This window comes from Nicotiana tomentosiformis, chromosome 2 (genome assembly GCF_000390325.3).
Source record: "Nicotiana tomentosiformis chromosome 2, ASM39032v3, whole genome shotgun sequence".
Classification (NCBI taxonomy): Eukaryota; Viridiplantae; Streptophyta; class Magnoliopsida; order Solanales; family Solanaceae; genus Nicotiana; species Nicotiana tomentosiformis.
In genome coordinates, this window is record NC_090813.1 from 193,796,111 (window position 1) to 193,858,154 (window position 62,044).

Sequence of the window (62,044 nt, forward strand, 5' to 3'; positions counted from 1 at the left end):
ACTGACTTGACTTAAATTGCTGGAATTGAAACATGTCTACTTTCATTGGTGAAATTACTGAATTGAATTGTATTTGTATAGCTCGTCCCTACCTTTCAGTTCCTTAATTATTATTGTTACTTATTGAGTTGGTTGTACTCACGCTACACCCTGTACTTCATGTGCAGATCCAGGTGTTTCTGGTCACGGAGGACATTGATCTCATGCGTGGTTGAGTATCGGAGATTCACGAGGTAGTTGTCGTCGTTCGCAGTCCTTGTCTCTCCTTCCTTGTTATCTTTTCTTTTCTGTATTGGTATTTTGACACAGACTCTTGTAGACACTGTTTCTTAGACTGGTTGTTTAGATGCTCATGACTTGGTGACACCCGATGTTTGGGGCTATTTTTTCGCACTGTATTTTGAGTTTAACTCCTGGTTTTATGAAAACTATGTCATGTAAAAGCTTTTGACTTATCTTTTATGAAATATTGGAAGTATTTTTGAGAATCGGCTTGCCTAGTACCATCGATAGGTGCCATCACGACATGTTAGGATTTTGGGTCGTGACAAGTTGGTATCAGAGCCTAGTTTACATAGGTCTCACGAGTCATGAGCAGGTTAAGTAGAGTCTTGCGGATCGGTACAGAGACGTTTGTACTTATCTTCGAGAGGCTGCCGAACCCTTAGGAAATTCCACATTCTTGAATTCTTGTCGTGCGAATCTTTTGACTCTGGTAACTAAACTTCTATTGTCTATTCTCTCACAAATGGTGAGAACACGTGCTACGGGGCAGGATGGACAGCCACCAGTCAGGGCCACGAGAGGCCGAGGTCGCGGTAGGGGCAGAGGTGCAGCTCGCACAGTAGCTAGGGTAGCACCTGCAGATCCACCAGTTGCCCCGGTTCAGGAGCAGGCTCCAGTTGTGGATGAGCCTGTGGGACCAGCCCAGGCACCACCCATACCTATTGTGATTTCAGGCCTTCAGGAGGCCTTAGCTCAGATTCTAACCACGTGTACCAGTCTTGCTCAGGATGTCTCTGTTCCGGCCGTAGCAGCCACTTCTCAAGCTAGGGTAGGTGCTCAGACTTCTGCCGCCCGCACACCAGAGCAGGTGGTACAGAGAATCCAGACACCGGGGGTACCACCAACCCATCATGTTGCAGCCGCTCAGGACTATGTGGTTCCTGTCATGCCTGATGATGAGCAACGTAGATTGGAAAGGTTTGGGAGACTCCAACCTCCATCTTTTAGTGCTACAGAGCGAGAGGATGTACAGGGCTTATTGGATAAGTTCCAGAGGATACTCCGTACAACAGGTATTCTAGAGACCAGTGGGATCTCGTTCACTACTTTTCAGTTCTTTAGGGCTGCCTTCAGTTGGTGGGAGGCTTATGAGAGGCGGTCGGAGCAGCACCCCTTACATGGAAGCAGTTCTCCATTCTTTTCCTAGAGAAGTTCATGCCTCAGTCCCGCAGAGAGGAGATGCACAGGCAGTTCGAGCAGCTTCGTCATGGTGATATATCTGTGATGCAGTATGAGATGAGATTTTCAGAATTGGCTCGTCATGCTATCTGGTTGATTCCTACAAACAGAGAAAGGAGCAGGAGGTTCATAGATGGCCTCACTTTTTAGCTGCGATTGCTTATGACTAGAGAGAGAGTGTTTGGTGCTACTTTTGATAAGGTTGTCGACATTTCTCGTCAGATTGAGATGGGTCGCAGCCAGGAGCGGGTCAATAGGGAGGCCAAGAGGCATCATGGACAAGGTGGATTCAGCGGTGTTCCTTCTGGGGGTCAGTTCCACCATGGTAGGGGTCGTCCTTTAAGCTTAGGTGTCTACAGGTAGTTCCTCAGGGTATCAGGAGCAGCAGTTCTGTCAGAGGAGGGGTTGTTTTGAGTGTGGAGATTTTGGTCATATTAAGAGAGATTGCCCTAGGTTGTTGAGTGGGACTCCACAACAGAGTTCTCGGCCGATGGCACCAGCACCAGCAGCTTCACCACCCGCCCAGCCAGCTCGGGGTGGGGCTCAGTCAGCTAGGGGTCGCCGTATAGGGAGAGGCTGATCAAGGGTGGCCAAGACCGTTTCTATGCTCTCCCTGCCAGACCAGATGCCATTGCTTTGGATGTTGTGATCACAGGTATTATCTTAGTTTTCCACAGAGATGCCTCTGTATTATTTGACCCTGGTTCCACTTATTCATATGTGTCCTCATATTTTGCTCATTATCTGGATATGCCCTGTGAGTCTCTAGTTTCACTTGTTCATGTGTCTATGCCTATGGGCGATACTGTTATTATGGACCGTGTATATCGGTCATGTGTGGTGACTATTGGGAGTCTGGAGACTAGAGTTGATCTCTTGTTGCTTAGTATGGTCGACTTTGACATGATTTTGGGTATGAATTGGTTGTCTCCATGTCATGCATTTCTAGATTGTCATGCGAAGACCGTGACATTGGAGATGTCGGGGTTGCCGAGGGTTGAGTGGAGCGGCTCTATAGACTATGTTCCCAGTAGAGTGATTTCATACTTGAAGCCTCATCGGATGGTTGAGAAGGGTTGTTTATCTTATCTGACCTTTGTGAGGGATGTTAGTGCACAGACCCCTGCTATTGATTCTGTTCTGGTGGTGTGAGATTTTCCGGATGTGTTTCTTGCAGACCTATCGCGGATGCCGCCTGACAGGGATGTTGACTTCGGTATTGATTTTATGCCGGGCACTTAGCCTATTTCTATTCCACCGTATCGTATGGCACCGGCGGAATTGAAGGAATTGAAGGAGCAACTTCAGGAACTCCTTGATAAGGGATTTATTCGGCCTAGCGTGTCACCTTGGGGTGCACCAATTTTATTTGTGAAGAAGAAGGATGGTACTATGAGAATGTACATTGATTACAGACAGTTGAAAAAGGTCACAATCAAGAACAAGTATACTTTGCCACATATTAATGATCTATTTGACAAGCTTCAGGGAGCAAGGGTTTTCTCCAAGATTGATTTGAGGTCAGGGTATCACCAGTTGAAGATTCGGGACTCGGATATTCTTAAGACAACTTTCAGGACCCGTTATGGTCATTATGAGTTCCTTGTGATATCTTTTGAGCTGACCAATACCCCAGCAACGTTCATGCATCTGATAAACAATGTGTTTCAGCCTTATTTTGACTCGTTCGTTATTGTATTCATTGATGATATCCTGGTGTACTCTCGTAGCCAGGAGGAGCATGCCCAACATTTGAGGATCGTGTTGCAGTGGTTGAGGGAGGAGAAGCTTTATGCAAAGTTCTCCAAGTGTGAGTTTTGGCTCAGTTCAGTGGCATTTTTGGGGTACGTGGTGTCCAGCGAGGGTATATAGGTGGATCCAAAGAAGATAGAGGCGGTTCGGAGTTGGCCCAGACCATCCTCAACCATGAAGATTCGGAGTTTTCTTGGTTTTGCTGGCTATTACCGTCGTTTTGTAGAGGGTTTCTAATCTATCGCATCGCCCTTGACCAAATTAACCCAAAAGGGTGCTCCTTTCAGGTGATCGGATGAGTGCGAGGAGAGCTTTCAAAAGCTCAATACTGCTTTGACCACGGCTCCAGTTCTAGTTCTACCATCATCTTCTGGTTCTTACACAGTGTATTGTGATGCTTCTCGAATCGATATTAGGTGTGTTCTGATGCAGGAGGGCAGAGTGATTGCTTATGCTTCGCGCCAGTTGAATCCCCATTAAAAGAACTATCCTGTCTACGACCTTGAGTTCGCAGTTATTGTTTATGTCTTGAAGATCTAGCGGCACTATTTGTACAGTGTCCATTGTGAGATTTACACTAATCATCGGAGTTTGCAGCATCTGTTCAAACAGAAGGATCTTAACTTGAGTCAGCGGAGGTGGTTGGAGCTTCTTAAGGACTATGATATCACTATTTTGTACCATCCCGAGAAGGCTAATGTGGTGGCCGATGCCTTGAGTCGCCGGGCGGAGAGTTTGGGGAGCTTAGCATATCTTCCAGCAGCAGAGAGGCCATTGGCATTGGATGATCAGGCCTTAGCCAGCCAGTTTGTTAGATTGGATGTTTCTGAGCCGAGTCAAGTATTGGCTTGTGTGGTCTTCTAGTCTTCTCTTTATGATCGTATCAGGGAGAGTCAGTATGATGACCCCCACCTACTTGTCCTTAATGACACGGTCCAGCACGGTGATGCTGAGGAGGTCACTATTGGGGATGGTGGTGCATTGAGGATGCCTGGCAGGCTGTATGTACCCAATGTAGATGGTTTGCGAGAGTTGATTCTTCAGGAGGCTCATAACTCATGGTATTCCATTCATCCGGGTGCCGCGAAGATGTATCAGGACTTGAGACAGCATTACTGGTGGAGGAGAATGAAGAAGGACATAGCAGAGTATGTAGCTTGGTGTCTAAATTGCCAGCAGGTGAAGTATGAGCATCAGCGGCCAGGTAGGTTGCTCCAGAAATTAGATATTCCAGAGTGGGAATGGGAGGGGATCACTATAGATTTTGTTGTTGGGCTTCCACAGACTCAGCGGAAGTTTGATGCAGTTTGGGTGATTGTGGACATACTGACCAAGTCAGCTCATTTCATTCCTGTGATGACTACCTATTCTTCCGAGCAGTTGGCTCGAGTGTATATTCGCGAGATTGTCAGGCTTCATGGCGTACCGGTATCTATCATCTCTGATCGGGGTACGTAGTTTACATCACGGTTCTGGAGGGTCGTACAACATGAGATGGGTACTCGAGTGGAGTTGAGCACGATATTTCACCCTCAGACGGATGGACAGTCCAAGCGCACTATTTAGATATTAGAGGATATGCTCCGTGCATGTGTGATGGAGTGTGGGATCAGTTCTTGCCACTAGCGGAGTTTGCCTACAATAACAGTTATCAGTCGAGCATCCAAATGTCACCGTATGAGGCTCTGTATGGTAGACGGTGTAGGTCTCCAGTAGGTTGGTTCGAGCCGGGAGAGGCTAGACTATTGGGTACAAACTTGGTTCAGGATGCTCTGGAGAAGGTTAAGGTGATTCACGATAGACTGCGCACAGCCCACTCCAGACAAAAGAGTTATGCGGATCAGAAGGTTCGCGATGTTGCATTCATGATTGGAGAGCGGGTCCTACTCCGAGTGTCACCGATGAAGGGTCTTATAAGGTTCGGAAAGAAGGGCAAGCTGAGCCCGAGGTTTATCGGCCCATTTGAGGTGTTGCGACGTATTGGGGAGGTTGCTTATGAGCTTGCCTTGTCTCCCAGTCTAGCAGGAGTTCATCCAGTATTCTATGCTTCTATGCTCCGAAAGTATCGCGGTGATCCATCTCATGTGTTGGATTTCAGCTCAGTCCAGTTGGGCAAGGATTTATCTTATGTTGAGGAGCCGGCGATGATCTTGGATAAGCAGGTTCGAAAGTTGAGGTCGAAGAATATTTCTTCTGTGAAGGTTCAGTGGAGGGGTCAGTCGGTCGAGGAGGCGACTTCGGAGACCGAGCAAGATATGCGTAGCAGTTATACTCATCTTTTCACCACTTCAGGTATGTCTCTATACTCATTCGAGGACGAACGTTTGTTTAAGAGGGGGGAGGATGTAACGACCCGACCGGTCATTTCGAGAGTTGTAGCCTCGTTCCCCCTTTTCTGCTCATTTTTGTGCTTCACTGTTATTTTATGACTTATCGGGTTGGTTGGTTCGGGCCCGGAGAAATTTTAGAGTGAATTGAGACACTTAGTCTCATAATTGAAAGCTTAAGTTGGAAAAGTCGACCGGATATCGACTTATGTGTAAACGACCTCGGATTTGAATTGTGATAGTTCTGTTAGCTTTGTTGGGTGATTCTGGACTTATGAGCGTGTCCGGATTGTGATTTGGAGGTCGGGAGTAGAATTAGGCTTGGAATGGCGAAAGTTGGAATTTTGGAAAGTTTGACCGGTAGTGGACTTTTTGATATCGGGGTCGAATTCTGACTTGTGTGCAAAATTTGAAGCCAATCGGACATGATTTGATAGGTTTCGGTGTCGTTTGTAGAATTTGGAAATTTTGAAGTTCCTTAGGCTTGAATCTGTGTGTAATTCGTGTTTTTGATGTTGTTTGAGGTGGTTTGAGGATTCGACTAAGTTCGTATGATGTTATAAGACTTGTTGGTATGTTTGGTTGAAGTCCTGGGGGCCTCGGGTTGACTTCGAGAGGTTAACGGATCAAGGTTCGAAGTTGAAGAATTGCAACTGCTGATGTAATCGCATCTGTGGATTGGGAACCGCAAATGTGAGCTTGCAGATGCGAGAAAGGGACCTCAGAAACGGCCAAGAAGGCTTTGGGCAAGGGACGCAGATGCGGACTTTTGGGCGCAGGTGCGGGCAGGCGCGCAGGTGCGATGGAATTTTCCGCACCTGCGATTGCGCAGATGCGGTTCAAGGCTCGCAGAAGCGGTGGCAGCTAGGCTAAGTAACTTCCGCAGATGTGGAGTCTTCACGACAGAAGCGGGACCGCGGATGCAAAAATATGGTTGCAGGTGTGAAAGGCCTGGGCAGAATGTTTAAAAACAATGGTTCGCGATTTTGGCTTCATTTCAACATTTTAAACTCAGACTTAGGCGATTTTGGAGAGGATTTTCGAGGGGATTATTGAGGTAAGCTTCGTGTACTCGTTTTGATCAATAATCTTGTTTCCTCATTGTTTTTTCCACCTAGATTGTATGGTTTTAAGGTGAAATTTGGGGGTTTGAGGCTAGGGATTTAGAGAGTTAATTTTGGGGAATTGAATGGCCATTTGATGTCGGATTTTGATAAATTTGGTATGGTTAGACTCGTGAGTGAATGGGCTTTCGGGTTTTGTGACTTTTGTGGGATTTTGAGACGTAGGCCCAGGGCCGGCTTTTGACCAATTTCAGATTTTGACTTATAATTTCGTATTTTTCTTGTGGAATTGATTCTTTTATTCCATATTGATTGTATGATACTGCTTGTGGCTAGATTCAAGACGTTTGGAGGCCGATTCGCGAGGCAAAGGCACTTTGGAGTAGAGTTTTGCGCGGTTTGAGGTAAGTAACAGTTTTAAATCTGGTCCTGAGGGTATGAAACCCCAGATTATTGTATTATGTGAGTATTTTGGAGGTGACGCACATGCTAGGTTACGGGCGTGTAGGCGTGCACCGTGGGAATTGGGACTTGGTCCATTCCGTGAAACTGGAAAGTTGAATAAGCTTGTTGTTAGCTATGTGCCATTTCTGTACTATAGATATTTGACAGTGAATCATGCTAGAAATCATGCTTAGGCTATGTGTTGGTGCTGTAAAGACCCCAATGGTCGTGATACCTGTTGAACCTTCCTGCTTATTGTTACTTGTACTCAGTCGTAGTATTACTTGCATATTATACCTCAGTCTCTGTTATTCCCCGTTGATACATTATATCATTCTATTTTGGGTTGATTCCCCTTTATTACTGAGGGCCGTGAGACTAAAGAGGTTGATGACTGAGTGAGGCCGAGGGCCTGTTTGTGAGGTATTGATACCATAGCACGTGAGTTCTCCGTGCGGATCATGATATTTATACTATAGCACGTGAGTTGTCCGTGCGGATTCTCATATGATAATGTAGCACGTGAGTTGTCCGTATGGATCTTGATATGATACTGTAGCACGTGAGTTGTACGTGCAGCACGTGAGTTGTCCGTGCGGATTATAGTGCTTGGGCTATAGGAGCCCCTCCGGAGTGTGTACCCCCTAGTGAGTGCATGTACCTATTGAGTGTGAGTATTGAGGGTTGAGAGTCGAGTGTTGAGTTATTGAGAGAGCTTGAGGGACTGTTACCCTGAGGGGTTGCACTTGTTTCATTTGTTGCTGCACTTAGATGATTTATGTCATTGTTCTGAAACTTCTGGAAAATATTGTATCTGATTTTACCTGAACTTGGTAATGTGTAACTGATTTGACTTAAATTGCCGGAATTGAAACATGTCTACTTTCATTGCTGAAATTACTGAAATGAATTGTATTTGTATAGCTCGTCACTACCTTTCAGTTCCTTAATTATTATTGTTACTTACTGAGTTGGTTGTACGCATGCTACACCCTGCACTTCGTGTGCAGTTCCAGGTGTTTTCGGTCATGGAGGACGTTGATCTCGTGTGTGGTTGAGTATCAGAGATTCACGAGGTAGCTGCCGGCGTTCGCAGTCCATGTCTCTCCTTCCTTGTTATCTTTTCTTTTCTGTATTGGTATTTTGACACAGACTCTTGTAGACACTGTTTCTTAGACTGGTTGTTTAGTTGCTCATGACTTGGTGACACCTGATGATTGAGGCTATTTGTCTGCACTGTATTTTGAGTTTAACTCCTATTTTTACGAAAACTATGTCATGTAAAAGCTTTTGACTTATCTTTTGTGAAACCTTGTAAGTATTTTTGAGAATCGGCTTGCGTAGTACCATCGATAGGCGCCATCATGACAGGTTAGGATTTTGGGTCGTGACACGAATACAACGGACATGATGTCATTGTTACAGCAGATAATACAATCCATAATGTGGAGAAGGAAGGCACTGTTGTGATCAACGAGAAGCAAAAAGACACTATCACCCTCAACAGTGTCTTTCATGTTTCAGGTATGAAGAAAAATCTATTTTTAATTGCAAATGTTGTAGATGCTGGAAACTATTTGCTATTTAGCCCATGTGATGTGAAGTTCCTCCGAAATATTAAAGTTCTCAAGGCAGATATCATTCACTCGGGTAAGAGAGTTAATGATTTATATGTCTTATATGCCTCTAATTCATATATTGAGAAGATAAGTAGCAATGATAACACACATATTTGGCATGCTAGACTTGGACATCTTAGCATGGATAAATTAGAAGCCATGGTAAAATTGAATCTAGTAAAAGGATTGCCTAACTTAAGAAATTTTGGTGGAAGAGAGGTTTGTGAAGGATGTCAATATGGAAAGGCACATCGTCTTCCATTTGATAGATCCTTGTCAAGGTGCAATGCTCCACTAGAATTGGTTCACAGTGACTTGATGGGGCTAACAAGAACTTCTTCATTCTCAGGCTATTCTTATATGCTAATTTTTATTGATGATTTTACTAGATTCACTTGGATTTATTTTGTGAAGCACAAGTCAGAAGTTTTCAATAAGTTTGTGGAGTTCAAAGAAACAGTTGAAGGCGAACTCGATTCAAGAATAAGGCAGCTACGGACTGATAATGGTGGTGAGTTCACTTCAGATGAATTTCTTTCCTTTTGTCGTCAGCATGGCATTAAAAGAGAACTCACATGCGCTGATACACCACAACAAAATGGAGTGGTTGAAAGGAAAATCTGACACTTAACTGAGACATGCAAGAGTTGGTTTCATGCCAAGAATTTACCTAGAGCCTTATGGGCTGAAAGTATTAAATGTGCAACATATGTGATAAACAGGATGCCGCTTTCTCCAAATAATATGAAGTCTCCTTATGAATTAATGTTTGTAGAAAAGCCTAGCGTTAAATACCTCAGAGGTTTTGGCTCTATTTGTTATGTTCACATTTCGGATTCTCAACGGAGAAAGTTGGATGCCAAGAAAAGGAAATGCATCTTTGTCGGATATAATGAAAGGAGAAAGGGCTGAAAGTGTATGGATCCTAAAACTCATCTATTCGTTGTCTCAAGGGATGTCATATTCGATGAAGTCTCTTTGTATTTTGGAGTTGCGAAAGAACGGGCGGATTCTAAACCATTGAACCTTGAAGCATCAAATCTGCCCATCACAAGTACTTCTTTAGATAATATAGTTGTCGAGGAGCTAAGAGAAAGGGGGATCCCAACAACTAAATGACATGAAACTCAATAAGGAGATGATTCAAGTGTTTCAGGAAGGCCAAAAAGAACTATTGTCAAGACAGATCATTTAAGAGATGAAAATTTCGTCAACACATACTCATGTTTCTTTGCAGGACCAAAACCTTCAGTCATTGGGATTGGGGAAGCAAGAAGAGCCAGAAAAATAGTGCTGAGATCGTCACCAAGACACGTCTTAAAGCATCGGTTGAGTTCTTCCGCGACAAGCTTGGGATAGCTTCCAAAAAATTACTTTAAGGGGGAGTGTGAAAAAATAAAGTTAATTTTTTGGAAGAGTAAAAATTATATATAGTTAGAAGAAGTTTCTAGAAAGTTATAAAGTACTATCTTTGATATTTGTTGTACCTAAGAAATATCTAGATATTCTAGAGTTTTGAATATTTAAGGCAGATATTAGTAGAAGATGATAGAATTGTCTAGATTATTTTTGTATCTAGAATCATCCCTAGACAAGTATAAATAGGAGTTGTCTTAGGCATTTGTAATGAAGCCAAAATCAAGAAAGCCTTCTTTTAATAACAAAGTTATCTTTTCCAAAACGTTCCTTCTTTTTCAAAGCTTTCTCTTCTTTAATTGAATCGTTCAATCTGAGTTAACGATCTTGGGCTAGCAGAAGATCTCCAAATTATATTTTTCTTCTGTTATTCTTTACAAAATTAATATAAGAGATTCTTATGGGCAGCAATAAGTAATTATAGTGGTATGAACAAGCCATTCTTGAACTAAAAGAAGAAAATCGACTAGACAATAGTTGATACCACCAACTTTGATTTGTAAGGGCAAAGTTGTTCATTTTCAGGATTGCATATAATTAATGTCAATTGTGCAACTAAACTAGTAATAATGTGTGCAATGTGTAAAAGAAAAAGAATCATCTACATATTTCTGTCAAGAAACACCGGCTCAAATAAAAAAAATTACCAATTTAAACAAGTAACTGTAGCCATTGCTAATAATTCCATATACTCAGAGATATTACACTACTTATAATATAGCCTATAGCTTATACGGATAGGCATTTTTCAATTGCGATTTATAAGTTAAATTTATCAATTGCGATTTATAAGTCGCATTTGTCAATTACGATTTACACTACTATAGGCTATAGATGTATAGCTTATACGGATACCACTATAAGTGGCATTTTCCAATTGCGATTTATAAGTCGAATTTATCAGTTGCGATTTACACTACTTATAATATAGGCTATAGTTGTATAGCTTATACGGATATCACTATAAGTGACATTTTTCAATTGCGATTTATAAGTAAAATTTATCAGTTGCGCTTTATAAGTTGCATTTGTTAATTGCGATTTATAGTCGCATTCGTCATTATAAGTTGTAAATGCGATATGTACTTAGCATTGGCCAATTGGGATTTGTAGTCTCATTTGCCAATTGCTATTTATGCAATAGATATTCCTTGGAAATATTTTTGAGTACAGATATTCAGAATCAAGGTGACAAAAAAATATTATTAAAAGAAAGAAATAAAAAATATAATTTGTTAATATCTTTTGCCAACTTCAAAAATCCAAACTTGACAACTAGATAATACTAGCACAAAAAGAAAAAGTAAAAATGACACAGCAAAAATTCCCAATCCCAATTTTAGTACAAGAAAATAAAATTAAGATATTCCACCGCTCTTTGACATACAGGTATATGATATTTGTGCTTGTAAGAAAAGGCAGTAGGTACCATAAAATTAAACTAATCAGAATACTACAGTTTAATCTGGATACTACGGTTATAAATTCTCTTATATAAAACTCATCCAGTTTGCACTGCGGCCTTTCTGTTTGTTTTATTTGATTTTATTTTATTGAGAAAGGTCTAAATTTGTATTCTAAATTGCTGCTACTTGCTTTCTCCGGTAATAGTTTGGTTGACTTTACTTGCTCTGTGATTAAATGTGCCAGCTCCATTGGAACGGTGTTTTCTTCAAATTTCGTCACTTCTGATATGGTGCAATCTATGCGTGTTGTTGCGTATTGCTGTTTTTGTTGATTAGAAGGTTTTGATTCTCCTGGAATTCTTTAGAATAGACACTTTGCATGACGACGAATTAAACCCGGGTTATACTTGATGTAATTACTGGCTCTATTTTGCCAAGGCAATTTTTGTTTTTATATATATATATATATATATATATATATATATATATATATAATGGTAGGGTGTATGTAGCAGAATATATTTGAGAATACAATTTATCTTTTAACAATGGGCAGAATAGCCTAGCAAACCCTTATATTTGTAGCGGTTTGTCATCTCAGTCCATATACATCGTAAAATTTCATCTAGACGTTTACCCTCGTTAAAACACACTATTCTAAACCCCTTTGCCCCTCGTGTTACTCAATCACGCTAATATTAATATCCGCATCATATAGAATATGCCACATCATTTTCTATTTTTTAATTAATAAGAAGGCACCATTTTCACCTTCTTCACTCTCCAATAGCACTATAATAAGTTGGGTCACCTTCCCATTAAAACTTGACTACCGAACAACCACAAAAGAGATACTGGCAGATTTGTGAATATCCACCACAATTTTCGGAGGGACCGAAAGTGGAAGAGAAAATAATTGAAGTTACAGTCATTTCAAAACCCAATAATTTCACAAACCAAAATTGATTTGTGCACCCTACACGCTATTCAGGTTCAGGCACCCCGTGAATTTTTTCGTCGTTTGTGCTCTTCATATCAGCACTCCTTTTGGTGTTCTTGCCCAATTTGACTTGAACTGCTAGGATTTTTTTTTAAATTTTTTTATTACAGCAAGGTGATGCGGAAGAAAATATTGTGGTGGTCATCGGTGGTCTCCATCGTCGGTAATGGTTCAAACTTTTCCATAGTGTTTATTGCAATTGATGGTTCGAAGGTTTTAACGATGAGTTTTCGACAGGTTCCGATGAAATTTCTATCCTTCTCGATGATTGTTTGGACGAAGTTCCTATCCTAACGATTTTGCAGAATGAAATTCTGATGATTTTCTATCTTTAATTATGATTTTGCAACAAAGAACTGGGTTCTTTGCTGGTCTTTTGTTTTTGTGTTTTTCTTTTCTTTTTTTAAATATTTTTTCTCTTATTTTAGTCATTTTCTGTTTAATCCTTGTATTCACGCTTTTTTTTGCACGTCTGTACCAAACACTTTATTCACCTCAACCTTATCTATGCCACATAAGCTAGATCAACCATTAGAAGTGTTTAAAACAATGTATTTTAACAACTATAAGCGTATAGATAAAACTTTACAGAACACCGATGGGGATAACAAACTGAAACAAATACAAAAATCCACTAGCCTATTCTGCCTTTAACAATGTATCTGCTACAACAAAAACACAGCCTAGAAATACAGAGAGAAACATGAATGAACATATGTAAATATTTTCTTCTCTCAACCCTTTTTATCCTTCTCTGATTCTTCCTCCCCTTTTTCCTCATGACTGTTCGATATCTTCTTCTTCCCCTTCTTTTCATAGTTTAATGCACCCTCCATCCTAGCTAGAAAAGAACACCAACAAAAAACAATCAGTGCTAGAGATAAAAATAAAATAAAGATAAATAATTAGATATAGAGAAATACATATGTTAACTTCACAATGTTACCTCAAAATTTCTTCTTCTCCTTTTCATAGTTGCTAGTGACACGATGATATTCTAATGGTAATAACTCGCTTAATACCTTCCCAAGTTCTCTTTCATAACAGTTGACAAGTTGAAACCTAGATACATAGTCAAGATAAATAGAATAAAACAAGTATATTAGAATATCTTTGATTTGCCCTATTATAAAAAATGGGAGAGCAGTATTCATAACATACCAGTAAAAAGACTGAAACGGATCATAACGTTTGTAGATTTGTTGTATTTTGTCCCTTACCTGGAGATTGATGAATCCTCTTTTTCTCTTGTGCACTTTAAGTCCATGAAACTGAAATGAAGCTCATGCATCAGACTCGGAAAATAATGACTAACAAAATAAAAATATGGGCTAATTAATAAGATGAAACTAAATAAATTCCTTTGGCCCAATTAATTTTTATTGACAAACCATTTAAAGCTCATTTAGATTGAAAGTAGAATATGCAATAAGTTAACAAATCAAAAGAGACAAGTAAATTGAAACAAGCAGATCCAGTTATAAATTTCATTTACCTCAGCCATATGACGCATCGTTTCACTGTCAACTGGAATATAATTATAGTGTCCGGTACACATCATGATAGTGTTGATGGTAAATGGACCAACACCATTTATTTTCAGCTTAGACCAACTTGGTTCGGTACCAATGTGGTCTTTTTCAAACTTACTGAGCTTAATTTCCCCATCAACAACTTGTTTTGCCAACATAACCAAGTCCCTTGCTCTATATCCAAAGTTGCCTATACCTTTTAGCTCTTTCTCACTAAAACTTGCTAATTCTTCTGCATTCGGAAAGTCTCCATAAGCTGAAATATATGCTCTCTTTCTTTTGGACTTGAACTTTTTATATTGTAGATCACAAAGAGCCTTTATAAATATAGCTATTCCAAAAGGATTCAACCAGGATATCATTAAGAAATTAAATAAGCTTGGCATGCAAAAATATTTGCATAACACATGTCCCTTGACTTGCACGAAACGTCTTTTGTTGTTTCAGTTGCTGCTTCAACAATTGGTAAAAGTGTGTAACATATTGGAGTTTCATAATGATTCTTTGTGGTATTAGATTACAAATTAAAGGTTAGCATAAATTAGTATTCCTTATTTTTCAATTTATATGAAGTAATTTCACTTGGCGCAAATAAGAGTTTAATATTAAAAAAAAAAAAAAAAGGAATGACTTTGGAGTCGGAAAAGCTTAAGGTAAAAACTTTGTGTGATTATAATATTTGTTTGACTATAAAATCTTTTCATTAAAGGTAAAATAAAAAAATAAAAAATTTAAATTATATCCAAATATATAATTGTATCATTCTTTTTAAAACAAATTAATAAGAAAAATTACTTTTAGCATTAGCAATTGAACCTTATTTTTAGCATCACCGGTAATAGCTCAATAGTTTATTTTGAAGATAAAGCTAACACTCACTAGGAAGATAACGTCTAATAAGTTCTTCAATTTTATGAATCACGCCCAATACTTCAAATCAACTACAATGCACTAAAGTTCCCCACAAATGGCATGCATGCTCACCAAACAAAAGCCTAAGCTAGTTTAGTTCTCACATCAATGATTCATTACCAGATTCAAAAAGATAATATACTCTATACTTCTAGGAGCAATGAAATATTAAACGAATATCTTATTAAATAGATATGTTGGAATAATCTTTTCAAGGAACTCAAAAACAAACATTCATTGAATTTGATTTTTGATATAATGAAACAATAACAATTCAGTAAAATTTTACTAGTGGGGTCTGGGAAGGGTAGTGTGTACGCAGACCTTACCCCTACCCCGAAGAGATAGAGAAACTGTTTTCGAAAGACTCTCGGAAAGATTTTTGATATAATGGAAGTCTAAATTAAATCAGAAATGACTTGAACATAAATATGATAAGGAAATTTGTCTAAAAAATAATAGTATTTGTGGCAAATAAAGTCGTCATAAAGTTACGGCTATATTGTGGCGAAGAGAGAAGCTTTTGAAAGGATAAATTATCTTTGGGCGACCAAAGTCGCCACTGAATGCCGAATGAGTCGCCACTAACGGTCGATGGTAGGTTGTTGTTTCTAGTGGAGACCTAAAATGCAAACTTTTAGTGGCGACGATAAACTCTCTTCACCACCATAGCCTTAACTTTATGCCCATTTTTAGTTGCACAAGTGCTGACATTTTAAAACAATTATCACAAAAGTTAAATAGGTAACTGATCACGCCCAACTATGCCTTATAAAAAGGACTAAGCGGTCATTGCAAATATAATCCGGTTTACAAGTTCGGAGTCGAATCCCACAGAGAACTAAGGCTTAGCTACAACTGTTCAATATTGCTAAGAAACACAAGTTCAAACAATTTTCTAATTATAGAGATTATAATATTTATTTCTAACTAATTAACTAACAACTATTATAAAGCAGTAAAATTATCAACTAACAAGGATGAAATTTGAGACAAGACTAAGGAGGTCTAGAGTTATGATTTTCCCAATTGTCGGAATCCTTTCCGCTATGCCTTCTATAATTTTGCCTAAGTATTTTCTACCGATGGTGAGTACTTTGGATGTCGTAGCTCTCTCTTGAGTAACTACCACAATATACTAGACGTATTCTCTCGAACTACGCTAGTTGGCACTAATTTACCGCTCACTACGATCGCACCAAGGTTTAATTATCTCTAATCCCACCTTTAAACCCTCAGTATTGATCTCTCACATACGTTAGGAGTGATGTTGTTCAACAACTACCTAAATGTGTACTCTCTCTCGAGCAATATAGACACTAAATAGGCACAGTTAATTGATGGTCATTAAATCAACAACAATAAACACGTAGTTGAACAAGTAGAGAAATTCAACGGCTTAATTATATAAAAACATAACAAGAATTTATCCTACAAAAGGTTCTATCAAAACTCTAGATAACAAATTAGCTATTCATAATAGTATGCAAAATTACAATACTAGAATTAATAACCAATAATTAAAATCTCGTAGAAGAATTCTCCGCCTTGCTCCTAGTGTGTTCTTGCCTCCTTAGGTCAAAATTCTCAATCAAAATGGTGTTTAATGACTATTTATATGTGTGGGGAAAAACCTAAACGAAATAACCAAGTCCAAAACCAAATAAGAGACAAAATAGGCCCGAAACCCGGAACACCCTCGCGACAGACCGCGCGTTGTGAGCTCTGCCGCATGCTCTACCTCGCCTCAGCACTTGCATCGCCAGCTCTGCCGCAAGCTTGACCTCGCCTAAGCCCTTGCGTTGCGCGCTTCAACGCACGCAAAACAGCTCGCCTCGCTTGCTCTAACACGAGCCATTTGGCTTGCTACGCCTGCTGCTTCATTTTCATTCTGCTCAATTCTTTCTTTCCTCTTTCCTGTTGCTTTCGAGCATGATTTATACTTTAAATATTCACTTTGCTCCAATTTCATCTCCAATGTACCTACACATAGAATAGACTCAATTAAGCGTAAATATAGTATAGTTTAGCATTAAAGCACCTAAATGTAAGATAAGTAATGCACTAAAATTATATAATTATAGCCAAACATCACTATCCCACACTTAAATATTGCTCGTCCTCGAGTCAACTAATAATTCACACTATCCTTGAGCACTTTGTTTTTACACAATTGAGGCACACTACACCAATGACCATGGTTAATTGCAACAATTCAACTTTAGCATATGCAATCACATACACTTACCTTTTCTTATGCCATACTTCACAAATATTCACAACAAAGACAACATGCTCATAACAATTCTAGCCTAAAAAACCGACTCAAAAGTCACAATGCACTCATGGCTTGAACACCCAACATCATTGAGAGAAGTCTAATAACGTCACCTATCCCTCGCGAAATCATGTGCCCTTAAAACAAGAAAAAATGAGTAAGTTGAATCCACACATTCGAATCAAATGCTCAAATATATTCTAAGGACTCAGATAAATCAAATAAATTTCTCACTCTCACAAAGAAGTCACATGCACAAAGTACCATAGGCTTGCCCATTATGTAAACCTCCACTAATGTAGGCTTGCTCAATCTAAAATCAGTTAGGACTTTTTCATGGTTGTAACGTGGGCTAAGGGAATGTTAAGATATATTTTGTATCAGTGGTTCATCCTCCCAAGCACTTTAACACATCACATAATAATTTTAAGCGCAAATTCCTCAATCCACTTCAGTTTCACAAACAAGATCACACCCCAAAAATATTCCCTCTTTCTTTAAGCACTACTTTACTTTATATCCCACTAGCAAGAACAAGACAATAATTTATTCATCTATATTTTTCCTTCTTTTCTTCTCTTTTTTTTTCTACTCTTATTTTTCCCTTTTTAATTTTCGCTAGTGGTGTATTACTTTAAAAAATAACTGCACCCTTCTTTCTTTCATTGGTTCCACTCGAAAGCTACCGCACACTTAGTCATTACTTCTTCTAGCACTCATTTTACAATTAAAGTGCTTTAAGAGGTAAAATGATTAAAATAATAAAAATTTAGAACAAATGGGTATATGATTGTAATGTGGTTGTCAAATAAAAGTCTATAGGCTCAAAAGGGTTGACTAGGGATAATTTTTATTCGTCGTAAGCATTAAGTTCAAAAGAATCAAATAAAGCCTAAAATCATTTTTCAAATCGAGCAAAACCTAAAATTTTGCTTCAACTCACATGTCGGGCAAGTTCTAGACTCTAATGCAATGACACGGATTATACAATTTCTCACCATACATGGCACATGACTTACTAAGGATGGTTCCATTCTGATTCTCAAATAATTATAAGTATTTACGGAGCCACAAAATATTAAGCATTAAGCACAAAGTGAACACGAGCCAAGAAAATGAGACATAGGCATCAATAGACCTGCTATCTGACTCAATAAGGCATCATAAGCAATTTCAAACTCTAGGGAAGGTAATACACATGCTAGAGCCTAAATATGCTACTATCAAATAAGTCAAAAAGCGCCTAGGAATTTCATCTTCCTTATTTTGTTCCCTAAATCTTATTCTACTCTAAAAATAAAAAAACTATGACCCGATTCAAACTACATCCCATGGAAAAGAACTGAGGCACAAAGAAAAACCACGGGGGATTATTACACTACTTACAATGAATTTTTTTTTCTTTAGACTTAAATCCCTCAAGAATGTTATCTAGGAGATCCATCGTCGGGAAAAGTCCAATCTTTTCTATTTTTTCGAAAAGAAAAAAAAATAAAATTAATGAATTAAACTAACACAACTAAAATAGCATAGAAAGTCACCCAGACAATCTCCTCATCCCAAACTTAAAATTGTACATTATCCCCAATGCACACCCATAAATACAAGAGGTTAACAGAAACTCCCTGGTAGGCCAAAGACCGAAGCACTAGCAGCTCATGGGGTACTCAAACTTCTCCCAAGCTTGGTCCTTCGTGCGGATACCCCACACTTAGTTCTAACCATCTGGTTTGTTGTTGCATCCTTCCAATAAATTTGCTTTCCATGCTCCTAGAAAATCAAAAATGTCACTACAAGAATAATACAATAATAAAAATATAAAATAATAAAAAAAAATAAAAATAAACAAAAATAAAGCTGGACTGCCTCCCAACAAGCGCTTGATTTAACGTCGCGGCACGACATGAACCGCTTGTTTTGCTTCTACCTCGAGCTTATGAATTGAACCCCAAGTTTTGATTCAAGCTTATGATTATGCTCCTGGGGTGGTGGAACGAATCTAACTAGCCCAAGGAAATAATGTAGTATTCTTCACTTCTTGGCCTTTAGATGAGGTGTGTAATTCTGACTTTCTGGCAAGAAGAATTCCAGAATGTAGGCGCCTTATTCCTCATTCCTTGACTCCACAGGTGGCTCGGATGACTCTATTTCTATATCATCATCCAAACACAATGTGGAAAAATACTTGGAGTGTGGACCAATGAGCTCAACTACATGAACATCGGGACTGTTTACATCCTCAACACCAATGACACTAGAGTCAACTAAATATGTATCATCAATGTCTTTGGTTGACTCTAGTATCTCTTTTACAACATCGGCATCCTCAAATTCTAGTTTGATTGATTGTTGGTGTTCTACTATGGACCCCTCTATTGGTACCTCAATTTCTGTATCTAATGCATGCTACTTTTGGCTACCATCCACAATATCAGCTTGTTGAGCATTAAATGCTTCAACTAATTGACTCACTTGTGCCTTCAGGTTATGAATAGTTGCCTCTTGTCTTGGATAGTATCACATAGCCTTTGTATTTGCAGTTGTTTCTCATTACTTTGTTCCTTGAAACACTTTAACATATCTTTGATCTCATTTAGGTCAGCTTCCCTAGGTTCTTTGTTCATATTAACTTCACCAAAAAAGTAAAACCATCATAGTAAGGGGTTGGGGGAGGATAAGAAATATAAGCACAACCATGAAAGTGACCATCTAGACCACCACACATATCACACACATCCCACACATAAGATTGAGTTGGTACACATAACTCGCTCTCGGGAATATTTTGATAATTTTGCCATGGTTTTCTCCACAATATGCATAAGAATGATCAAAAGTAGAATTACCAACATCAAAACTCTCATAATTCCAAGATGCCATGTTTCTAAAATCAACAAATAAAATAAAAATATAAAAAATCAAATACAAGAAAACAAAAATAAAAGTTCAAGATTTCAACCTAGCAATATATACACCTACAACTATACCGTTAGATCCCCGGCAACGGCACTAAAATTTGATCACGCCCAACTATGCCTTATAAAAAGGACTAAGCGGTCGATGCAAATATAATCTGGTTTACAAGTCCGGAGTCTAATCCCACAGAGAACTAAGGCTTAGCTACAGCTGTTCAATATTGCTAAGAAACACAAGTCCAAATAATTTTCTAATTATAGAGATTATAATATTTATTTCTAACTAATTAACTAACAACTATTATAAAGCAGTAAAATTATCAACTAATAAGGATGAAATTTGAGACAAGACTAAGGAGGTCTAGAGTTATGATTTCTCCAATTGTCTGAATCCTTCCTGCTATGCCTTCTATAATTCCGCCTAAGTATTTTTTACCGATCGTGAGTACTTTGGATGTCGTAGCTCTCTCTCGAGCAACTACCACAATAAACTAGACGTATTCTCTCGAACTACGCTAGCTGGTACTAATTCATCGCTCACTACGATCGCACCAAGGTTTCATTATCTCTAATCTCACCTTTAAACCCTCCGTATTAATCTCTCACATACGTTAGGAGTGATGTTGTTCAACAACTACCTAAATGTGTACTCTCTCTCGAGCAATATACATACTAAATAGGCACAGTTAATTGATAGTCATTCAATCAACAACAATAAACACGTAGTTAAACAAGTAGAGAAATCCAACGGATCAATTATATAAAAACATAACAAGAATTTATCCTATAAAAGGTTCTATCAAAACTCTAGATAACAAATTAGCTATTCATAATAGTATACAAAATTACAATACTAGAATTCATAACCAATAATGAAAATAGGAAAAAGGAAGTGAAAAACTCGTAGAAGAATTCCTCGCCTTGCTCCTAATGTGTTCTTGCCTCCTTAGGTCAAAATCCCCAATCAAAATGGTGTTTAATGATAATTTATATGTGTAGGAAAAAACCTAAACGAAATAACCAAGTCCAAAACCAAATAGGAAACAAAATAGGCCTGAAACCCGGAACACCCTCGCGACAGACCACGTGTCGCGAGCTCTGCCGCATGCTCCACCTCGCCTCAGCCCTTGCGTCGCCAGGTCTGCCGCAAGCTTGACCTCGCCTAAGCCCTTGCATCGCGCGCTTCAATGCGCGCAAAACAACTCGCCTCGCCTGCTCTAACACGAGCCATTTGGCTTGCTACGCGTGCTGCTTCATTTTCATTCTGCTCAATTCTTTCTTTCTTCTTTCCTGTTGCTTTCGAGAATGATTTATACTTTAAATATTCACTTTGCTCCAATTTCATCTCCAATGTACCTACACATAGAATAGACTCAATTAAGCGCAAATATAGTATAGTTAGCATTAAAGCACCTAAATGTAAGATAAGTAATGAACTAAAATTATACAATTATAGCCAAACATCACTACCCCACACTTAAGCGTTTCTCATCCTCGAGTTAACTAACAATTCACACTATCCTTGAGCACTTTGTTTTTACACAATTGAGGCACACTACACCAATGACCATGGTTAATTGCAACAATTCAACTTTAGCATATGCAATCACATACACTTCCCTTTTCTTATGCCATACTTCACAAATATTCACAACAAAGACAACATGCTCATAACAATCCTAGCCTCAAAAACTGACTCAAAAGTCACAATACACTCATGGCTTGAACACCCAACATCATTGAGAGAAGTCTAATAACGTCGCTATTATAACAATCCAGCCGGTCATTTTGAGAATTTAAGTCTCGTTTGGCGGCATAAGGCCTTGAGCAGCTTCGTATTATGTGTATTGACTTGCATGCGTGGTTGAATTCAATTACCGAATGATTTAGAGTGATTTGGGACACTTAGTCCCTAAGACGAAAGCTTAAGCCTTAGGATTTTGATCGTAGTCGAAATTATGTGAAGACAACTCCGGAATGGAGTTTCATCAGTTCTGTTAGCTCTGTTGGGTGATTTTGGACTTAAGAATATGTCCGGACGGTGAATTTGAGGTTTGTAGCTGATTTAGGCTTGAAATGGCGAAAGTCAAATTTTCGGAAATTTTCACCGGAAGTGGACTTTTTGATATCGGGGTCGAAATGCGATTCTGGGAGTTGGAACAACTCCATTATATTATTTAGGACTTTTTTGCAAAATTTGACGTCATTCCGGGTTGATTTGATAGGTTTTGGTACGAGTTTTAGAAGTTGGAATATTTGAAAGTTCATAAGTTCGATTCTTGGTGCGATTCGTAGTTTTGACGTTATTTGATGTGATTTGAGACCTCGAGCGAGTTCGTGTTAGGTTATGAAACCTTTTGGTATGTTTAGACGGGATCTCGGGGGCCTCTGGTGTGTTTCGGAAGGGCTACGGGCCATTTTCTTATTGTTTGGTATAGCTGTGCTGATATCTGGTGTCCCCTTCTATGCGATCGCGAAGGCTTGTTTGGTGGGCTGACCATTCCTTCTTTGCGTTCGCGTAGTCCCGTTCGTGATCGCGTACGTGTGCTTCTGCCTTCTCCGCGTTCGCACTTCATTGCCCGCGTTCGCATAGCTCAGCTGTAACAGTTGGTGATTTTCTCCCTTCCCCTTTCGCGATCGCATGCGCACTCACGCGGTCGCATAGTGCAGTACCTGGCCCCAACGGTTTTCCCTCTTCGCGATTGCATTGTTCCTTACGCGATCGTGTAATTCATTTCGGCAGTTGCTATTTTTCTTCTTCGCGATCGCACTATTTGTTCTGCGATGACGATGTACAAATACCTGGGCAGAATATAAAGTTCTTTATTCCGATGATTAGCTATTTTTAATATTTTTTGAGTTCTAGAGCTCGGTTTTTGAGCGATTCTTTGTGGATATTTCAAGCAAATCGATTGGGTAAGTGTTCTTCACCTAGAATTTATTATATTCCATGATTTTATCTTTATTTTTATCATTTAATTTGTGTTTTGAGTTGAGAAAAATGAGGATTTTTGAAGAAAATTTTCAAAATGAAAAATCATGATTTGAAGGACGAATTGGTATCGGAATTTGATAATTTTAGTATGGTTGAACTCGTATTGGAATGGGTGTTCGGGTTTTTATGAAATTTGTCGGGTTCCGAGGTGCGGGCCCGGGGGTCGACTTTTGGGTCGATTTTTAGATTTTGATAAACATTGAAGCTTTATGATCCGGAATAGTTTCTTATGAGTTTTATTTGTGCTTTGAAGTTATTTTGATTAGATTTGAGCCGTCCAGAGGCCATTTTACCGAGAAGTTCATTTTTGAGTATCGGTCTATCTTCTTTGAGGAAAGTATCTTGCCTAACTTTGTGTAGGGGAACTACCCCTTAGGATTTGAGTCTTCTATGCTAATTGTAGTCCATGTACGCGAGGTGACGAGTAAGTGCTCGGACTTATTTGTGTAAAATTGGCCTTTTAGGGTTCTTAGGCCCTTGTATTCACTGAATATGCAGTTGTTCTTATTATGATTGTGCTTCTTCAATTACTAGTTTCACCTCTACCTGCTTAATTAGAATTATTTATTTCATAATTCACTCTTGTTGCTTATTTGATTCATCCGTGCCTTAACTGAAATTGTTATCTCTTCTATTGCCATGTTATCCTTTCCTAACTGCTTATCTTTATTTGAAGTTAAAATTATCTCTTTTGTAATTGTTCGCCCTTAATTGAGGCTATGGTTATCTTTCTGTTGCTTATCCTTATTGAATTTGTTGTATCTCTTTCCTAATTGCCCAACCTTAAAAGAAGTTTGATATCCTATAATTTAGTTGACTTGTCCTTATTTGAAATTATTCAACTTGTGTTAGCTCCCTCGTTGTCGAACTATATATTGTGGACCGTTGTTACATAGTATTTCCTTTCTTGTTAAGTCGTTCTTATTATGACTAGCATTCTCTATTGTGGCTACTCCTTGTGAATTAGTTCCTCCGTTTCTTTGAGTTCTGGAATTTCTGAGTTGACTTATTTGTCGTACCCTTGTATTATTGTCATTGTTGTTGTTGTACTTGTTGTGGTGATGCACGAGGTTTCTGCCGTGCGGTTGTTGTTATTGTAATGCACGAGGTTTCTGTCGTGCGGTTGTTGTTATTGTGATGCACGAGGTTTCTGCCATGCGGTTGTTGTTATGAGGTTGCACGAGGTTTCTGCCGTGCTATTGTTACTATTGATATTTGCACATGCGGCGTGACATATATATGTGGGTTGCACATATGGCGAGACAAGGTGGGAACATGATTATGCACGTGTGGCGAGACAAGGCGGGCATTTATTTTACTATTGCACACGTGGCGAGACAAGGTGGGTTGTGTCAGGGATTGATTTGTGATGACTTATGATGGCCTGGGGGCATTCTTGTGGTTGATACTTGTGTAGTGGTACACTTACATGTGTGAGACTTATCTTGTGGAAAGTTGTGTAAAAACATTCTACGTGCTGTCCATTTCTTTTCCTGTACTTACTAGCTGGTATGCACTATGTTAGGACACTTGTACAAGCATACACGTAGATGAGCACTCTTATCAGTTAAGAAGTTTTCTTGATATTATTGAGTATAGATGAATACCCTTGTTTGCTTGCCTTCTATGTGAGAATGACTCTATTTGGCACGTGAGTCGTCAATGCGGTTATGAAGTGTAATGAGGGCACAGGGTGCCAAGTGTTAGGGTTCAGGTATTGGAAACCCGTGAGTTGTGAATAGTATGAGGTTCGGTACCTCGTGGAGTTTATTGACTAAAACCTGGTGTGAAAGTGGTTGTTTTCATCTAGTTGCTACCTGCCCTTCTTTTAATTGTGTTCATCGGATTTAGGCTGTGTTTCCGTTCGTTCTTCTATATCATTACTATGGTATTCCGCTGGTAGTTGTTTTTTCTTTCTTACTGAAATTATCGTATTATTTGTCATTTCGCGTAGTCCTTATGTAGATATCATACTTTGTTGGTTCTATACTTATACGTGTTCTGGTTATTTAGTCCAATAGGTGTCTTGACTGTTCCTCATCACTACTCCATTAAGGTTAGTCTTAATACTTGCTGGGTACCGATGTGGTGTACTCATACTACACTTCTGCACATTTTTGTGCACATCTAGGTATTTCGAAGTCAGTTGATCATTAGCTAGCTCTGTGAACTGTTGATGTGGAGACTCAAGGTAAACCTACTGCTGTGTTCGCACGCTTCGGAGTCACCTTCTGATTTGTATTCACACTGTTTACTTTATTTCAAACAGTTGTATTTAGAAAATTATAACAAACTCTGTAGAGCTTATGACTTGTACTACCGATTTTGAAAATTATAAATTTTTATAAAGAATTCCATTTCAAAGTTGTTAGATGTTATTTATTATGGTTGGTATTCAGAAAATGTTAGGCTTACCTAGTCCCTAAGACTAGGTGCCATCACGATACCTAACAAAGGGAATTTTGGGTCGTGACACCTATCCCTCGCGAAATCATGTGACATCATAACAAGAACAAATGAGTAAGTTGAATCCACACATTCGAATCAAATGCTTAAATATATTTTAAGGACTCAGATAAATCAAATAAATTCCTCACTCTCACAAAGAAGTCACATGCATGCACAAAGTATCATAGGCTTGTCCATTATGTAAACCTCCACTGATGTAGGCTTGCTCAATCTAAAATCAGTTAGGACTTTTTCATGGTTGTAACGTGGGCTAAGGGAAGGGTAAGATATATTTTGGATTAGTGGTTTATCCTCCCAAGTATTTTAACACATCACATAATAAGCTTCAAGCGCAAATTTTTCAATCCACTTCAATTTCACAAACATTATCACCCCCAAAAATATTTTCTCTTTCTTTAAGCACTATATTAATTCATACACACTAGCAAGGACAAGATATGTTTATTTTCCTTTGCTACATAATTTTTTTTCTTTTCAACAATACTCTTTTTTTTTCTCTTCTACCCTTCCTCGTAGTGATGTATTCCTTACAATACAAGTGCACCTTTCTTTCTTTCATTGGTTCCACTCAAAAGCCACCCAAGTTCCATCATTACTTCTTTTAGTGCTTATTTTACAATTAAAGTGTTTTAAGAGGTAAAAGGATCAAAAACAATGATAATTAAGAACAAAGAGGCATAGGCTTGTAATGTGGTTGCCAAATAAATATTTATAGGCTCAAAAGGGTTGACTAGGGATAATTTTTATTGTGGTAAGCATTAAGCTCAAACAAATCAAAGAAGGCCTAAAATTATTTTTCAAACCGAGCAAAACCTAAAATTTTGCTTCAGCTCACATGTCGGGTAAGTTCTAGACTCTAATGCAATGACACGGACTATACAATTTCTCACCACACATGGCATATGACTCACTAAGGACGGTTCTATTCTAATTCTCAAATAATTACAAGTATTCACGGAGCCATAAAATATTAAGCATTAAGCACAAAGTAACACAAGCCAAGAAAACGAGACATAGGCGTCAATAGACATGCTATCTAACTCAACAAGGCATCATAAGCATTTCAAACTATAGGAAAGGTAATACACATGCTAGAGCCTAAATATGCTACTATCAAACAAGTCAAAAGGGCGCCTAGATATTTCATCTTCCTTCTTTTATTCCCTAAATCCTATTCTACTCTAAAAATAAAAAAAACTATGACCCGGTTCAAACTACATCCCATGGAAAAGAACCAAGGTACAAAGAAAAACCACGGGGATTATTACTACCTAAAAAACATATTTTATTTTCTATTTTTCTATTTTTTTTATGTGTGTTTTTGGACGGACTTTAAACCCTCAAGAAAATTGTTTAAGATATACATCGTCGGAAAAAGTCCAATCTTTTTTCATTTTTCTAAAAAAAAGCATTATTCAATTAAACTAACACAACTAAAATAACATAGAAAGTCACCCAGACAATCTCCTCACCCCACAAAAATTGTGCATTGTCTCTAATGCACATCATAACTAATAAAGAAGGTAAAAGAAACTCCCTGGTAGGCCGAAGGACGAAGCGCTAGCAGCTCATGGGGTACTCAGACTTCTCCCAGGCCCGGTCCTTCGTGCGGTTACCTCATACTTAGTTCCAACCATCTGGTTTGTTGTTGCATCCTTCCAATAGCTTTGCTTTCCATGCTCCTAGAAAATCAAAAATCGACACTACAAAAATAATATAATTTAAAAATAAAAATAAAAATAAAAAGAAAAGAAAGCAGTAAAGTTGGGTTGTCTCCCAACAAGCGCTTGATATAACGTCGCGGCACGATGTGAATCAACTTTACCACTTTTCTCTCCACTTGAAAGATATGAATTGGGCACCTAACTTGGAATCAAGCTTGTGACTACGAGCGGTAGGGGTGGTAAGTAGATGATCAAGCCAATTTTTAATTTCCTCGTTTTGCATTTCTTGGCTTTCTTTTGAGGCATGTCATTGTGCGTTCTTGAATTTTCAAATTGCAAGATGTATGGCTCTTGTCTTTCTTCTTTGCACTCCCACATGGATTCACATGGTTCGATTCCCATATCACCATACAAGTTCAAAGTTGAAAAGTGCTTGGAATGAGATAATTGCCTCCCCACTTGCAACTTTTTTCGGATTTTGACATCCTTTTTTTTCTCCCCCGAATTAGAGTCATTTTCAACCATCTTTTCAACTAAACCGGTTGACTCTAATTCTAATTTTTTCTTGGCATCACCAACAATCATGGAGTCAGTTGGCCGATGTTCAATTCTTGATTCCTCAAAATAAAGCTCACTTTCTTCCTTGTGTTGGACTTTTCTTGAACTCTTTCCACACTCTCAAGTTGGTGAGCATAATGAGCCTCAACCATTATTTTTATTTGATCTTCCAAGGTGCGGATATTCTCATCATTTTGAGTTAGTACTTGTTTTAAGTCCTCGAGTGTCAAGTTGTTCTTCTCCTTATTTTCTAGAATGGCCTCCAACATGAGCATCATCCTCTCATTTTGAGAATTTGAGAGTTCTTCTTGGTTTTGATCAAGTGCCAGAGAAGGATTTTCGACTTCAACCTCTAAGGAAGGTTCTTGGCTATCATCCACTTCCGAGGCGTTTTGGACCTTTAACACTTCAAGCATTTCTCCCATTTGTAAGTTCAACCTTTCAAGCGCCAAATCATTTTGGAGACTATTTTCCAAAGCTCCTCCAAGGACTTTTGCTCTTTGTTTCCTCCTTCAAGTAGGCATTCCATCATGAGTTTGAACTCTCTATTTTGACCATTCTCAATTTCTTCTACTTCCATATCCCTATAATTATCATCACAAAAAGTAGAATCATCATAGCGGGGGTTCGGGGAAGGGAAGGACATATAAGCACAATTAGTCCAATGACCATTTTGACCACCACACTTATCACATATACTCCACACATGGGTTTGAGATTGTGTGCACAATCCGTCCCCGGGAGAATGCAAATAATTGTTCCACGAGTGTGGTCCTCCGCAATAAGGACAAGGGTCATCAAACTATAAACAACTATCATCCGATCAATTTTCATTATGCGATGCCATTTTTTAAAACTAAGAAAATAAAGAAGAAAACAATTAAGAAGATAAACAAAGATAAGAAAATAATTACACAAATATTTACAAGTTTGGACCAAACTAAGAATCCTAGCAATCTTTCTAACTGTAATTAATAACATCGTTAGTTTCCCGGCAACAGAGCCAAAATTTGATCACGCCAAACTATGCCTTATAAAAAGCACTAAGCGGTCGTTGCAAATATAATCCGCTTTACAAGTCCGAAATCGAATCCCATAGAGAACTAAGGCTTAGCTACAGTTGTTCAATATTGCTAAGAAACACAAGTCCAAATAATTTCCTAATTATAAAGATTATAATGTTTATTTCTAATTAATTAACCAATAACTATTATAAAGCAATAAAATTATCAACTAACAAGGATGAAATTTGAGACAAGACTAAGGAGGTCTAGAGTTATGATTTTCCCAATTGTCGGAATCCTTCCCGCTACGTCTTCTATAATTTCGCCTAAGTATTCTCTACTGAGCGTGGGTACTTTGGATGTCGTAATTCTCTTCCGAGTAACTACCATAATTTACTAGACGTATTCTTCCGAACTACGCTAGCTGACTCTAATTCACCGCTCACTAGGCTCGCACCAAGGTTTTGTTATTCCTAATCCCACCTTTAAACCCTCCGTATTGATTCCTCACATATGTTAGGAGTGATTTTGTTCAATACCTACCTAAACATGTACCATTTTCCAAACAATACACACTAAATAGGCACAGTTAATTGATGGCCATTCAATCAACAACAATAAACACGTAGTTGAATAAGTAGAGAAATCCAATGGCTCAATTATATAAAAACATAACAAGAATTTGTCCTACAAAAGGTTCTATCAAAACTCTAGATAACAAATTAGTTATTCATAATAGTATGCAAAACTACAATACTAGAAATCATAACCAATAATGAAAATAGGAAGAAGGAAGTGAAAAACTCATAGAAGAATTCTTTGCCTTGCTCCTGGTGTGTTCTTGCCTCCTTAGGTCAAAATCTCATCTCCAAAAACGTCCCCTTTGGTTGAATCTGCGCTAAAAATGGCCATCCTCATTCAAATATGTTTAGGAAGTATTTATAGGCTAGGGTTGAAGTCCTTGAATCCAAATCCGGGTCGGAGTCTTTTAACTCGCGACTTTTAATTACCTGGCTATAGACCTCGCGAAACTTGGTCTGTAGCGCGGTCAAGCTGGCTATAGACCTTACAAAGCCTGGTGTGTAGCGCAGTCAAGATGGCTATAGACCTCGCGAAGCTTAGTTTGTAGCATGGTCAAGCTGGCTATAGACCTCGCGAAGCCTGGTCTGTAGCGCGGTCAAGCTGGCTATAGACCTCGCTTTACTTGGTATGTAGCACGGTAGAGCTGGCTTTACTTGGTCTGTAGCAAGGTTTGGGTACTTGATGCTTTTGCACTGTTTTCTTGTATTTTTGTCCTCTTTTTGTGCAACTTTCATTTGACTATTTCTTCCGATGTTCCTACACATAAAATAATATAATTTAGCTCAAATGTCACACAATTAATCACTAAACCAATAAAATATAGGGCAAGTAATATACTAAAAATATAGCATTTTGGCCGAACATCACCTACCCATGACAATGCAATTTGAATATCGTTCGAATATCGACTCACCCAACCTTTATCCATTTTTTCTCGCTAATTTATATCATTAACATCCATTAGCATCAGCAATTAGTTCGCAATTGCGATGTCCGCTAATGCGAACAATTGTTCGCAATTACGAACCAGCCCCTGAGCTTTAAATATTGCAAATGTGATACATTGATTGTAAGGGGTGCCCGCAAATGCGAACCATGGGTATCCGCAAATGTGAACACATGTGAAGCTGTCCCTTACTCATCTAGTGTCGCAGTTGCGACTAGACCTTCGCAAATGCGAAGGCTCCACCCCTCGTAGATGCAAACTAAGCCTCGCAAAAGCGAAGCTGTCATCCCCCTTTACAGTATCACAAATGCGATCTAGTTCTCGCAAATGCGGGACTTGCATTTGAAAACAGAAACTCGCAAATGCGAGTTCTGCAGCCCAGCAACACCAGCAACCTTCAACTATGCAAAAATAGTCTGCAACTTATCCTAAACTCATCTGAGCCCATCGGGCTCCAATCTGAATATTCACACAAGTATATTAACGCTAAACAAACTCGCTTGTAACTCAAATCATCACAATAACATCAAAATTCAAGAATTGCTCACCAAAACGCAAGATTTTTAAAGTTCAAACTCAAATTTTTAACTTTCCAAATAAAGTGCCGAAACGACCTTGGGTCATCTAGGACCCCAACCAAACATGTGTACAAGTCCAAAATCATTATATAAACCTATCGAGATCGTCAAAATACCTATCCGATGTCGTTTGCTAAAAATATTGATCGTGGTCAACTCTAGCTACTTTCGAAGTCAAAAGATATATTTTCTTTAAAAATTCACATTTTAACTTTTCAAAAATCGACACAGACCACGCACACAAGTCATAAATCATAAAATAGAGCTATGGAAGGTCTCGAAGCATAAAATGGAGAGCTATTACTCAAAACAACCTATAGGGTCATCACAGTAAGATATGAAGAGCATTGACTTTTTGACTAGCGCTCTTCAATTTTATACACTGATTTTGCGTTCATCACAATCTAAACTTAAATTTGAAATTTCACCTAAAATCACCTTAATCTTCATCAAACTACCCCAAAATTTAAAGTATAAACTCCGAAGGATTGACCCAATATATTATAACAACACTCAATTCAAAAATAAAATACAATATTTAATTTTCCAACCAAGCTTCAAAATGAGCTTCAATGAATTCTCCTTCAAGATTCAAGCTCAAGTTAGTCCACGTACAAAAAATACAATGCTTATAACGATCACATAGGTCATTTTAAGTTCTAGCATCTTGTTCCTTTATTTGAGGCTTCCTTTAGATTCATTTGGAGATTTATGACTTGTGGGTATGGTTGGCATAGACCCTCTGGAGCATTTTGAACATTTAAACTTGAACTAGAGGCTTGAATGCATAGAGTTAAGAACCACTCTTGCAAAAATACAATCTATGTGAACACTCCAAATCCAACAAAAGCATACCTATTGAATACATCAAAATTATCCACAATAAAAATTTAAACGCGTGATATTTACGCATGCTAACGTGGCAAAACTCCAATTTAGAAATTGACACGTGCTTATTCATCCCTTTTTACTTTTCTTTTTCCTTTTCTTCTCTCCCATATTCCTCTTATCTCCCTCTCGCCCGATAGTCTTCTTCATCGATTTTCCCTTCCCCCAACCCTAAACCTAATTTTCAATTTTTTGCTTCACTAAATTTTCCTCGTTGAACCATAAAAGCTTGAAAAATTAAAACCATAAGCTTGAAGAATTAAATAAAATGGACCTCCAAATTTGTCCAAGCACGATATTTTTCTACAAAAGTTGAAAAACTTGAAGAATTCATCATCCATGGTAGCCAAATCACTGACCCCTTTCTCGTTCCAATAATAAAATCAACCCATTCGAAGAAAATAGATTATTCAGTTGATTTAAAACCAATTTTTTCATTAGATAAATCAGAACTAGAATTATCAATATAACTTTAAACTTGGGCAAATGTGATGGTGCATTCTATGCCGGTGAAAGAGTTCACAGTAGCCCAAACGAAAGTGGCTATAAATTGACGGGGCTTGTTAGTTCTTAGTTAGGGAAGAAGGGATGTGATAATGCTGAATAGATTTAGCTGCAAAGTAAGTGAAAATGGGATGGAGTTATATTGTGTATGTATATGATGGTGAATGATTAACAATGTCTGCCTCTAAATAGTGTGCATAGGCTGTATTTTGAGTGGTTATGTCGATGAAAAATTAGAAAGGAGATGAGCTCTATTAATTTAATTTGGCAAAGAACAAAAAAAATAGTCATTGATAGAAGTTGAATTAGACACAAAGAAGATAGAAGTAAAAGAACCAAAAGCCTAGAAGGAAAAAAAAAAGGAACCAAAATAAGATTACATTTCACTTACGGACGCGCTCAAATCAGAGAGAATATCACACATTGTGCCACCTCAGCTTGAGGTGTTCAATAGGTACACCTTATTGAAATTGAAGTGTTGAATAGATATTGGTCTTAGTTGAGCTGTCTAAGTGAAAAATAAAGTCAAGTTTAAGGGAAGATAAATGTTGTATATGGTCGAAATCGAGATCATGATGCATCCTAGCCTCCGACATGGTAAGCCATGCTCGAAACATGACAATAAAGGACTGAATATCCACCCCAAGTCTTACCGGGCTAGAACCCGGAGACAGGATGCCTACCTTTGAGAATATCGAGGCCATGATCCCGGAAGCGGTCCTAGCCCCAAACGATTTTGAAGAAACATTGTCAGCATAGCCAACAGAAGACCGAAATATTTGTGACCGGCCAGATATTACGGCGAAAATCTCGGCACGTACCAATAAAGAACTAGCAGTCAGTGAATCAATTTTTTTTTTACCTTTTATAAAATTGTACCTAAAGTAGAACTCCTCTACTATATAAAGAGGGTCTGATAATCCATAAAGTAGGTGATAACACGCATTCCAAGGTAATATACCATTATTATTTTTGTTATTAGTTCTTCTGCTTTCGTTCATCAGTGTTTGTTGTTACGAGCCCAGATCGAGGGCAAATACCTCATTAAGGCTTAAATTGTCTTCCTCGTATGGTTTGATCTTATTTCATCCTTACTTATTTAATTTGTATTTATTTACTATTTTATGTCAAATAAATCTGCGTATCCTTAAAACTATTTATAAATTTAATTGTTATATGATTTTGAGGGTAAACAGTTTGGCTCCCACCGTGGGGATAAGGATAATAGTGGCTATTTGATACAAATTTCTATAACACAGACTACTTTACGCTTGTTCTTTGGAGTGTCTCTAATTTCAGGTTAAAGCTCAAAATGTCAAACTCCCAGTCAGCACCTCTACAAGTTGGCGATGAGTCCGGTCATCATAGTGAAAATAATAACATAGTGCCCGGTGGCGAGGTACCATCTGTTGATCCCATCGGAATTATGGTCGCTGACCCGATGGACGCCAACTCGCATGTGGCCATCGACATAAATCTGCCTACTAACCCTGAAAATAGCATCCGTGGTGAAGCCCGATCAACAGCCCAAAATACACAAGACATTGGAGGGGACGAGATCAATTTGCGGGTGATCTTCGAAATGTTGCAGGCTCAACAAGAGGCAATAGGACAGTTACAGAACCAAAGTCGCACGCCGAGCAGAATTGAACCCAATCCATCCCGAGAAATCACCCGCAGAAACAAACCGGTCGCAGAAAGGCCAACTGAAAATGAATCGGGGACCAACCCCGATATCGTAAAGATGCTCGATGAACTGAGAAAACGGATAGAATCAGGAGAAAAGAAAATCGAAGCTAATGACAAAAAGGTGGAAACCTACAATTCCAGGGTTGACCAAATCCCAGGAGCACCGCCGATATTAAAAGGTCTGAATTCCAAGAAGTTCGTTCAAAAACCTTTTCTTTCGAGCGTGGCTTCGAAGCCGATCCCTAAGAAGTTCCGTATGCCCGAGATTCTTAAGTACAACGAAACGACTGACCTAAATAAGCATGTGACCTCCTATACATTTGTCATCAAAGGGAATGACTTGGAGGATAATGAGATCGAGTTTGCCTTGTTGAAAAGGTTCAGGGAGACCCTGTAAAAAGGAGCTATGATATGGTATCACAACTTACCTTCTAATTTCATTGACTCGTTCGCTATGATTGCAGACTCCTTCGTAAAAGCACACACCGTGACGATCAAGGTTGAGACCAGGAAGTCAGACATTTTCAAAGTAAAGTAGAAGGATAATGAGATGCTCAGAGAGTTCGTGTCCCGATTTCAAATGGAGCGGATGGACCTGCCTCCGATCGCTGATGAATGGGACGTTCAGGCTTTCTCCCAAGGACTCAATATTCGAAGCTCGTTGGCTTCACAGCAGTCGAAACAAAACTTTGTAGAATATCCGGCCGTCACTTGGGCCGATGTCTATAACCGATATCAATCGAAAATCTGGGTCGAAGATGATCGGCTTGGGGCCCCTTCCGGGTCCGTGTATCTCGTCAGAACCATCAACAGAGTCAAGAGAGACATCAATCATGAACCGAGATCAAACATGGATCGGTATTAGCCGTACAATGGAGACCGAAGAAGTAGTGGGTCTGGGCGGAACTCTATGAGAAATGACCGAGGTCAAAAAAACCGGGGACTCATGAGCAAAAACAACTTCGACAGGCCCATCGGGCCTAAAGAAGCACCAAGATTAGCAGAGTACAACTTCAACGTCGATGCCGCCACTATCGTATCTGCCATCGGATGCATCAAAGATACTAGATGGCCTCGACCTCTACAGTCCGAACCTAATGTGCAAATATCACGACACTCATATCCACAGAATAGAAGACTACCGACAATTAAAAGATGAGGTGGCCCGGTTGTTCAACGACGGACATCTCCGAGAGTTCCTGAGTAATCGGGCCAAGAACCACTTCAGGAACAAGGATTCTAATAAACAGATCGAGCAGGAGGAACCTTAGCATGTCATTAACATGATCATCAGTGGGGTCGACATTCCCCAGAGGCCGATGCTGAAGCGCACCAAAGTATCCATCATAAGGGGAAAACGGACTCGGGATTACGTACCGGAAGGAAACTTATCTTTCAATGACGAAGATGCTGAGGGGATCGTGCAGCCCCACAATGATGCACTGGTAATATCGGTACTCATAAATAAATCTTGAGTTAAGCGTGTGTTAATTGATCCAGGTAGCCCAGCCAACATCATCAGATCGAGGGTCGTGGAACAACTCGGCCTACAAGATCAGATCGTACCTGCGGTCCGAGTCCTGAACGGGTTAAACATGGCACGTGAGACCACTAAAGGGGAGATAACACTACCGTGAACATCGCCAGAACCATTCAAGAAGCCAAGTTTTATGTAATCGAAGGAGATATGAGATACAACGATTTATTCGGGAGGCCATGGATTAACAACATGAGAGCAATACCCTCAACACTGCACCAAGTGTTGAAATCCCCGACACCTGGAGGAATCAAAACAGTTTACGGGGAAAAACCGGCCACCAAGGAAATATTAGCGGTCCATGAGGTGATCCCGGCATCCACACTCTAGACATCGAAGGGTCTGAATTCGATGGCCAAAGACGAGGCCAAATAGCAATTATCGGTACTAGCCTCGACAGAACTAGAGAAATAAGGGGTAGAGGAGGACGACGACTACGGAGTTCCCAGATCCTTCATAGCCCCCGACGATTCCGACGCTATCAAATCAACAATCAAGGAACTGGATCAAGTCGTACTAATCGAACACTTTCCCGATCGAAAGGTATACCTGGGCACGGGGTTAAGCCCCAAGCTCAGGAAAAAACTCATTCAATTTCTTATAGCTAACAAAGATTGTTTCGCTTGGTCCCTCCTTGATATGACAGGGATCCAGCCGGAAATAACCACTCACAAGCTAAGCCTGGACCCGAAGTTCCACCCAGTCAAGCAGAAGAGGAGACCCCAATCCGAAGTCAAAAATGCTTTCATCAAGGATGAGGTATCTAAACTCCTTAAAATAGGGTCCATTCGGGAGGTTAAATACCTGGATTGGTTAGCAAACGTAGTGGTAGTCCCTAAAAAAGGGAATAAATTAAGAATGTGTGTAGACTATAAAGACTCGAATAAGGCATGTCCCAAGGACTCATTCCCTCTGCCCAACATTGATCGCATGATCGATGCAACGGCCGGCCACGAGATCCTCAGTTTTCTCGACGCCTATTCCGGGTACAACCAAATACGGATGAACCCAGGCGATCAGGAAAAAACCTCATTCATCACTAAGTACGGCACCTACTGCTATAACGTGATGCCATTCGGACTAAAAAATATCGGTGCCACTTACCAATGCCTAGTAAATCGGATGTTCGAGGAACAAATAGGAAAATCAATGGAGGTTTACATTGATAATATGTTGGTTAAGTCCTTGCAGGCAGAGGACCATTTGAAACATTTGCAGGAAACCTTCAGCATATTGAAGAATACAATATGAAGCTGAATCCGGAGAAGTGTGCATTTGGAGTCGGATCTGGTAAATTCCTCGGATTCATGGTATCTAACCGGGGAATCGAGATCAACCCCGATAAGATCAAAGCCATCAAGGATATCACTATTGTGGACAACGTGAAGGTCGTACAAAGATTAACCGGACGCATAGCCGCCCTGGGGCGATTCATCTTGAGGTCTTCCGACAAGAGTCACCGATTCTTCTCACTATTGAAAAAGAAGAATAACTTCTCGTGGACCCCGGAGTGCCAACAGACCTTGGAGGAGCTCAGGCGATATTTATCGAGCCCACCACTACTCCACACGCCGAAGACAGACGAGCAGCTATACCTATACCTGGTAGTATCAGAGATAGCGGTAAGTGGAGTCCTAGTCCGGGAAGAGAAAGGTACACAATTTCCAATGTACTATGTTAGTAGGACTTTAGGCAAGGCCGAAACTAGATACCCTCACCTACAAAAATTGGCGCTTGCTTTGCTAAGCACCTCTAGGAAGCTGAAACAGCATTTTCAATGCCACCCCATATGTGTTGTGACTACTTACCCATTGAGGAATGTAATGCATAAACTCGAGCTCTCGGGACGGTTGGCCAAGTGGGCTGTGGAGATCAGCGGGTACTATATTGAATATCGGCCCCGGACCGCCATTAAATCTCAAATTTTGGCAAACTTTGTGGCTGACTTTACGCCAACCCTAATACCTGAGGTTGAAAGAGAGTTATTGTTGAACTCGGGAACTTCTTCTAGGATCTGGACCCTCTTTACGGACGGCGCCTCGAACGTAAAAGTGTCCGGACTTGGCATAGTATTGAAGCCACCAATAGGCAATGTAGTTAGACAATCTATTAGGACTGTAAAATTGACTAACAACGAGGCCGAATATGAGGCCATGATTGCAGGTCTCGAACTAGCCATAAGCTTGGGGGCGGAGGTGATCGAAGCTAAGTGCAACTCCCTCCTTGTGGTAAACCAAGTTAATGGGACGTTTGAGGTCAGATAGGAACGAATGCAAAGGTACCTGGATAAGTTGCAGGTAACATTACGCCGGTTCAAGGAGTGGACTCTACAACTCGTACCTCGGGATCAAAACAGTGAGGCCGATGCCCTTGCTAACTTGGGGTCGTTAGTCGAAGACGATAAGTTCAACCCGGGGGCAGTCATACAACTCATGAGATCGGTGGTGGAAGAAGTCCACGCCAAGATAAACTCGACAAGCCTAACTTGGGACTGGACAAACAAATATATAGAATATCTGAAGACCGGAAAACTGCCCTCGGATCCAAAGGAATCGAGGGCCCTACGTGCGAAGGCAGCCTGGTTTAGTCTGTCAAAAGACGGAACCTTATTCAGAAGAATATTCGATGGCCAGCTCGCGATATATCTAGGATCGGGAGATGGAGTAAGTTCTGAGGGAAATTCACGAAGGCACCTGCGAAAATCATTCAGGCGCCGAATAACTGGTTCAAAAAATAATTAGAGCCGGCTACTACTGGATCAACGTCGGCCTTATACTGGGCCACCATCTCATCAGCATCAGTTTTGGTCACTTCAACCACCGACTTGGTCGTTTTGAGCTCCTTGGCAAAGGTTTCTCGATCGGAGATGGCCGAGATTAGCTGAGACTAGAGCTCCTCAATTTTTTGGGCCTGCACCTCGGCCTTTTCCTTTGTCGCCCGAAGCTGGACCTATACTAAGGTCAACTGCGCTTGGGTAGTCTCCTTTTCCGAGGCCAGGCGGTCCATCCTGCCTCTCAATTCTTCGACCTCGACCTTGACTGCATCCATCTTGTCTCGGAGTTGGTCGATCCGATCAATCTTCTGTTGGACTTGCGGGTTCCGATCGTTAGTCACTGTGTCTAGCTCATCGTCACTAACTTTAAATATTTTTACTTGTTTAACTAGGTCGGCGTGTTCCTTCTAAGCCACCTCCAACTCAGCTTGAAGGCTCTTAGCCTCTCCTTCACGTTGCTCGCTGAGGAGTTTGTAGGTGTCTCTCTTCTTAGTGAGCCTCAGACTTCGGCTTCTAGCTGGTTCAGTTCGTCCCGATACCGAAGGAAAGTTTCATGATGAAGCACCGAGACCTACAAATATAAAGAAAAATGTTAGGATTATCTATGGATTAGTCTGAGTACAAAAAGAGAAATTGAACTCATCGAGAGATATCTGAAGTTACCCGGTTCAGCGCCTGTTGTGCTTCGTTGAACAGGCAGGGTGCGTCTACCTCGTTCATCTTGGCTTGGTCTTCCTCGGTCACCATAAATCGAAGGTAGCTGGCCACCCCTACGGGGGCGGAGAGGACCTGGCATCCTCCGGAGCAGAGATGATGATTGATCGCTTCCGGTCAGGATCCACACTCGAAGCTGGGAACCAGTTGATCAATTTCGGGCTAGAGGAAGACCCGCTTGCTCCCGAAGATGGACTCTTCTTTGGTACCTCTAAGTCACCCAATCCGGTGACGTCCTCCGTGGCGGTGGAGTCCACGCCATCAAAAAAGTCGCGGAAGGGGTCGTCCGCTCCACAAGCCCCCTCGTTGGGACGTTCTTTCACCGTTTAGGCCTCGTTATACATGTACTCAGTAAAAAAAGGTGATTCGATGATGTCTATCACACCGAGTGCTTCCTTCGGGGTACTGCCCGCATCCCGGGAAGCCTCGGCCCCAGCCTCATCATCGACCTCCTTAGCTTGAGGCAGGTTGGTCTCGAGATTCTCTAGTTCGAAGGCCCCTTGTCCTTCGAGCTGCGATGACACGTAGGCCATCAGGACAAAAACTTCTTCTTCGGACTCGTCTCTAAACCAGTAGAGCGAATCCGAAGGTGGTACTCGGGCACTGGTGCTGTCCTTTGGCTTGCACACCGATCTTCTTCTTGTTTCCTTTTTCTCCGAGCTCGGGGAACTCGGAGCCCTTTTTCTTTTCTTCCCTTCGGCCTGTCTCGGAGCAGGGGACTCGGTAGGTAAGTCCTCACTACCGACTGGAGGCCTCAGTTTGATATCCTTGAATAAACCTGCAAAAGTAAGTAAAGGGAGTGGGGACTCAATGATAAAAGAGGAATCCAAATATTACCTACTTAGGAAAAGAGTCTCACCATAGGAACGGGCATCCCAATGACCCTTCGAGAGCTTGCGCCATGAGCTCTCGGAGTAGGGCATCTGTGATACGATACCCTTAACCTACTCCTTGAGTCGAGGGACAACATTCGGGACTCGAGCGATGGCTACACCACCACAAAACACCGATAAGAAAGAAGGGAATAAGTATGAAATTGACTTTCGAAAATAAAATTGTACTTACGTGATGTATTCCACTTCTCAGGGAATGGCATGCGCTTAGCTGGGATCAGGTCCGAAGTCCTCACTCGGACAAAACGGCCTTGCCAGCCCCAATCTCGATCTTCATCAATACTCAAGAACGGGGCTTTGTTGGCCCGGCGCACGAGCTTTATCAGTCCCCCCGAAAGATTCAGGGACTTTACAAGCATAGAAGATGGTCGACGGTGAACGATCACCCATCGATTCTGCTCACGAAGAACCGGAGGAGGATCACGATCCTCTAGAGAGAATAATGAATCTGACCGAGGCATACCTCGTACCTCTTACAGAAATCTATAATGACCGGGACCATCGGGCCCAATGTAAAGGGATAAGTGTAAATACTTTGGTATCCCTCGACATGGGTAGTAATGGCTTCATTGGGGTCAGGGATCACTATGCCAATATCAGCCCAGTTGCAGTCTTTTCGGACCGTAGGGAGGACTTCTTCAGTGACCGAGCAGATATATCTCGAGACCTCCTTACACTGGCCTTGTATGGAGGAAGGTTTTTCAACCTTGAAATCGGCGTTGACCGAGCATCCTCCGGGGATGAACATTTTCAAAGGGGGTTCCGGTACTGGTTCATCGACGGTAATACGCGAAATAGTCTCCTCGACCTCAGTAGTCGACCGCGAAGTAGAAGGGGTTTCTTTCTGGAGAACGGTTTTGGAAGTCTTTGCCATTTTTTTAAAATGGAGGAAGAAATGAAGTTGAAGGATTGTACCTGTTAGCTTGAGATAAAGATAAACAAGAGTTCTTATAAAGGATCTCAGATAATCGGAGTGAAAGCGCTAGAAAATTTTGAAATCTTAAGGATACGAGGGTCGAAGTTTTGGATGTAAAGTTAAAATGAAGAAAGGAGGAGGTATTTATAGTATTTCAGCGACGATTCGCATCCAGGAATGGCCGACCGATGACTGACATGCATTTAATGCCATCATGACTTGACTGATGAGACGTTTCGGTTGTTTTATCGTTTCTGTCACGATGTATCGAAGTAATAATCGGAAGCTCATGTCATTTCTCGTCGTATGCTCTCCGAAAAATGAGGGGACTATCTGTATACGGTCGAAATCGAGCTCATGGTGCATCCTAGCCTCCTACATGGTAAGCCAGGCTCGAGACATGGCAATAAATGACTGAAGATCGACCCCAAGTCCTACCGGGCTAGAACCTGGAGACATGACGCTTACCTTCGAGAATATCGAGGCCATGATCCCGGAATCGGTCCTAGCCCCAAACGATTTTGAAGAAACATTGTCAGCATAGCCAACAAAAGACTGAAATATCCGTGACCGACCGGATATTACAGAGGAAATCTCGACACGTACCGATAAAGAACCGGCAGTTAGTGAGTCAAAAGATTTTTTACCTTTTATAGAATTGTACCTAAAGTAGGACTCCTCTGCTATATAAAGAGAGTTTGATAATCCATAAAGTAGGTGGTAACACACATTCCAAGGTAATATACCATTGTTTTTTTTGTTATTAGTTCTTTTATTTTAATTCGTCAGTGCTTGTTGTTATGAACCCAGATCGAGGGCAAATACATCATTAAGACTTAAATTGTCTATCTCGTGTGGTTTGATCTTATTTCATCCTTACTTATTTAATTTGTCTTTATTTACTGTTTTATGTCAAATAAATATGCGTATCCTTAAAATCATTTACAAATTTAATTGTTATTCGATTTTGATGGTAAACATATGTATTTCGGTCTTTTGGAAATAGGGGTAAAATGCAAGGACGTAAAAGTAAAAAGAGGACACAATAGGGTATCCACCTCTATGTGACTAAAGAGATTATTGTGAACTCTAGACGGAAAGAATGAGGCAGCGGAGAGGCAGTTGGGAGTCTCTAATGGTGGTTGCCCCCTCTCTCTTCCTGTGATTTCCTTTTCCATTTTCACAAAAAAGTAAAACTAAACCACCATTCATCTTAAGGAACTGTTTGGTTAATCTCTGATCTATGCATACACGCAAATACATACATTTACATACCAAGTGCCCACGCAGCATGCTGACTTCCCCCAATGCATGCCCGCCTCCAGCCTTGCAGCAAGCACCTTGAGGTCTGTACCGTGGCAGGGATACTATTCTATAACCAGAAAATGGTGCAATTTTATATATAGGAAGAAGGGTTTAGGGTTTAAGATCTAACCCATTCTTCTCAACAGATGAGAGGCTGTGATGATTGAGGTTGTCTAGAGTTCTGTCGGGGCAATGGAGCGGCCCGTATCTTGGCGGGGCGACCCGACCCGGAAGGCCTGTTTTATAGTGCAACCGAGGTTTGCAGCCATGGCGGTTGCTTTGTCTCCTTTGCCCTGATCATGCCACAGATCTGAGCCTCAAAAGAAAAGGTAAAGAGGAAACTCCAGTAAAAAGGGTTTTTCAAATTTTTCTAAAAATAAAAAATACAACTTATGTTCAATAACTTCAAAATTCCTTTAATGACGTTACATTTTGTTTCGCTTTAGTTTTCAGAATTCCTCTGTTTAGAGATTTCTGTTCAGATGGAGTCATTATAGTTTCAAATATACAATACCTTTCTTTTTTCAGTCACTTTGATGATTACATAATAAACGATTTTATGTTTTTAAATAAAGGTATTTGCATGAAGGAAGTTTTTTATTAAGTTAAAATTCCCATTGAATTATTGGACTGAAACAGTGAATTATGGGGCATTTGACATTTTAGGTTATGGGAGGAAACTGGAAACTAGAAATAGAAGAACCAGGGGATATTTTCGTTGACTTACTAATGTTGTTAAAAAGAAAATATGATGTTCATAAAATGTTTCTAGAATCTGTGGTATTCTTTTTTCTTTTGGTTATGAACATATTGAGATATGATCAATTTTATACAAGTACTGGAATATTAAATTTGTTGCCACACTTTTTAAACCCTCACCCTTTCATCTTGCTCTTGTCCTCTTATAGTTTTCTGTTGTTTTCTTTTGGTTACTTACAGGTGCTTTAATCTTATTCTACTGCATGTCATGTTGATACTGCTATGGCGATTCACAGTATGCTGTGTCCTCTTTACTTCTGGTTTCTTGGTCATTAACTTTTTCCTTTTCATAATCAGAATCATTCTGAGCATCATTGATGATGCTTATCTGTAGGCTGTGATGATATAGCTTATTGAGTTGATCGGATTTTGGGAAACTGGGCCCGTATCTTGGCAGGGCAAACCAAGATATCTTGTAACCAGAGTAATGAGTATTGGAATGAAATAGGTCCAAATGGAGTTGATTGGGATCCATTTAGCTCACCCAACTAGAGTGTGATTGGGGTTGTGGTTGTTGTTGTTGTTGTATGCTATTCTGGTTTGCAGCCATGGCGGTGTCCCTTCCCTTACCCGATTTTGTGACAGATCTGACCCTACTTCTTATGTGCTCAACCAAGAATAAGTAAAACACTCAAGATTATGAATGAGGCAGCATAGCAATGGGCAGTTTCTAACTATGGTTGCCTCCCATCTGCATGCCTATGATTTCTCAGTGTCTGCTACTGTCAAAGAAAGAGCCCTTCTTTAGTGCTCTGTTGATGTTATCATGGTTATTGACAATCCGCTGTATTATTGTATTTTCTGCCTCTGCTTTCTTGGTCATAATCCTTTCCCTTTTAAAATCACAATCGTAAGAGCGATGTTTGTTACGAAAATTTTCCTTGAAGTTTGGACGGTTGACAACACAAAAAATTAGCCTAGAAAAAATCACAAATTAAGAAGCAGAAGAGATGAAAAATAAATTTAAACAAAATTAGATGGAGTGTTGAATGACTAAATTGCACTAATATCATGTCTTCATTCAGTCTCGTATTATTTGCTAATACGAGGTAAAAGTAAAGGAAGGAGATAATAGGATTTTATAAAATAAGCAGCAGAGAGGCAGTGGGGAGTCTGTAATGGTGGCTGCCACCTCTCTGTTCTTTTTGCCTATGATTTCCTTTTCTATTTTCACAAAGAAAAAAATAAAATAAACCACCATTGTTGAAATGGTTCAATATATAGTTTTCTCCTGAACTTGCACGAAATATTCCTTTAAGGTTTAATATTTGAATCCATGCTCTGCTTTAGCTTCATCTTCTTGTTCACCTCTTCCTCTTCATCATGGCTAGCTTTTATTATTGTTAATGTGATGGATGAGGCTGTGATGATGAAAGGTGTCTAGAGTTGGTTGGGCATTGAAGCAGCCTGTATCTTGGCGGGGCGACTCGGAAGGCATCTCTGTGGTTGTAACCGAGGCCTGCAGCCATGGCGGTGTCCTTGTCTCCTTCCCCTGATTTTAGCACAAATCTGAGCCTCAGTTTATAAGTAATTACCGGCCAGAAATTATGGCGAGAATGAGGCAACACAGAGAGTATGGGATTTGTTTCAAGGGTGGTCGCCCCTCTCTGCTTTGCCTATGATTCTCCATTTTTTAACAAACCAACAATCCTTAAAAAAAAGAGAGAGAAAGACAAAGTGCGCGTCAGTTTCTGTTTTTTTTTTGTTGCATTTGTTTGCACCCCTAATATATACTCAAAACCTGAGCACGCTACTATTACAACAAATATGTGACCGTCAGATCTTCAGTCTATCTCCTCATGGCTTTGAAACAATGCAAGAGGCAAATGACAATTATTTTCTTGTTTCTGAGTTAACCAATTCAGCCATGGAGATTACCCGACCTGAATCTTGGTGTGGCGACCTGGTATGGTCTGTGATTGAGACCCTTCTCTCACGTGCAACTGGTGTTTTGCAGCCATGGTGTGGTTGGCTCAGTGTTTTTAAGAGCGAGAAGCGCAAAAAAGCGATAAGGGCTCGCCTCGCTTCAAAAGCGAAGCGCAAAGCGAAGCGCAAAGCGAAGCGCACGCTTTATTAAAGTGAAGCGCAATTCTTAAAAACATAATGTAAACCTTGCAAAGACACAATATAAAATTATAAATAATCAAAAAGTTCAAATTGTCAAAATCAAAGCTACTAAATTACTAGAATCAACCTCTTATTCTTCTACTCTTCTTGTTCTTCTTCAAGATTGTCAAAATCTTGAATTCCTCTATTATCTTCATATTGCTCGTCATCTTCCTCCTCCCCCTCCTCTTCCTCTTCATGATCACTTTCATCTTCATCAATTAGGGATAGGGATCGACTTGTGGTAGCCACACTTTTTCCCTTCCTAATCGAGCTTGAACTTGAAGTATTCCCCCTTAAACCATAAGGATTCTCCCCAACTCCACTAGCAACCGCAACATCACCCCAAGTGAAATTAGAATCGCCTTCAAATACTTCTTCATCTTCACAATTTTCGGGGACTCCGGTTAGCCACTCATTAGCCTCATCAATATTGTCCAAAAGAATTGGATCAATTAGATTGCGGTGGTTGTAGCGACGCCTCAATGCTCTATTGTATTTTATGAACACTAGATTATGGAGGCGCTTCAAGGTTAGTCGATTCCTCTTCTTTGTATGAATCTGCAAACAAGATGTGTCAACTAATTAGTAGGAGTTGGGACAATTGAGATATAATTTACTTTATCTCAAAACACGAAATAATTCTTTTTATTTCTCACGTGTTCAAAAACGCTCCAGTTCCTTTCACATCCGGATGAGCTACAAGTTAAACTTAGAACTCTGATGGCGAAAGTCTGTAAATTCGGAGTCTCTACACCATATTGGTCCCACCACTCAACTATAGAAGTGAAAAAAAAAATTCAAGAGTTAATAAGTATAAAAAATACATTAAAGTTAGAGCTATAAAATATAGAAGCACTTGGTCACCTGGCGATTTCGTCTTTCTTTGTTTAATAGCAAGTCGGAGCTTAAAAAGTCCCTCAGCTGCCTTGTAAATAGCAAGCTGATCTACTATCTTTTCTTGCATGTCTTCATCTGGGGTCAACTTGATAACAACCTCATGGAATCCTGTCCACACTTCTCTAGCCAATGAATTATTCTCATGCTGATCATAAAAGAGTGACGGGTTCAGAATAAGTCCAGCTGCATGCAAAGGTCTATGAAGTTGCTCACTCCATCTTGCATCAATGATCTGAAAGACCTTTGCATATTTCTGCTCATCAGTGAATGATGCTTGAATAGCCTCCTTGGCCCTATCCATAGCTTCATAGAGGTAGCCCATTGGTGGTTTTTGCTCCCCATCCACCAAACGGAGTACTTTAACCAAAGGGCCACCAATTTTAAGAGCATGAAGGACATTATTCCAAAAAGAATAAGAAAGAATAATGCGTGCAACATCTTTCCCTGCACTTTCCTTTGCAAATTTACTCTTGCTCCATTCCTCTGAAGTGAACAACTTTCTCAAATTGGATTTTTGCAAGTGGATACTATGTAAAGTCAAGAAAGCAGTGGCGAACCTTGTCTTGCCCGGTTTCACCAAATTTTTTTGTCCGGTGAATCTTCTCATCATATTCAATAACAAGGGCCGCTGAGAAATATAAGAATGTACCCTAACGCCCTGGCCAAAAACTGTAGAGAAGGGTTTTTCCTTGAAAATGTCCCCGAAGATTAAGTTGATACAATGAGCCGCACATGGAGTCCAATAGACATTCTTGTACGCTCCTTCCACCATGCCACCCGCTTTCACATTTTCACTCGCATTATCAGTGACCACTTGAACAACTTTGCTTGGGCCAATCTTTTCAATGGTGTTCTGAAACAAGGTGAACATTTTGATGTGGTCAGTGGATGAGTCGCTAGCATCAATGGACTCAAGAAACAAACTTCCCTTGGGAGAATTCACCAACACGTTAATAATCATTTTCCCAGTTCTTGCCGTCCACTTATCCATCATAATGGAGCAGCCATACTTGTTCCACGCAACTTTATGTTCCTCCACAATTTTATTAGTCTCCTCCACTTCCTTATTTAGATAAGGACCTCTGATTTCATGATAAGTGGGAGGCTTCATTCCAGGTCCGTATTGACCAACGGCCTCAATAAAGTCTCCAAAAGTGTCAGTATAGTTGACACAATTGAAGGGGAGCCCAGCATCATAGACCCATCGTGCAAAAGCTCTAACTGCACGATCCCTCAAAATGTCCTTAGCAATTTTTTGTACATCTTTTCTACCGCTCTTTCCTTCCGGCTTCTTTGGGAAATAGCAATCTATAGGACCTTTAGTCCTACTCGTACCCGTCGATCCATGGCTTGAAGAGATTGCATCTCTTCCCCGTTTTGTTGGAAGTGACAATTCTTCAATATCATCATCACCATCATCATCAAGATTGGTCACCAATGGTTGATGACTCATTTGATTTTTTTGCTCCTTCTTCTTCTCAACAAAATTCTTTATTTCATCCCTCACCTCCGGTGGACATTTCGGACAACTTGTGACGTTTCTATCGCCACCAATAAGATGGAATTTAAAGCGATAAATTCCACCCGTTGTAATCTTGTTACAAAACTTGCATACAATATTTGTATTCTTCTCATTAACTCTATCGCCATATCGCCAAGCCGGGTCTTTATCTTTCGATCTTTGAGACATTTTGAAATCCCTATTAAGATATAAGAAAATACATAATCAAATAAACTGAAAATACGTATAATATATATAATAATTAATTTTATAAACCGAAATACACATTAAAAAAATCAAATAAACTAAAATATAACATACATAATTTTCTAAAATGAAATACATATAAAATTAATCAAATAAACTGAAAACATAACATATATATAATAATTAATTTTATATACTGAAAAATACATTAAGAAAATCAAATAAACTGAAAAATATAACATATATAAATAATAATTAATTTTATATACTGAAATATACATTAAAAAAATCAAATAAACTAAAATATAACATATATATATATATAATAATTTATTTTCTAAAGTGAAATACATATAAAATTAATCAAATAAACTGAAAAATATAACATATATAAATAATAATTAACTTTATATACTGAAATATACATTAAAAAATCAAATAAACTAAAATATAACATATATATAATAATTAATTTTCTAAAATGAAATACATATAAAATTAATCAAATAAACTGAAAAATATAACATATATAAATAATAATTAATTTTATATGCTGAAATATACATTAAAAAAATCAAATAAACTGAAAAATATAACATATACTAAAATACATATTAAAAGTAATAAATAAGAAGAATAAAAGGGGGGAAAAACAAAATGGGTTAGAGATAAAGGGAAGAAGAAGTCGCTGAAGTCTGAACAGTGCAAACTGGACTACTGGACTGTCAGAGTCTCAGAGATAAACGAAAAAGAAGAAGGAAGAAAGAAGGAAAAAGAAAGAAAAAAAACAGATTCTGACGGGACCAAGAAGAAGAAAGAAAGAAGAAAGAAAAAAAAGAGAAGAAGAAAGGAGAAGAAGAAAATTACCTGGACTGGTCAGAAATGTTGATGAAGAACCCTAGGCTTTGGTCGACCTTGATCGTAGAAGAGAGAAGAAGAAATGACCAATTTTTCAATTTAGGGTCTGTTTTGTATTAAAAAAACAGACCCAAAGTTTTTTTCTTTTAAAAAAGGGCCCTCTTTTTAAAAAAGGGCCCTCTTTTTAAAAAAGGGCCATCTTTTTAAAAAAACAGACTCAGTGTCGCTTTTTTAACAGAAGCGATCGCTTCGTCGCTTTGCTCGCTTCGTCGCTTCCTCCGTTGAAGCGTGCGCTTCCTCCGTTGAAGCGTGCGCTTCCCTCGGTCGAGTCGCCTCAGGCAGCTAGAAGCGACACTGAGTCGCGTCGCTTCGCTTCGCGCTTAAAGCGACGAAGCGATCGCTTTTCTAAACACTGGGTTGGCTTCACTTTTGCCTCAACACATCTGAGCCTCAAGTTGCTAAAGATAATGTATCTTTTCCAAGATTCGATGTGGGAGATATCAAACCCATGCCCTTTTGATTACAAAGACAAGAGTGGGTTGCTCTAGTGGTGAGCACCCTCCACTTCCAACTAAGAGGTTATGAGTTCGAGTCACCCCAAGAGCAAGGTGGGGAGTTCTTGGAGGGAGGGAGCCGAGGGTGTCTATCGGAAACAGCCTCTCTACCCCAGGGTAGGGGTAAGGTCTGCGTACACACTACCCTCCCCAGACCCCACTAGTGGGATTGTACTGGGGTGTTGTTGTTGTTGCCCTTTTGATTACAAGTTATAATGCATTTAACTGGTTATGTATGCCGTTTTATTGGTCAGTATCAGCTCAAGAATGAGGCATCAGAGTGAAATGTGGGATTTTGGCAAGGGTGGTTGCCCTCCTCTGGTGAGCCCATGATTTCTTTCTTTTTTTAAATTAATACCAGCTATCATGTTCACATTTATTTCCTCATAAATGAAAATTTGCTAAAGGGTATATTTTTCCCTGTATGAGAACCAAACAAATGTACTCCAACTTTTTGCCTTAAATTCTTGGCAGCGAACTCCTCATTTCTCTGTGATTGTACAAGCTAATACAAGTTCCTAATTGCTTCCCATATGATAATAGCTGGAAGTTATGACAGTATGCTAGTTTGTCTTAGACAATATTATCAATTTTTTGAAATTTAAATGATTAATTGCCTCAAAAAATCTTGCTCGAGTCTTGTAATGGCAGGCCGTTGTTGACTGAAGGTCTGTAAGAATAGCCCAAAAAAGGAGAGAATGAGCTAACAGACAGAAGGGGACTTGTACCGGAGGTGGTTTCCTTGCTGTGCATTACTAATGATTCTCCATGTTCTAAAAAACATCAGCCTTAAAAGAGAAAAATAAGGAAACAAAATCATCTTCTTGGTTTTTTTTTTTTTTTTTTTGTGGGGGGGGGGGGGGGGGGGGAGGTTCTGTCTATAAATTTGTTTATGTCCATGTCCATATATCTATTGCTCCCTTGTTCATATCTTCTAGGTTCTTGGTCTTTGTTGCCTTGGCTTTAAGATTCTTCCGTAGGAGCTATTGGGGAACTGGGGGGATGTTTTAAAAAATATTTGTTTCCTTAGAAGTATCAGCTCTGATGATACTTCTAGTTCTTTCTTTTCTGTGCTAATCAATGAGATTGGAAACTTCCTGACCTGTATCTTGGCTTGGTATACCGGTATAGCCTGATTGAGAATCTTCTCTCTCGCATCAACCAATGTTGTGTAGCCTGAATCCCAAATTTGTTGGGATTGGTATCCACTCTGCTTTATTTAGGTATTTTTCAGTCAAATATTAAATAATGTGTTTTAACACAACATTATATAATAAGAAATAAGCTTATAGAAAATGTATTCCATATGATAAGAAATAATCACTCATAAATGTCAAGTACTAGATTAGTTATTTCAAATGACCTTTGAGATTATGCCTTTATAACCTCACCCTTTAGTCTGCGCTTATCCTATTTTTGTGCTTGTATTTATTTTAAAAAAAATCTTTCGACAGGTTCTCTGGTCTTATTTCGACGCCATGTACAACAACCGGTCTTACTCTATAACAAAAATGAGGCTGCATAGGATGGGAAGTTTTTAAGGGTGTTGCCTCCTATGGGAAGTTTTTATGGGTGTTGCCTCTTATTTGCATGCCTGATACTTCTGTATTCTTCTACTGCCAGAGCAACAGCCGTAACTGATCGAATTTTGAGGATGAGGAATAGTTCACCAAGCTCGGTGGAGAATTTGCTGTATTATCCTCAGTCTAAGCTAATCTCTTTGTTAGTACTCCTCGGTAAGTGAATCGTAACAGCACTGTTCTTTTAGTTACATACTTTGTTAGTACTCCTCAGTGGACTGTTATCTAATGTGGCATGATGCGTTGGCATAAGGAAAGCTAGATGCAATAGCAGATTCAGTCGGGAGATGCCATCTACTTTAGAATGGTGCACCAGATTTTCCATGAAAGTATTCAAGTGTTGCACTAGAAGTTTCAGCTGGTTGATCCATTCATGTCTTGGAACAATTTGTGCGATCCTGTTTGTTGAGAAAGCAAAATGCAAACTGATGGTGCCTAAAGTACATTGGACGCGTCCTCCTAAGACTCTATTCAAGATCAACACAAATGGGAGCTCAAACAGGAAACTGGGACTACGTGGAGGAGGTGGTGTTATTAGATCATACACTGGAATTGATAGCAGCTTTTGCATCAGCTTTCAGTAAAGGAACTACCAATAGTGCTGAATCTAAAACTAATTGGATCAATGCTAAATCAGACCCGCCATTTGGAATCTTATCTCAGTAATTGAAAGCATTAAGGTAAGCTGAAGGTTTTGGAATATGTGCAGCTTCAACATTGCTTCAGAGAAGCTAATTTCACACTGAGTAATGAAGGATTGAAGTTTGCAGGACAGATTTGGTATGATGAATTTGAGCAGCTTCCTAGCAAAACAAAGGCAGGCACAAATGATCTTAATAGCAAGACAAATGCGTTGGTTTTCGGATTAGGCAAATCAAAAGTAGTTTTTGTTGTATACCATGAATTGTATGTACATCACAATGGTGTAGGAAGTTAGAAAATTTCTAAAGTTTAAGTAAAATAATTCAGAAAGATGTAATTAGACTAATTATACATACAATTGTATATCCACACTTCAGATCTTTGCACCATCTCTTTGAATTGTGTATGTACAATTCTAACTTAATTAGTTTTCTACAAGGTCAGGTATTATGTCCCCCTAATATACCGGTTAGCGGTCAGTGCCTAAAGAAAAATCATTCTCCTTGAAAATGAGAATTGTACGGCTGCATGGAAGGTGGGTCAACTATTTAGCAAGTTACCTACAAGTCTCCAACTTTTATTTAGTTAGAGGCATTTTTAGTGGAAAAAGAAAACGGCAATATTCTATGACAAATACACCATCAGTGCATTGTTATTGTTACTTATAATAATGGTACCTTTCTCTGTCACTAGTTAATTTGTCTGCACTCTCAATTATTGATAATCTCAAAGTGCAAGAAACACTGTTGATAATGAGTCTACTATAAATACTACTTACAAACAAAGATCGATTATCCTTAGTTTTGCAATGACAATGAGGAAAACTGACTTTAGTGGTTCATATTTCTTTGTGACGACTCTTCTTCTTCTTCTGCCTCTATTTGTTTCCACAAAGGCAGCAGCAGCAGCAAGTGGCTTGTTCATCTTTGGAGACTCCACAGTGGATGCAGGAAACAACAACTATATTGAGACCATCCCTGAGAACAGAGCCAATTATGAACCATATGCCCAGAATGGTTTTTTCCAGGAACCCACTGGTCGCTTCTCAGATGGTCGTATCATCGTTGATTTCATAGGTGAGGTGATCCACTATTATTCTTCTCCATGACTTGTTTAATTTGCGATGGCATGACATCTAGAGGCGGACCTATGCTTTAAGAACAGGGGTCGTTAACTTTGGCAAAATTTTAATATATATATATATATATATATATATATATATATATATATATATATATATATATATATATATATGTGTGTGTGTGTGTGTTAAAAATGATCATATATTTTACTTGGAACTCTTAACATCAAAACAGTCATGTACCCAATCACCTTCAAATCCTGGGTCCACCTGTGATTCAATCATGTTTGGATTTGAGATTTGTTTTGACTGATCTAAAGGAGGTCATTAATCAATTATGTGATCTATATATAATTTGTGAAAAATGAATGATGGTGATGCAGCTGAATATGCAAAGTTGCCACTAATTCCTCCTTACCTGCAACCACATATTGCTGATTTCAGCAATGGAGTTAACTTTGCTTCTGGAGGAGCTGGAGTTCTTTCTACCGCTCATTCTGGTTTGGTATGGGCGTCAGCATTTTCATCTCCTTACTAAAGATATGCATACATATATATTATCTCAAATCCTTTTCTATATATGTTATATATAAGTGTAGATCTACACTGTTAATTATACGTGATAAAATATCAGGTTATTGATCTGGAGAGACAATTAAAGTACTTTGAACAAGTGCGGAAATCACTAATAGAAAAGTTGGGAGCAGCCAAAGCAGAGGAAGTCATATCGGAAGCAGTTTACTTCATCAGTATCGGAAGTAACGATTACATGGGGGGTTACTTTGGTAATGAAACGATGCAGCAACTCCACGGTCCTGAAGAATATTTAGGGATGGTCATCGGCAACTTGACTCAGGCAATTCAAGTAAACTACAAGCAATTATCCTTTTCCTTCTCTATGTTGTTGGTTAAAATTGTACTTATATACAATATTTCAATGACAAGGAATTGTATGAGAAAGGCGCCCGAAAATTTGGTTTCCTAAGCTTGTCGCCATTGGGATGTTTACCAGCTCTCAGAGCACTAAATCCAAGAGCTAATAGCAATAACGAAGAAGCAGGAGGAGGTTGTTTTGAAGCTGCTTCTGATCTTGCATTGGCTCATAACAATGCTCTCAGAATTGTCCTCGAAAGCCTTCAACATATATTGCAAGGCTTTAAGTATTGCAACTCCAACTTCTACGATTGGCTTCTCGATAGAGTTAACAATCCCTCAAAGTATGGTATGTACCTCTTTATACCATCTCCCCTACTAGCTAGCTTCTTGTTGTCATTCTATTAATTAACTTTTGAAGGGGAGTCTTGGCTTAACTGGTAAAGTTGTTGTCATGTGAGCAGAAGGCCACGGGTTCGAACTGTGAAAACAACCTCTTGCATGTTAAGGTTGTGTACAATAGACCCTTGTGGTCCTGCCCCGCACATAGCGGGAGCTTAGTGTTTTTTTTTTTTTTTTTTTAATATCTCCATTATTGTTGCGTTATTAGGTTTCAAGGAAGGAGTGAAGGCTTGCTGTGGAACAGGGCCTTACGGAGGTAAAAATACATGTGGTGGGGAAAAAAAGGTTACTGAATATGAGATTTGCGATAATGCCAAAGACTACATATGGTTTGATTCATTTCACCCGACAGAAGGCATACATGAACAATTTGCAAAAGCTCTCTGGGATGGACCATCCTCCTCTGTTGGACCTTACACTCTTCAAGACCTATTTTTTAGTAAAGAGAAACAAACTATAGCTGATATTGTCGATATATAATCCACAAATTTCTTAATGTTAGAACGAAAGATGTGTTGGCAATAAAGCCTTTTGTATTTCCAAGTCCAGACTTATTAGAAAGCAAATTTCAACATTCAAGGGAAATAATTTTATGTTCAGCAACAATTTTCCATTTATTATTTCCCAATTTATTGCTCTTCATATTCTGCTTTGACTCGCAACCACGCAGGAGCAGAGGTATGGTATTTACTTACTAACCAACACAGAGGAAAAGGATGACAATTTATCTATAGGAATAGCAAATTTGGTAGACTGGAAAAATAACAGGACATATATGTTTCCACGTAATAATCTTAAATGACAACTGAGGAGGTGAATGTTACAGAACATGCTAAAAGAATTACATAATCATTAGAGTATTTTCATCATCACATAATGACTATTGACTTTCAATGTTGTTAGGGTGGGTAAGCTGGTAAAACATGGATATTCCGCAGCCAAAGATCCAGATAGTTCATATTATTTAATTTATAAAAACTAGTGCCGTTTTTATTTGGAAGAAATCCCCACAGTCCATATATACCAGTGGAAAAAGCAATGGGGTTCTTTGTCAACAAAAGGTCCAGGATCCGATTCCGGGGCTGTTAGGGAAGGAAGGACAGCCTTGAATGTTTCTAATGGGCTATGTAACATGTTCGGACACTTCAAAAATGCTGTCAAATCCCAACACGAATGACGCAACATATTTGCGGAGTCTGCGCAACATAACTAATGGGGCAAAGACAAGGTAACAACATCATAGCTGCAAATGGCCAACACGAATCTCAGAGAACTCTTAAATGACAGATCATTGGATTCAATTTCTTGAGTGTTGATTTGTTCGATGAGCGGTTCTCTACATGTGAGTTTTACTTCTCAGTTTTCCTCTTTTCAGCTTCACCCTTGGCAATATGCTTGTCTTGAATTTATCCTTTAACGTGTATTAAAATATTCTCGAATTTTACAATTATGATGGTTCATTTATCTGCTTTTTGCAGTTCAAACCTTTTGGTATTGTAGACAATAAATTTGCGTCGAGAAAATAATCAAGACTAAAAAATATTGCAACAATTATAATATTTGATTTCAAATAATATGAGTGTACAATCTCTATGAATCGTCTGATTCTTCTTTCCAATAGTAAATAAATTCAAGGGCCCTTGAGCTTGAGCTTGATCTTGAATCTATATTTGTTGCCATGAACGATGATCTTGGATTCAACTAGCACGGACTTTGATTTGAACTCGTACTCCTTGAATCTTGATTTGTTCTTCGTTCTTGAGTGTGAAATTGATTTCTTGAACTTGAACTTGATTGCTTGAAGCTTGAAACTTGTAGAGAAATTTGCGGCGTTTGATCCACGAGCTCTCTCTTGCTTCTTGTTATAACTTCTGGTCCATTTTCTAGGTTATGGAGACCTCTATTTATAGTTGTGGGAGGGGAGAGTTATGATAAGAACAAACTCTTTCCGACCAATTAAATCGAAGTGTGACAAGACCGCATTTGATTGGCCAGAATATGTCACTTGCACACATGGCGCGATTTCATTAGCCTTTTAATGTGGCTTGGCATGCCTTGTCATTTTGATACATGACATGATCCTATTGGCTCTTCCGTTTGACTTGGTGTGCCACGTTATTTCACGTGTGGCACTAAACTAGGCCTCTAGGAAGATGACATCTTGAGCCTAATAAAGTGAGTTCTGTAGCCCAATTGATTCAGACTTATTTATTTAATCTATATATATTTGACTTATATAATTAATCCAATTATATTAGCCCAATAAATTTATTTGAACTAATATATCTTGAATTTAAAATATAGTCCAAATAATTTTATGAATTTAATTCCAATAAAATTTATATGTCTACAAATACCCCTACTTCAATACTTGTCACAATGTCTTTAAATTTTGAAGACTACGCAGTATTAACTTGATAATAGTATGTAAATCCTATTTGCCAAAACAGGTAATGGATCAATGTATAATTGGTTACGTGTCAGTTGATAGCCTGTTGGTAGTTTGGTCCACACTTAAACATTAAAGTGACTTCAATCATTGTAATTACCAAGAGAGATGATAATAATAATTATTATCATTATTATTATAATGTAGATGCCATTTTTCTCAATTTTGTGGACCATCAGTACAAGACATATGGATTTGGCAATCTTTAACAGAAGGCAACGCTATTGAATACTATGCGTAGGTCCAATCTCAATTTGAATCCCTCCAGAAGTCTAATTAGAACAGCAATCCCACATCGGTACTTACTTATTAATAGCGTATTCTGACAGCTATAAATACCATATGCTCGTTATTCAATTAACGCCAATTTGAGCGTTTGCGAGCCACTTTGTGTTTACTTTAGACGACTTGGAAGCATTAACGCGAATGATAATTTTTTCTTCTTTTCTTTTACTTTTCTTCCTTTGTTGATTTATTTTGTAGGTCAAACGAGAAAAATATGTTCCTGTTTAATGAGATGATCCAAGCATGAAGAAGGTGATCTGAGGTTGTGAAGGGATGAGTATTTATCTCCGCCTGAATATCGGAGAGATTACTCTCAAGATGACCTGAACATCGGAGAGATTACTCTCATTACGGCCCGAATATCGGAGAGATTACTCTCAAGGTGGCCCTGATATCAGAGAGATTACTCTCAAGGTGACCCGACTATCGGGGAGATTACTCTCAAGGTGGCCCGACTATCGGAGAGATTACTCTCAAGGTGACCCGACTATCGGAGAGATTACTCTCAAGGTGGCCCGACTATTGGAGATATTACTCTCAAGGTGGACCGAATATCGGAGAGATTACTCTCAAGGTGGCCCGTCTATCGGAGAGATTACTCTCAAGATGACCCGAATATCGGAGAGATTACTCTCGGGGTGTGAAGGGATGGATACTCATCTCCGCCCAAAAATCGGAGGCCATTTCAGGACGCAAAGGCTCATACGACATATCGAATTACAAGTCCATGGCAACAAATAGATGGAGAAATCCCCAACATCATATGGAGGACAAATCCATGGCAGTATATAGAAAGGTAAATCCATAAAGAGACCAACTTAAGGTGCAAAGAGACTTAAATGTTCACCTTAAGATTGAAAAGTTATAGTTCCTTTTAAGGACAAACCCGCGAAGAGGCCAACTTAAGGTGCAAAGGGACTGACATGTCTACCTTAAGATTGAAAAATTATAGTTCCTTTTAAGGATAAACCCGTGAAGAAGCCAACTTAAGGTGCAAAGGGACTAACATGTCCACCTTTAGATTGGAAAATTAGAAAGCTTCAACTCGAAGACTTGGTGGACTTGATGACATCAACTTGAACACTTGGCGGACTTTACAGACTTCAACTTGAAGACCAGCGAGTTTGAGGACCTCAACCTGACTGACTTGAAGATTTCAACTTGAAGACTTGGAGGCTTAAATATTTCGACTTAAAGACCGAAGAACTTGAAGACCAGCAGACTTAAAGATTTGGCGAACATGAAGACATAGTGAACCCCTAGACTTCACCGCAAATACTTAGTAGCATCCGAAAAGACTATAATCGTCCCATTGAAGACACTGGTTTACTATAGAGGCTTGCCCCTCTAAGTAATATGAGATCCAAAATTCAATAGAAAAATGATATTTAAGCCCGACTTTCAAGTGCTGGTTGAATGAATTACTTCCATCATACTTCATTTGGATAACGATTAAGGCAATATGTATCTTTTGAACGTATGCGACTGAACTTAATATAAAACTCTAAGCTGCCTACGTACCTCGGTGAAGAGGATCAAGTCATACCATAGTTCAGAATGGGTGATTTTTCTCTTCTTTTTTTTGTCTTAACTTTTGCCTAGGCCGCCTCTTTTGAAGGTTTTTAACTTAGCGGAATTTTTTTCTTTTTTTTGTGGGCCGTACACGGTTTAGACTCATGCGGGCCAGGAGTGTAGGAACATGCAGTTTAGGCTCATGCGTCAAGGAGCGTAGTGACTTGTAATTTAAGCTCATGTTTTGAGGAGCTTTGCAACTTGAACACTTTTCTTGAATTTGAAGAGCTTTACAACTTGAAGACTTTGTCGAATTTGAAGAGCTTTACGTGTTGAGGTTTGGCTCGAATTTGAAGAACTTTACAATTTGAAGTCCTTGCTCGACTTTGAAGAGCTTTTGACTTAAGTTTTTGCTCGTATTTGAAGAGCTTTGCGACTTAAATACGAGGTGTCAGTTTTTGCCCTACGAGCGTACCGAAGGCCGTGGCAGAAATTTTCGAGCAGCAAACAAGTTCACTGTTGACAGAGGGACTGATTGTGGTTGAAACAATAGATCACTTCAAGATAAACAAACGTCGGGTTATCGAGATCATTTTTACCCCAGGTTATCAGAATATAACTTCAATGTTAGTGTAGTGGATTGTGTCAGCCATGAGGAACATTAAAGAAGTACGATTCCTGAGACCTATGAGGTCCGATTCTAGCCAAAGGGATCCCAATTTATGGTGCGAATACCACGGGACGAATGGTCACCGGACAGAGGAATGGCAACATCTTCGGGAGGAGGTGGAAACGCTATTGAAGAATGGTCATCTCTGAGAATTCTTGAGTGGTCGAGCTAAGAACAATTACGGTCGCAACAGAGACAACGCAAAATCCTCGAAAGCACGAGAAGAAACTCCATGCTAAACAATCAACATGATCTTTGGGGGGGGGGGAGGGAGGGAACGAGATTAACGGGGTCACCTTTTTGGCGGCAAAGAAGACTAAAGTATCGATAACTCACAGCAAAAGACTCCGGGAGGACGATATCACTTTCACGGAGAAAGACGCAGGCGGACGGATTGATGTTACCACACAACGACGTATTGGTAAAATCTTTAAATGTGTTAGATTTTAAAATTAAGCGTGTTCTAGTGGATCCAGGAAGTTCGACTAATATCATACAATTGAGAGTATTGAAACAATCTAAACTCACCGGAAGCATTATTCTGGCGACAAAACTCCTCGCTGGATTCAACCTTGTGAGCGTGATGACCCGGGGAGAAATCTTGCTGCTCACGAATACTGAAGGAGTAATGAAAACAACTCTCTTCAAAGTAGTGGATGGTGATATGGGATACAACATCATCTTAGAAAGGCTATGATTACACGAGATGAAAGTTGTACCTTCGACATATCACCAAATGCTGAAGTTTCCAATGCCCGAAAGAATCAAGAATATAAGAGATGACCAACCGGCAGCGAGGGAGATGAATGCAATCTCAGTTTCCAGTAACAAAGGGAAGGAGCACACGACATAGCAATTACAGAAACCGGTGCCTACTCCCTAGTTAGAAGAGGTTATTCGAGGGGCAGAGTCGTCAGAACAGTATCGGGTGCCGAGATATTTCCAAGTTCTAGAAGAGACGGATGCAACAAAGTCCACGGTAGAGCAACTAGAGCAAGTGGCATTGTTTGAAGAATTCTTAGAAAGAAAATTTCACTTGGGGACATGACTGCATCCCGAGCTCAGTCTGGTTTTATTGAATTCCTTAAAATTAATGTTGATTGCTTTGCATGGTCACACGAGGAAATGACAGGTATCCCGACGGAAATAGCCGTGTACAAGCTGAGTTTGGATCCCAACGTACCACCGGTACGGAAAAAGAAACACCCTATTGCCGAGGCCAGGAATAAATTCGTCAAAGAAGAGGTAACCCGCTTACTTAAAATTGGTTCGGTCAGAGAGGTAAGATATCTAGACTGACTAGCCAATGTAGTAGTAGTTCTAAGAAGAAAAATAAATTTTGTATGTGTGTAGACTATAAAGATCTTAATAAGGCGTGCCCGAAAGATTCGTTTCCACTGCCAAATATCGATCAAATGATTGATGCCACGACCAGGCACGAACTGATAAGTTTTGTTGATGCTTATTCCGGGTACAACCAAATTAAGATGAACCTGGAAGATTAGGAAAAGACTTCATTTATAACAAATTTCGGTACATATTGTTACAATGTAATGCCTTTCGAGTTGAGAAAAACACTGGAGCCACTTATCAACGACTCGTAAATAAGATGTTTGAAAAGCAAATAGGAAAAGCCATGGAAATTTATATAGACGATGTGATCGTTAAGTCTTTGAATGTAGGTGACCACCTTAAGCATTTGCAAGAAACATTCGATATACGGAGGAAGCATAACATGAAACTTAACCCCGAGAAGTGCACGTTCGGGGTTAGCTCCGGTAAGTTCCTGGGGTTTCTGGTCTCACAAAGGGGAATTGAAGTAAACTCCGACAAAATCAAGGCCATAGACGATATCCCGGATCAATTATCAAACGTGAAGGAAGTACAAAGACTCACAGGAAGGATAACAACTTTGAGCAGGTTCATTTCCCGGTCGTTGGAAAAGTGTCATCGCTTCTTTGCATTGCTCAAAAATAAGAACAATTTTGAATGGACGCTGGAGTGCCATCAGGCTTTGAGGGGGCCTGAAGAAGTATTTATCAAGCCCTCCACAGCTCTCGAAACCAAAAGATGGCGAAACATTGCTAGTCTACCTCACAGTTTCAAAAGTTGCGGTAAGTGCGGTTTTAGTCCTAGAGGACGAAGGTATGCAGTTTCCTATTTATTATGTTAGCAAAATTTTAACGGGAGGAGAAACTCGCTACCCACATTTGGAAAAACTAGCCTTATCTCTCATAGTCGCCGCTCGAAAGCTGAGGCCCTATTTTCAATGCCACCTAACAGATGTGGTGACTACTTTTCCTTTGCGGAACATCCTTCATAAACCCGAGCTCTCGGGTAGATTGGCCAAATGGGTCGTCGAAATGAGTGAATTCGACATAGAATATAAATCGAGGACAATAATTAAGTCACAAGTCTTGACTGACTTCATGGCCGATTTTAGTCGGGACTGCTGCCTATGGAAACCAAAGAAGGAGTAATGGTGTCGGAATCGACATCAGGGGTTTGGACCTTATTTACGGACGGAGCCTCGAACGTAAAAGGGTCCGGGCTCAAAATAGTTTTAATCACACCTTCAGGGGAAACCTTAAGGCAAGCCATCAACACGATCCCTTTAACTAATAATGAAGCAGAGTATAAAGCTTTGATTGCAGGGCTCGAATTGGCCTGGGGACTCGATTCCAAGATTATCGAAATCAAATACGACTCACGGTTGGTGGTAAATCAGGTTTATGGGATCTTTGATACCAAAGAAGAACGTATGCAACAATACGTGGTAAAGGTCCAGGCTCTCTTGGCATGATTCCGTGAGTGGTCAATAACTCATATCCCGAGAGAAGATAATGCAGAAGCAGATTCATTAGCAAACTTAGGTTCGTTGACGGAAATAAAGGGATCAGAGTCTGGTATGGTGGTACAACTGATGAACTCAGTCCTTGATACAGATGGTTACTACGAGGTGAATTTGGCTAGTCTGGTCTGGGACTGGAGGAACAAAATAATCAACTACCTCGAGCACGAAAAGTTGCCCGACGATCCCAAAACATCACGGGCGTTACGCACCAAAGCTACACATTATAGCTTCAAAATCTTTCCAAGGCCTGCTGGCCCGGTGTTTAGGAGAATCAGAAGCTGACTATGACATGAGAGAAATCCACAAAGGGATATGCAGCAATCACTCAGGCACAGAGTCGTTGGTGCTGAAATTGGTACGAGCAGGATATTACTGGCCTTGCATGGAACAAGACGCCAAAGATTTCGTATGAAAATGTGATAAGTGCCAACGCTACGCATCACTAGTACATCAACCGGCAGAACCATTACATTCGGTTCTGTCCCCATGGCCATTCATGAAATGAGGGATGGACATCGTCGGACCGCTGCCACCGGCTCCCAAAAAGGTAAGGTTTCTTTTAATTTTAACTGATTATTTTTCTAAATGGGTGGAAGCAAGTTCTTATCAGAAAATTGGAGAACGCGAAGTGGTCAATTACTTGTGGGAAAATATAATTTGCAGGTTC

General features: G+C 39.5%; 2 protein-coding genes and 2 long non-coding RNA genes across 10 annotated transcripts; 2 read left to right on the plus strand and 2 right to left on the minus strand.

The window, feature by feature from the left end:
* Positions 1 to 13,099: 13,099 nt before the first annotated feature.
* LOC117275247 (uncharacterized) lies at positions 13,100 to 13,565 on the minus strand. Its single transcript, XR_011413596.1, has 2 exons — positions 13,439 to 13,565; positions 13,100 to 13,333 (listed from the first exon to the last, which is right to left on the minus strand). It is a non-coding gene; the product is annotated as an uncharacterized lncRNA (long non-coding RNA).
* Positions 13,566 to 41,907: 28,342 nt separating this feature from the next.
* Positions 41,908 to 51,640, plus strand: LOC104102624 (uncharacterized). 7 transcript variants are annotated; one of them, XR_011414481.1, is made up of 6 exons: positions 41,908 to 42,473; positions 43,084 to 43,138; positions 49,284 to 49,350; positions 49,681 to 49,762; positions 50,484 to 50,765; positions 50,868 to 51,640. It is a non-coding gene; the product is annotated as an uncharacterized lncRNA (long non-coding RNA). The 7 variants fall into 7 exon arrangements; XR_011414483.1 differs by lacking the exon at positions 49,681 to 49,762 and having other exon boundaries at positions 41,930 to 42,185; positions 42,291 to 42,473; XR_011414480.1 differs by lacking the exon at positions 49,681 to 49,762 and having other exon boundaries at positions 50,863 to 51,640.
* On the minus strand, positions 45,010 to 47,789 carry LOC138906806 (uncharacterized). The gene is made up of 3 exons (XM_070196504.1): positions 45,877 to 47,789; positions 45,669 to 45,787; positions 45,010 to 45,570 (listed from the first exon to the last, which is right to left on the minus strand). Exons 1-3 carry the CDS (start codon positions 47,597 to 47,599, stop codon positions 45,109 to 45,111), a joined length of 2,304 nt encoding a protein of 767 aa, XP_070052605.1. The 5' UTR covers positions 47,600 to 47,789; the 3' UTR covers positions 45,010 to 45,108.
* A 409-nt stretch (positions 51,641 to 52,049) lies between the features above and the next one.
* LOC104105949 (GDSL esterase/lipase 1-like) lies at positions 52,050 to 54,202 on the plus strand. Its single transcript, XM_070194409.1, has 5 exons — positions 52,050 to 52,327; positions 52,716 to 52,837; positions 52,967 to 53,197; positions 53,278 to 53,554; positions 53,816 to 54,202. The coding sequence occupies exons 1-5, from the start codon at positions 52,060 to 52,062 to the stop codon at positions 54,085 to 54,087; spliced, it is 1,170 nt and encodes a 389-aa protein (XP_070050510.1). The 5' UTR covers positions 52,050 to 52,059; the 3' UTR covers positions 54,088 to 54,202.
* The last annotated feature ends 7,842 nt before the right edge of the window (positions 54,203 to 62,044 follow it).

What these genes read in the sequence shown, in the direction of transcription:
- LOC138906806 (XM_070196504.1), bottom strand. Translation starts at nt 47,599, where the DNA reads ATGTCTCAAAGATCGAAAGATAAAGACCCGGCTTGGCGATATGGCGAT. An exon ending in AAGAAAGACGAAATCGCCAG is followed by an intron (nt 45,788 to 45,876) that starts GTGACCAAGTGC and finishes TCACTTCTATAG; the next exon opens with TTGAGTGGTGGGACCAATAT. An exon ending in ACTGGAGCGTTTTTGAACAC is followed by an intron (nt 45,571 to 45,668) that starts GTGAGAAATAAA and finishes TCTTGTTTGCAG; the next exon opens with ATTCATACAAAGAAGAGGAA.
- LOC104105949 (XM_070194409.1), top strand. Translation starts at nt 52,060, where the DNA reads ATGACAATGAGGAAAACTGACTTTAGTGGTTCATATTTCTTTGTGACG. An exon ending in CTACCGCTCATTCTGGTTTG is followed by an intron (nt 52,838 to 52,966) that starts GTATGGGCGTCA and finishes ATAAAATATCAG; the next exon opens with GTTATTGATCTGGAGAGACA. An exon ending in ACTTGACTCAGGCAATTCAA is followed by an intron (nt 53,198 to 53,277) that starts GTAAACTACAAG and finishes TTCAATGACAAG; the next exon opens with GAATTGTATGAGAAAGGCGC.